At 35.7% G+C, this 72,089-nt stretch overlaps 4 pseudogenes; 2 read left to right on the top strand and 2 right to left on the bottom strand.

Moving 5' to 3' along the window:
* Positions 1-18,645: 18,645 nt before the first annotated feature.
* LOC118608201 lies at positions 18,646-18,764 on the bottom strand (annotated as a pseudogene).
* Positions 18,765-26,355: 7,591 nt separating this feature from the next.
* Positions 26,356-41,623, top strand: LOC107497191 (annotated as a pseudogene).
* Positions 41,624-63,457: 21,834 nt separating this feature from the next.
* Positions 63,458-63,937, top strand: LOC118607732 (annotated as a pseudogene).
* Positions 63,938-68,207: 4,270 nt separating this feature from the next.
* Positions 68,208-72,089, bottom strand: part of LOC107497194 — a 6,883-nt pseudogene continuing 3,001 nt past the window's right edge.

Below are 72,089 nucleotides of genomic sequence, written 5' to 3'. Positions count from 1 at the left end.
GATGCCCAGATGGAAGAATTCACAAGAGGCCAACCAACATGAGAATTAAATGGCAGGCACCAACTTTATTGCAGGGAGCATGCTTCTGCTTCTGCTTTTCTTCTCCTCTTCTTCTGTTCGCTTGAAGACCACATGGGCTCCACATATATCACAGTACAATATGGCATTCAGTCAAACATGTGTGATACAAAAAGCTGATTTATATTTACATATTTTAGGCACATGAACCCTACTACATTATTGTAATATTCAAATCTGGGATCCTATTCCTAGCCATGAGCCTAGGTGACAATCAGACCTGGGACCAGCCAGACCTTGGACCCCCACTTCACCCCTACAAGGTCGTGGCACAGGATCTGGCCCAGAGGGAGCTACCCTGGACCCATAATCCACTTGCCATTCCTGGAGTGGCTTAACCCCATGGGACATCACCCCCGGGGTACTCTTTACCCACTGTCTCTCTGGGTGCGGCACACCAGGGGCATTATGACACTGCAACTTGTACTTGTGCCCAGATCAATGGTGGCCCGCATCATTTCATTACCTGTTCCATGGTACGAGCCATGTGTATACCAGACATCCTCAGGGATGGGAGCCTGACTCTCTACATAGGGATTCAATAAGTCTCCTGTCTCAGCAGGCTCTGCCAGGAGCTTTGCTTGAAATTTCACTGGTCCCTATAGGGAGTACAGTTCACCTAACAGGGGTCTCACAGAGAACTACTCCCACTGCTCCAGGTACACCCCTCCACTTGGACAGGGTAGGGGTCTGTGCAATTCCCATACAAGGAATCTTCACCCAGGACCACAGCTGCCCCTTCAGGGGGTACGTGGACTGCACGGTTTCGGGATTAGGGCCAGTGATAGCCTCACTGGCCAGAAGGGCTACATATATGGCAGCCAGTTGCTTCTCTATCAGAGAATACCACACTTCAGTACTTATCAGAGAATATCGTGCTTCCACGCTTTTACACAATTGGGGCCAGGAGCCTATTGGTACCTTCCGGGGGCCATGCTTCTGCTGTAAGCCCCATCCAAACCCCGTATCATCCACCTGCACCGTAAGTGCAAATGGGAGGGCTGGATCTACTACGTGTAGAGTTTGGGCTTGTGCTGTAGCTTGCTTTGTAGCCTTAAAATCCTCTTCTATCTCAGCACTCCAATCCCACTGGGCACCCTGTCACACTGGATGGTGCAGAGGTCTCATCAAGGAGACCAAATGAGCGATGAACACTCTCTAAAGCCCCAGTAGTCCCAAATAGGTTTGGAGCTTCTTCAGTCTCTGGTTGGAGATATGCCTGTATCTTATCATCACCGCCTCCGGCATTGATATTGTCTTACCTGATCAGGCAACTCCCAAGAATTTGGCAGGTCCCCGGTGGTCGTTGTCCTCGTTGACTGCCCAACCCCAGTCAGCAAGAGCTTCTCGCAGGCCGGTCGTCATTGCTTCTGGTTCTGTAAGAGAATCAGAGGTTAGCATTATATCATCAATGTAATGATACAAGTGCACTGCAGGCAGTCATTTTCACGTAGCTAAATCTTGAGCCACAAGACCATGGCACAGGGTAAGGTTGTGCAGATAGCCCTGGAGAAGGACGAGGGATGTCCACTGTCATCATTCTCAGGTAAAGGCAAATTATTCTTGACTTTCTGGGGCTATGGCAATGGAGAAAAAGGCATTTTCTAAGTTTACCACATAATGGTATCATCTAAGTTCATGTGACAACTGGTCCATAATGTCCGTGACATTTGGCATGGCAGCATGCCGGGGCAGCATAACATTATTTAGCTCTAGGGCCTCAGGTCAACCGGCCCCCCCACCAACCGGGTGCCTGGGGTGAATCTCTAATCAGGGAGATAATCAGCCAGCTGCACCTCAAGAGTTGTGACTTTCCCAGGAATAAGAGTAAATTACTGGTCAGGGCACAGCTGATTCCACAGTGCCAGCAGCACTTTGTTAGGTTGCTGCTCAATCTTTTCGGCAGCGACCCCTGCCATGAGGAGATAAAAGCACATTTGCCTGCGACTCACTTTCACCACCAAACAGGCTGGGGGCTGGCTCCGCTCCTGCTTTTCAACCATGCTTCCATCCGTGCACTGGTCGCTCTGGGAGTGTGACGGGCGGTAGGGTGCATACTTGGGTGGAATGCTCCTTGTGTTACATTTCCATATCCCCAAATCTAGCCATAGCAGACATCACCTCGTGGATCCGCCTAATCGGGTAAGGGGCCGGTAGTGCCACCATAGTGCCTAAAGTACCAGCCGGGCCAAAAGTCAAAATCAAGTCCTTCATGTGGGTTGTAAATACTTCTTCATTGGAGTTTGTATACTGGGCACGAAACATCATCTGTCACATGCCCAATTCCCGAATTATCTGGACCAGATCTAAGTACATGGTCCATCTGCTCACTGTCTCTGGTAGCTTACCCCTGTGGGCCCACAATGTCCATGCAGCAGACATGAACCAGTTAATCAGGGAGTAAATGCCTGCATCCCGCACCATATGCTCCATATTCTGGAGGCACTGCCTGAGGGACAGTATGACCATTATGGAGGCCAGCTGAGCCATTTCTTCCAGAGATAATTTAGTCCCTTCAGCCCTGTCATCCCACAGCTGCAACAGCCACCCCAGAACCATCTCCCAGCTCTCTGTCATACCTGTTTCATCAGGTCCCAGAGTTGTACTGGATCAAATTGGAATGTTTTTAGTCTGGGAGGTGCTGCAAGCTTGCTCCCCAGGGCCAATGGCTGTTTCACTTCAACCTGCTTCCATATCACCAGCTGTGCCTGATGCCGTATTGCCAGCAGGCTCCCAAACCTGGACGATGGTAGTGACCTGTCAGGGCCTTGCAGCATGCATTCCACTACCACCAGCCACCTTTTTACAGCATGTTTTCCTGGGTTTGCAGCTGCTGCACCCTCTGAGCCTGATACCGAAACTTCAGGCTGGCCTGCTAAAGTACCACCAGGAACATCCAAGCCGCTGGACCAGCTGCCTCCCAGTGAGTGGTCAGGACATTTGGCTCCAACATCTCCAGGGCTTTCCAGACATCTTCCAGACATGGCTTCACTCCATCCCTATCCTCTGGGGGTATCCATAGGCAGAAATGCAGCCACAGGATACTACTGGGAGGTGGGGGCCACATGTCCTCCACTCAGGGAGTGTTGGGGGCCAAACACATCTTATCCTGCCAACTATGCCAAGTGTCAGTGCCCAGATGATAGAGAAGGGAAGGTTTCAGTGGTGAAATGCCCAGTTGAAAGAATGCAGGAAGGGCCAACATGAGAATGAAACGACAGGCAACAACTTTATCACGGGGACCGCGCTTCTATGCAGGGTGTGAAGTTCTATTGTGGGGAGTGCGCTTCTGCTTCTGCTCTTTTTCTGCTCTTCGTCTGTTCCTCCAAGGACCGCATGAGTTTTGTATATGCCAGATAATAATAGTGGCATTCTGCCACACACGCATGATATAATAAGCTGAATCATACTTACTCAAGTTAGGTGCAGGTGTCCTAATACGTTAATCTAACATTCTAAATCTGGGATCCTATTTCTAGCCACAAGCCTGGAGACAGCCTGACCTGGGGCCAGCCAGGCCTGGGACCCACACTCCAGCCCTACAGGGATGCATCTTTATTTCTTGTTTAATAATGCTCCCCATGTACTTTTATGTGTGAAATAAACCTAATCAGTTTAACATTCTACCAGGTGAGAGACAAATATTTTGAAAACTCCCAGGGACCTCTAAGAAATCTCAAAATTAGTTTGAGGTTAAAAAGTTCCACCAAGAGGACTTTTATTCCCTAAGTTCCAATCTTTTACAATATCTACAAACCTTATGAGATAAATAATGGATGCTTGGGGGTTGGCAAAAAGAATAGGTAGACTTTAAATTGCTTCTAGAAACACATTTCTGTTCATGTAAAGACTCAATTTGTAAGACAAGGATTTTTTTTTTTACCTCTTCTAATTTAGTTCTAAATTGAATGTTATTTAGAGGCTAACCCACCTATCCAGCTACCTTATCTTCAATTTGCTTTTTTATATCAGAGAGAACATTTTAAACTAAGATGGAAATCAAATGATCTATATTCTAGATTAAGAGCTGTCTGTCTTTGGAATGTTTTTATTTCCCTCTGGGTACATAGTTTCATATTGTTTCATTTTGCTTGAAGGAGAAGTTTTTGTTTTGTTTTGTTTTGTTTTTAAAGTTCCGACCAGACTCTGAATATCAGTTTCCAATTTTACCTGCTTCTGACCATAGAGCTAAAAGAAAAAAAAATTCAAATATCTTGTTAAGTTTCAACTAGGACAAGCAGTAACTATTTCTGGTAGTACCGAACAACTCTTTGAATATAAGAAGTATCCACAAAAAAAGGTGCAATGGATATGTGGACAAAAATAAATAAATAAAGGCCACACACTAAACTTGACAAACTCATAGGAGGCCAGTATGGCAGTCTCTACAACCTCAGAGACCGAAAGATGGTCTGAACATAAAAATTTCTAACTAAAAGGTGGTCACATCCTGGGCCTGTAGCATTCTTGACAAAGATTAATCATTTCCTTAAGTGAGTCCATTTATTGTGTTTTTGCATCTAAGATAACATACCCTTGGAATGTCAGAGTAATTCTTTTTTTCCAGACCCTTCAGAACACAACCCGCCACACCAGACCACAAGACCACAGAACCCCTCACTGTTAACTTGTCCCCTGCATATCATCTTTATGTACTATAAATTTTAATTATTAACTCTCTTCTAACCGCAATGTAAAAGAAGTATGTGTCCCTCCATTTTACTTTTTATCCAATCCCAGAGACTTCCCTGCTTTGCTTTCTCTCACCTCCTTAATCTACCATCAATAGATTTCATGTAACCCTTCTTATGTTCCCTCCTTTGATTCTAATGTATAAAATAAGCTGCAAAACTGCCATTCCCTGGAGTATTTTCTTAATCCATTGAGATTTTGCCTCCCAGCAATTATTGTTGGTTTGGCTCAAATAAACTCATTCTCTACAGGTTTGGACGTTTCTTATGTCTATAGATACTATCCTCTCAAGATCAAGAGCCACTCTCAAAGACAGCTAAAAGAAAGAAAGACTTGGACAATTCCGTGAGCTGGCCAACAGTTGGTAGAACTTTAGCTGCAAATGTGGAAAAACCAACCTATCTGTCCAGGCATATTTTTGTGGCCCCCAAAATACCTGACTGTCGGATATGGACAGATAATCCAAACAGAAAATCAATAAAGTAATACCATCCTTAAATGACTCATTAGACCAACTGGACATAATTGACATTCACAGAGCCTTTTATCCCAAAACAGCTGCTTATACATTCTTCTCTAGTGCACATGGAACATTCTCAAGAATAGATTGCATACTGAGACATAGAGATAACCTCAACAAATATAAAAGGGTTGAAATCATACCAACCATATTCTCTGATCATAATGCTTTGAAAGTAGAGATCAACTGTACAAAGAAAGTGGGAAGAACCACAAATACATGGAGATTAAACAACATGCTACTGAAGAATAACTGAATCAGAGAAAAAATAAAAATAGAAATCAAAAGATACATAGAAACAAATGATAATGATAGTATAACATATCAAAACTTATGGGACAAGGCAAAAGCAGTCATAAGAAAAATGTTCATATCATTACAGGTCTATCTCCAAAAACAAGAACAAGCCCAAAGAAACAACCCAATGCTTCATCTTAAAAAAATTATAAAAGGAAGAACAAATGAAGCCTAAATTCAGGAAAAGGAAAGAAATAATCAAAATTAGAGAAGAAATAAATGAAATTTAAAACAAAACAAAAAATTTATAGAAAAAATAAATGCAACGAAGAGGTGGTTATTTGAGAAGGTTAATAAAATTTGTAAACCCCTAGCTAGACTCACTAAGGAAAAAAGAGAAAGGACACAAATAAACAAAATCAGGGATGAAAGAGGAGAAATTATGATAGACACCACGGAAATACAAAGATTATGCAAGAATACTATGAAAAAGTATATAACACCAAATTTAATAACCTAGAAGAAATGGACCAGTACTTAGAAAAATACAACCATCATGGACTGAATCGAAAGGAACTGGTAATCTAAAAAGACTGATCAGCAGTATGGAAATGGAAACAATCATCAAAAAACCTACCAAAAAGTCAATGTCCGGTACCAGATGACTTCACCAGTGAATTCTACCAAACAGTCAAAGAAGATTTAATACCTATTCTCCTCAAACTCTTCCAAAAAAAAATCTAAGTGGAGGCAATACTTCCCAACTCTTTTTATGAGGCCAATATTACTCTGATACCAAAACCTGGTAAAGATAACACACAAAAAAAGAAAGCCGCAGACCAATATCTCTCATGGACACATATGCAAAAATCCTAAATAAGACATTAGCAAAATGAATCTAACAACATATTTAAAAGATTATACACCACAATCAAGTGGGCTTCATCTCAGGTTCACGGGTATTTTTCAACATATGCAAATCGATTAATGTGATATACTACATAAAGAAATTAAAAAATAAGAATTGTATGATCATATCTATAAATGCAGAAAAAGTCTTCAACAAGATACAGCATCCATTTATGATCAAAACACTTCACAAGATTCGTATAGAAGGAAAGTAACGTAACATAATAAAGGCCATCTATGTCAAACCCTCAGCCAACATTATACTTAATGGTGAAAAATGAAAAGCCTTCCCTCTAAGATCAGGAACAAGACAAGGCTGTCTACTATCGCCACTGTTATTCAATATAACATCAGAGGTCTTAGCGAATGCTATCAGGAAATAGAAAGATGTAAAAGGCATCCAAAGAGAAAATGAGGAAGTCAAACTGTCACTATTTGGGGATGACATGATTCTCTATATAGAAAATGTTAAAGTCTTTATTACAACACTAGTAGAAACAATTAGCAAATACTATAAAGTTTCTGGTTACATTTCCAAACATGTATATAAAATCAAGGTTTGGAAGTAGAATTTCTACAACCTTTCATGTAATGGAAATGAAAGCTATTAGGATAGGAAACTGGGCAAAATGGTGTAGATAGAGGCTTTGTTCATCTCCTACTGCAACTACATCAAAGTTGTGATGGAAACTCAGAGGAAACAGCAAGCAGAGTTGCCCAGGGTCTGGATGAACAGCCCTCTAACTAGGGTGAAAATAGAAAAACACCTCCAATGGTACAAGGTAGAAACAGGTGAAGAGACGAGGATGCGCTGTCCCTAATGGCTGAGTGGGACTGAGACTATGGTAGCTGCAGACATTCCTCTTAATAAGGCCGCATCCATGACAAAATATTCATGGTGATGAATTCGCTTGCTCTAAGTACCAGCACTAGGTTGGCAGCTCTGGGGGCATCAGGGACTTACAAGGCCACCGAGTTGTTGGAGCGAGGGACTGAGGCCAGGCATTTTCCCAGGCAGAAATGCTAGTGGTATCTATTGGTCCTCTTTTGAGCCCTCCCTGTTCTCCATGTTCAGCTCAGTGCCATGAGATCTGAGATGTCATCTAACTGGATAACAGAAGTCTCTTCACCCAGAGGATTCCTTGAAACTCTGCCTCCCCCAACTCACAGCCTCACTCAAGCCACATCTAGTTGTTTCCTTGGTGAGTTCTGTGCCCCTGGTTGAGCACCGCTAAGACCCACACTGGTGGCAGCTGGCCTCGGTTTCTGGCATGGCCTCTTGAGGTAACTATAAGCATGGCATCTGCGGATTGCTTGCTAAATCTAAACATGTGACTCCAGAGGGGCACAGGCTGGGGATAAACTTGTCCTGCAGCTGAATCCCTCTCAGGACTGTGCCACTGGACACCTACTTCACAAATCCCCACTAATAAGACCGAGACACTTAGGAGCTTTGCTTAGTACATAGAAACAGAAACAGGAAAGTGGCCAAAATGGGAGGACAAAGAAGCAGAACCCGTATGAAAGAACAGAACAGAGCTCCAGGAAAAATGGAGTCTAACAATCTAACAGATATGGAGTTCAAATCACTGGTTAAAAGGATGCTCAATGAACTTAAGGGAAGTGTAGATGAACTCAGTGAGAACTTCAACAAAGAGATAAAAAAAAAAAACATAAAAATGGAAATGGAAATTATAAAAGGGCACCAGTCAGAAATGAAGAATACATTATCTGACATGAAGAGTATATTAGAGGGAATCAACAGAGTGGATGAAGAAGAGGCTTAAACCACTGATACAGAGGATGCTGAAGCCAAGGGACACCCAATTAGAATGACAAGAAAAAAAGCCAGAAATATGATAATAATTTAGGAAGCCTATTGGAAAAAAAAATAAATGCAACAGCATTGAGTCATTGGGATATCTGAAGGAGAAGAGGAAGAACATAAAGTTGAAAACATTTGAAAAATGAATAATGGAAAACTTCCCTAACCTGGTGAAGGAAATAGGCATACAACCCCAGGAAGCAAGAGAGTTCCCAAAAGACACGAATCCAAAGATGTCAAGACAAAGACACATCATAATTGAAATGCCAAAGTTTAAATACGAAGAGAGAATCTTAAAAGCAGCAAGAGGAAAGCAGTTAGTTACCTACAAGGGACCATAAGACTGGCAGCTGATTTCTCAAAAGAAACTTTGCGGACAGAAGGGCTTGGCACAAAATATTTGATGTGATGAAAAGCCAGAATCTACAATTAAGAATTCTTTATTCGGCAAAGCTATCATTTAGAGTTGAAGAGCAAAGAGCTTTCCAACCAAAAAAAAAAAAAGCTAGAGGAATTCATCGTCACCAAGCCAGTATTACAGGAAATGTTGGAGAGACTTTTTTTAGAAGAAAAAATATGGATCAAAAACATTAATAAAGAATAGTAATAACTACATATCTATAAAGAAAGTTTCTCAAATGGAAAAGAATTAAGTGCTCCAACCAAAATATAGAGTGGCTGAATGGATAAGAAAACAAGACCCCTACATATGCTGCCTACAAGAGAATCACTTCAGATTAAAAGACACGCAAAGACTAAAAGGAAGGGGTTGCAAAAAGGTATTGCCTTGATAGACCTAGAGGTTATTGCACTGAATGAAGTAAGTCAGATAGAGAAGACAAATACCACATGATTTCACCTACATGTGGAATCTAAAGAACAAAATAAACAATAACAAAAATAGAAACAAACACAGATACAGAGAATATTTTGAGGTCTGTTAGATAGGAGGGGTATTGGGGGAATGGTGAAAAGGGGCAAAGGGATTAAGAAGTACAAATGGATAGTTGCAAAATAGTCATGGAGATATAAAGTGTAGCATAAGGAAATAGTCAACGATGTTGTAACAAATATGTAAGGGGGAAGGGGTGCTAGATCATTTTGTGAGTTATATGGATATCATATAGTTATATAGATCTCTAATCACTATGCTGTACAACTGAAACTAATATATTATTGTATGCCAATTATAATTGAAAAAACTCATTGAATTGTACAATGTAAATATGAGCAACTAATTGTTTATTATGTTTCAATAAAGCTGTGAAAAAAAAGGCTATTAGTATAAATTATATAGAGTCCCACACCCACCCATACTCCCCAACCTGCCACCGGGCTATGAACATTGGCTGGAAAATAAAAAAGCAGCACCCCAGTAGATAGAATTAACAATACATGAGTCCTATGTATTACATCTTTCCACTATTTCTTGTCAGTAGTCAGCACCCAAACATAGCCCTTCTTTTTATTTTTGAACATCTAATTGGCTTTATGAAGCAATTCATGAATCGGGCAGCATTTTGTCTAACAACTAGAAGGGTGATCCCCAAACACAGTCTTTTTCAATCCTCAATATTTTTTTTACAGATATGTAAAGATTTTTAAGATTTGGTATGAAGTCATAAAACTAATTATTAGGACTTATTCTAAGCGAATAATATAGGACTGAGAGTTAATTTTTAAAGATGTTATTTGTCTTAAATATTTTTCTGGCTATTTTACTCTAAACAAAAATGACTGTCAATTAAAACTATTACTACATCTACATATGTTTATTTATATCTTGTTTTGGTGAAGTTAAAAAAATGAATCAATAATTATCCCAAACATTTATATTACTTTCTAAGGTACTTCTAGCAATATAGGGATTTATGGGGGGAACTTCTGCTACATTATGAAATGAGAAATTTACACTCAGGTAATAATTTATTTAAAATATTTTTTTTCTCTAATGTTTCTTTTAACATTCCTTTACAAATCAAGAATTTTTAAAAAGTGTAAAGCAATATTAATTTAATTTTGGTTTAATCACTGTGAAAATAAATAAAATTTGATAAATACATTAAGATTACATTGGTTTCCCATGATTAGCTTCATTATTAAGAATACCAAGTGACACTACTACTATTACTGACATTTCAAATGCCAAAATTTCCTTCTAATTAAAGTAAATATGTTATTGATCCCTTGTTTGTATTTTATATTCAATAATTGCAAAGATTAATATTTTTTCTAAATAGTGCACTTGTTCATTGGATAAAATTTATATGTGAAAATTTAACTTATGAGTTGGCAAATTTTATTTTATTTTTTATTTATATTATTTATTAAAACAACTCTTCTGTGAAACAATAGATTTGAAAACCAGGGTGAATAAAAACACAATCTTACCCAAATGGGAAGGTGTATTAGATAAATGAGGCAAAGGAAGACACCAGATTCTACTTCTTGTAGGGACCCCCAAAATAAGCTATCTTATCCCTCATCAATTAAGGGTACAGCATAAGAAATTAAATGAGGTTTAAGGTTTTATTTATCTATTTTTATTTTAAAATTTTATTTTTTTGTTTAAAATTTGTGAAAATATGCATCTTACCCTATCTGTATTTATAGAAATAAAATATTTTATTTTAATTTTTATTATTTATTTATTTTATCATTAAATGCAATTTTTATTTTTATTCTATGTGTAGAAATAAGTAAAAATTTGTCCTGCACCACTTCAACTGTCATACCAATAACAATTAATTGCACTAACTTATTGGTTAGAACTATTGGTTGTAACCATTCAAAAACATGTGAATAAGTTTAATAGAAAAAGGGAACCGCAGGATACCTCAGGCCCTGGAGTGTTGGAATATGGCCAGGCCTCAGGAAGGGTTTACAACCAACTGGGGAAAAGCAGAATTTTCCACAATGTATCCATATTCTGCCCCACACCCCACCTCTGCTTCTCCCTGCATCTGCTGCATTCTACTCTTTCTGCAGATTGATTTATTCAACTTCTCAGCTGACATGAGAAGCAAAAGGTGGCTGTTCCGTCATTTCCTATTTTGAGCCTTTTCATTCAGCAGACTTGCCCAAACTAAATTAGACCTCCTAGTTATAGCTTCAAATCCTTGGGAGAGATGATGTGCTTGTCCCTGTATAAGTCACCATCCATTCATCTGGGGTGAAGGGTCAAGTCACATAGTACAGCTATAGGCTCCTGGATGTAGGTGGGTAATGGGGGACATGGGAGGGGAGGGCTGGTAGTAAGGGACTCAGGGATTCCTTTTGAAAGTCAGTGACACTCCTGAGGGTGCTATTGCAACTTATTTACTGACAATTATTTACTCACACATTTCCTTTACTAGACTTAAGGGCAGTACTATTATTTATTTGTTCTGTCAATATCAAGCTCATTGCCCAACCCACAGTAAGTACTTGATGCATGCTGGATATATAAATGAAAGTTTTTACCATGATATTTATTTTATTTTTTATATTACTTTCAGGTGTCTAGCACAATGGTTAGACATTCATATAATTTACTAAGTGATTCCCTCAATTAGTCTAGTACCTACCTGGTACTATACATAGTTATTACATCATAGCTGTTATGTAACTACTAATTCGTACTTCTTTATCCCTTAACATTTTTCACCCAGCCCCCCACCCCCCTCCCATCTGGCCATCACTGGTTTGTTTTCTGTATCTAAGAGTCTGTTTTGGTTTTGTTTGTTCATTTATTTTATTCCTTAGAGTCCATATGTAAGGGAGAGCATATGGTATTTACTTTTCTCTGTCTGACTTATTTCACTCAGCATAATACCCTCTATGTCCATTCATGTCTTTGTAAATGGTAAGATTTCATTTTTATGTGGCCAAGTAATATTTCATTGTATATATGTACCACATCTTCTTTATCCAATCATCTACTGATGGGCGCTGAGATTGCTTTCATATCTTGGCTACTGTGAATAGCACTGCTGTGAACATAAGGATGCAGAGATCTTTTCAAATTAATGTCTTTTTTTTTCAGATAAATATCCAGAAGTGCAATTTCTGGGTCACAAGGTAGTTTTATTTTTAATTTTTTGAAGAACTTCCAAACTGTTTTTCATAGTGGCTGTACCAATTTACAATCCCACCAACAATGCATGATGATTTCCTTTATTCTACATCTTCACCAACACAGTTTGTTGATTTATTGATGATAGCCATTCTGACAGGTGTCACGTGATATCTCATTGTAGTTTTAATTTGCAATTCTCTGATGATTAGGGACATTGAGCATCTTCTCATATATCTATTAGCCATCTGTTGTCCTCTTTGGAGAAATGTCTACTCAGGTCCTTTGCCCATTTTTTAATTGGATTGTTTGTTTTATGGTGTTGAATTGTATGAGTTCTTTATAAATTTTGGATATTAGCCCTTTATCAGATATATCATTGCCAAATATTTTCTCCCATGTAGTAGGCTGTCTTTTAGTTTTACTGATGGTTTCCTTTTCTGTACAAAAACTTTAGAGTTTGATATAGTCTCCATTTGTTTATTTATTTATTTATTTTGGTTCCCCTTACCTGAAGATACATATCAGAAAAAAATATTATTAAGAGTAATGTGTGAGAGTTTACTGCCTATGTTTTCTTCTAGGAGTTTTATGGTTTGGGGTCTTATATTTAAGTCTTTAATCTATTTTGAGTTTATTCTTGCATATGAAGTAAAAAGGTGGTCCAGTTTCATTTTTTTGCATGTATCTGTCCAGTTTTCCCAACACCATTGATTGAATAGACAGCTTTTACCCCCACTGTATATTATTGCCTCCTTTGTCATAGATTAAATGACCATATAAGTGTGAGTTTATTTCTTGTCTCTCTATTTTGCTTCATTGATCTATATGTCTGTTTTATACCAGTACCATGCTGTTTTGATTACTATAGCCTTGTAGTATAGTTTGATATCAGGTAATGTGATACCTCCAACTTTGTTCTTCACAGGTTGGCAAGTTTTTGATAATACATGACCTAAACTTTAAATAATGTATAATATGATGAAAAAAAATCTCACAATTAAACAAAATTAATCTAAAAGTTAAGCCTGCATTGTAGTGGAGTCTAAAAATGAAAATCTAATTATGTTTAGGCATGACTTAAGCACTATAAAGGCTGCCCAAATGGATTCATGTGCCAAAACAAATAAATAAAAACAAACAAACACATGAAGGATAATAACTAGGAAGATTGTTGCTCAAATCCGGAAAAATGATTTAAAAGCCATTCAAATGATGAAAGAGAGGGGCAACCTTTTGAAAGTCATTGAAAGGGCTAATATTTTTCTATCATTGAAATGTGTAAAAATTAAGGAATTCATATTAAGTCTAGGTATCTACACATTTCAGGAAGTGTGAATTTAAGTTGGTCACTTGTTCTTGAAAGTATATAAGTTTAAAAAGGAGAGAAAAGATATTTAGTAACTATATAATTTGTTAAATTAAAAATGCATACTACAACTTCTAGAGTATTCCCTAAAAGAATAGAAATTTAAAAAAGTTTAACTTCTTAACTGAAATGAGGATAAATATAATAAGAGAAAGAAATTAATTCTTAGAAAAGTGAAAACGGGAAAAAATCACACAGTAAATTGAGCACAGCATAAAATATGAAGTGATATAAGTTAATTCAATTGCATCACTGATTATAAAAAAAGTAAATGGACATCCCATCTTGGAAAAGACACAGTAAACACATTCTATTTTATAACTATCATTAATCACAATAAAGAACTCTGAACAAAATATATCAATCAATCAACTAGCAGAAACATTTGAAAAGTGGAGAAAAGAGGAAGACTGGGTGGGAAACTTGGAACTCAAAGAGTGACCTAGTAGTGAGTTACCTGATTTATATTTTGTTTGTGTTTGCTTTTCGTTTTGTCTCCTTTATATCCTGGACTGAATACTATAGAAGCCCACAGCCTGGACATGCCAATGGGAACAAACAAAATATAGCCCAAGAAATGCCTACTATTTCCAGAAAAAGAAATGAGAAGAGAAATGGGAGAACAGAAAACTTTTAAACTTACTTGTCATTCTCCAGGTGAACACTAAGAAAATCCCATGCCCCACCCTCCATGTGGTAGCTGGAACCTTGTCTTTTACCCTAACCTGCAATAACAATTTGACAACTTTTCTCAGTTTATCCTGTGAATTGAGCCCTGCCTTCTATCCTTTACCAATAGTATGAGGTAGTACTCCTCCTTAGCACATTCCATGAGCAGAATCTTGTCTCCTACCATTTCTTTGCAATAACTAAGAAGTAACATACCCAAAGTCAAGTTTGTGGACAGAATCTTGACTTTTATTATCACGCTATAATAATAAGGCTGGATGACTTCCCAGTAAAATTTATGTAGAGAACTCCAATTTTAATTCCTGACCTGCAGTAACAAGAGAATGCTCTTCTCCAATTGAATATGTAAGTAGAGCCCTATTACTCACTCATGACCCCATGACCTTTATGTAGTAGGTGGTATCCCCTACAGCTGAGTATATAAATGGACCCCTATCTACCATACCTATCTTGCAACAGAAAGCTGATAACCTTGCCATTCTGCAACAGGCACAGTGGCTACAGAAACTGTGAGGTGAAGCCCCATTAACTAATCCTGCCCTGCACTCATGCAAGCAAAGGTAGCACCACTCTAGTGTATGCTACACAGGTTATAAAGTGGAATCCTGTCTTCTGGATAATACACAAGTGAGAAAGAGAGAATAGCACTTCAAACGTTTTATATTCTAAATTGACATTTGACTCACAATCAACAAAAATGAGATAATACATGCATTCTAAATCTATACAGGTTTATTACTTGCTAAAACAGTTTTAAATAGGTTAGATTTTTACAAGAAAATATTCAACATTTCAAGAATACAGTTGACAACTGTCACATTAATAACCAATAAAAATATCTCAAACGAGTAGACAACAGATGTCAATTTCAAGATGACACATGCTGCAATTATACAAAGATTTTAAAATGGCTATCATAAAAATGATTAAATTAGAAATTGTAAACACTACTGTAGCAAATGAAAAACTAGAAGGTTGCAGCAAAAATAGAAGGCATTAAGAAACAAATGGGAATTTTAGATTGGAAAAAAAGTTGAAATTAAAAAAAAAAACTGTCTTTCCTTAAAAGACTTAATTTGCCAAAACACACATAAGAATAAATAGGCAATCTGAATCGGTCTATATCTATTAAAGAAATTGAGTCAATAATGAATAAACTTCCAAACAGAAAGCACCATGCCCAGATGGGTTCATTGGTGAATTCTACCAGACATTTAAAGAAGAAATTATACCAATTCTAATATCTCTTTCAAAAAATAAAAGCAAAGAGCATACTTTCTAACTCCTTCTGTGAGGCCAGCATTATTGTAATACCAAAACCAGATGAAGATATTGCAAGGAAAGAAAACTTTGGACTAATATCTTTCACAAATATAACTGCATACATTTCTCAACAAAATATTAGCAAATCGAATTCAATAATGTATAAAAAGAATTAATTATACACCATTATCAAATGGAATTTATTCCAAACATGCAAGACTGGTTCAAATCTAAAAATTAATTAATATAATTCACTAGTGTAATCAGCTAAAAATCGTATATATACATATATACATATACATTTATATATACATATACATATACATATATATAGTTACATTAATAGATACAAGAAACACTTTGAAAAAACTCCAATACTCATTTGTAATAAAAATTCTCAGTAAACCAGGAACAGAAGGGAACTTGATAAAGAATATGTACTAAAATAAAAACAAACAAAAAAAACCCGGCAACTAACATCATGCTTAATAGTGATAAATTTAGTTTTTTCACTATGATCATGTACGAGGCAAGGATTTCGCCTCTGATCACTGCTTTTCAACTTTGTACTGAAAGTTATAGCTAGCTAATGCAGTAGACTAGAAGAGAGAATAAAAGCTATACAGATTTGGAATGAAGTGATAAAATTGTTTTTGTTTGTAGATGACATAAACATATGTAAAAAATAACTGATAAAAACCTCCTGGGACTAAACAGCAAATATAGCACAGCTGCAGGATATGATGTTAATATACAAAAGTCAACCACTTTTCTGTATACTAGCAATGAATAGGTGGAATTTGAAACTAAAAACCGAATACTTTACTATCCAAATAATAAAATTCTTAGGTATAAATCTAACTAAATATGTAGAAAATATAGATTAGAAAAAAATGTAAATTTGAAGAATAAAATTAATATAAAACCTAAATAATTGAAAGATATTCTTTGTTAATGGACAGAAAGAATCAATGTTGTTAATACATCAGTTCTTCTCAAATTGATCTATAGACTCATTACAATCCTAATCAAAATTCCAGAAAGTTATTTATGAATATTGAAAAAATGATTCTTAAATTCATATGGAATGGGTATCACATACTTGAAAGTTGCTAAGAAGCAGGTCTTAAATGTTCTCACCACAAAAAATAAAAATAAAAAAAGGAATTATGTGACATGATGGAGGTGTTAGCCAACACTATGGTAATCACTTTGCAATCCCCCTAAAAAATGGACTGTGGTTAATGTTTATTGTAGCTATGTTCATGAGAGGCTTCAACTTCATCTAGTGTCTCATTTTTGTCTCTTTTCTTGATTTAGGGTGTCCCTTTGCACTGCTTCTCAAAAAGAGTCTGTCTTGCAGCTCTTTCAGTTATAATTTATTGAAATCACACTGGAGTCTTATTGGTGTGGTCATAGTGTTTAGGGAAGAGGAATCATTCTACAGCCTTCGAACTCTCAGCCTGTTAATGAGCCTATGCCTGTAGGCTATATAGCCTTCACAAATGTTTTTTTTTTTCCCCTACTCCAGAAATATAGATTTTTTTCCCCATTCCCTGTACTACCTATCATTGTTTCACCATTCCCAACTTATTTCTTTGAAGCCTGTGCCCTGACAACTATATTTTTTTCCTTAGATGAAGCAAATAGTCAGAAAGACCTGGAAAGAAATACAAATCTCTCCAAGCTGGAACAATGCCTCAACACTATCCTTTGGGAAAGTCCTTTTCCATGAAGAGCAGAACCTTGCTATGGAGAAGAATCTTGAGTGGGTTCACAATGGCTACTCTTCTCCTCCCAATACCTGACAAATGAAAGAATGACTTTTGGATCCTCTATGTTAGAACTTTGTAGGTTTCTGTAATTAAAGTTCACAAAAATAGTATCCAAGTGGTATCAGCTTCATGGTAGTCCCTATTAAGCCTCTAGCAATTTATCAAAATTACTATTTAGGTGTTCCTACACTTTATAGGGTCTAGTGGTTTCTCCTTTTGGTAAACATATCTCAGTTGTTTTATTTCTCTGGATGAACCTGTATCTATAGAGTTTGAAGTGGCTGTTTCCCTACAACCTCATTTCTTAGGTAGGTCTAAGAATAGTTACTGAGTTTTAATCTACCCAACTTTTTCTTTCTGTAAGAATGAGAATGACACTTCCAAGAGCTTTATATGTATGATCTGAAACCAGAAGTCTGTAATATTTTTATAATTTTTTGTGAATCCTAAACTATTTTAAAAATAAAAATGTATCTTTAAAATATATGTGAAATAAAATAATAAGAATTAGCCAACAGGATTAACAACAAAAAAATCAATTGAATGTTCTTTACAAGAGACACAGCTACAAAAAAGAAATAAGCAAATGTAAAAGTAAAAGTTTGTAAAAAAAATAAACAATTAGTAAATAAAATAAATCATATATCTATATTAACAGCAAATAAAATAGAATTTTATCTATCTATCTATCTATCTATCTATCTATCTATCTATCTATCTATCTATTTATTTATTTAGGCAACCCTTGGTTGACCTCACAGTTTGCAAAGATCTTGTCTGCTTACAATCCTGCTGGAGCCAGCCGGGTAAAGTCGAACAGCACTTAATAGAGGGGGGTAAAGCCTAAGAAAAAAGACGAAGACAGGAAAGAACTTTGGGAGGGCATACAGTCTCACTGTTGCAGCCCTGTCTTTATTTAGCTCAGCCTTTATATAAGTTTTTGGATACAATAGCAAAGCACAAGGTATATCATTTGAATGCTGACATTCACACAAGATCATATAACATCCTTGTTATCTGGGTTGTAAAACATCCCCTTATCTTAAAAGGATTTCTTTAGGAGGCAAACCTCCCCTCCAGGGTCAGTGATGTTTAACTTAACCATTTGCTTCCTTTAACCATTGATAACACAGTCTCAGCAGCTGCTTTATGGCTCCCAAACTACGTGACACCTTCAGTGCCTAGTAATGGCTCCCGACACAATCCCTTATTTTTTATTTTATTTTTTTTGTATGCCTACAGTACCTGGTCTTCCTAGGTGGCCTCCCATCCAAGTACTAACCAGGCCTAACCCTGCTTAGCTTCTGAGATCAGACGGGATCGGGTTTGTTCAGGGTAGCATGGTGGTAGACTAAAATAGAATTTTAATCAAAAAACATTATTACAGATAAAAAAGCTCATTGAATAAACTTGAAAGTTCTATACTATACAAAATCTGAACCAAATGACATAGCCTGAAACTTTATAAAGCAAATCGTTCACAGCATTGAAAGAGTAAATTGATAGATCTACAATTGTAGTTTAGAGTTTTGGCTCTGTCTTTTAAAAATGGTTAGATCAATAGGCATACATTAATAATGATGTAAAAATAACTATGTGCAAGGTTTTTTATATGCATTAACTTATTTTAACCTCAAAACAAACTTATGGAGTTAATTCTAACATGATATTCATTTCACAGATTGGGAACTCTTGTACATGACGTTTAATTGCCTTACTCAAAGTCAAACAACTGGGAAGTAGCAAAAACTTCACATAATTTTGCCCCTTAAAAGCATAATCAATAAGTTTGAACATAATGTACTTTACTAGCTGAGAGGATAATGTGCATTTTTTTTCAAGTATATATAGAACATTTAAATATTAGATCCATAATTTAATACTAAAACAATCTAAAGGCATATATTAACCCAAGATTTAAAGATGATAAATTATGATAGAGAGATTTAAAACAATGTACAGCACTGGATTCTACATCTATTTAATTTCAGGATTCATGCAGTTTCTACTATTTTGTACTATTTTATTGTGAAAATTGAGAGCATGTGGAGAGTGTATAGGAGGTGGCATGTAGGTTATTTAATGCACAGGTTTGGGATCATGTAGGGGTAGCAGTAGGAGAAAGACATGAACTTATATAGATTAAACTACAAATAAGTTTGTGGTTTTTTCCCCCCTGTTTAGGCTCACTGTGTGATGAACCCTGAAAGAGATTTCCTGATTTGTTGTTTATGTATGGCATTTTTATTCTAATCAAGCTTTACTATCTGGTTATTTTCCAAGTCAGCTGATTAATATTATAAGTTCATTTTTGCTAAATGTTAAGTACAGATAAAAGTTTAATGTTTACCACTAACAAATAATGTGTATATTTTTAACAGGTGCTTTTACTATAGAAATTTGAGGCATCCAGGGAGGGCTTATGAAGAACTGTTATGAAAGCACTTTTCTGTAACCCTTAGGTCATGCAATGTGTAAACTTGTCTATTCCCTTTCTGTATAATGCTCACTCTTCATAGAGACATAATAATGTCTATACATGAGATTCAATGCATAATATGGGAATAAATAGCATATAATTTAGGAACTCATAGACTTGAAAATTTAAAAACAACCAAGGTGTTTCGTGAATAGTCTGGTGTAGTCTAAATGGAAGCACATCTTAAAGTAAAGCATGACTGTCATTTCTTGGTCAGAAATGGAGAGCAAAGTTGCCTGGTATTATATACCCAAGATACTCTTCTCTCCAGGATTTCTTTTTTCCCTGAAAGCATGGCTGATGGGCTGATGTCTTTCCTTCTACATAAAAGATCAATTTGTCTTGGATTTTGAGTAACTTTCTGAATTCCAAATTTAAATTAAAATTCTTACTAATTCTTCATAACTATCTCTCCCACTATGTATAATTCAATCAACACTTTTTTTTTGTTTTCCAATTTTATTGAGATATAATTGACATAAAACCTTGTGTAAGTTTAAGATGCACGATATACTGATTTTATGTATACATATATATTGTATGTATATATTGCAAAATGATTACCACAATCAGATTAGTTACCAAATCCACTAGCTTATGTATTTACATATACTTTTTCCTTTTTGGTGAGAATGTTTAAAATCTACTCTCTTAGCAACTTTCAAATACATAATATAGAATTGTTAACTATGGTCAGCATCTTATACATTGCATTCCCATAACTTATTCATCTTATGAGTGGAAGTTTGAACTCTTTTACTACCTCCATCCAATTCTCCCACCCCCACTTCCTGCCACTGGCAGCCACCAATCTATTCTGTCTTTATGAGTTTGTTGTTTTTCAGACTCCATGTACGAGTTATATTATACAGTATTTACCTTTCTCTGACTTATTTAATTTAGCATAATGCCCTCAGAGTTTATCCATATTGTCATGAATGGCAAGATTTCCTTTTTAATGGCTGATTTTACACACACACACACACACACACACACACACACAAACATATATAATCATATACATATGTGTAGATATATATTATATTTTTCTTTATCCATTTATTTGTTGATGAACATTTAGATTTTTTTTGTCTTAGTTATTGCAGATAATGCTTCAGTAAATATGAGTACAGACATCTCTTTGAGACAGTGATTTTATTTCCTTTGGATATAAACCCAGGACTGGAATTGCCAAATAATATGGTAGTTCTATTTTTAAATTTTTCAGTAACCTTTACATTTCTTTTCTTAGTGCTGTACCAATTTACATTCCCACCAACAGATTATAAGGGGTCCCTTTTCTGCACTTGCTCACCAGCACTTGGAATCAACAATGGGCTCTGTAGATTACTGTGCTAGATAGGCTTTGGGAGATTCAATAGAAGAAAATATTATACCTGCTTTCAAAGAGCTCTCAATGCAGTCAGGGAGAGAAAATATTCACAGACCTAATAATAGTCAAAAAAAAGTAGACAGTATAAAAATAATCACTGTATACTATGAGCTAAAATATATGTAAGGATTCTGAGACAAAAGATATCAACAAGAGATATAATAAATAGGGAAGGATTTACAGAAGAGTTTTGCAGATTAGAATTTGAAAATTTGTTCTAATTAAGTCTAGCCATTCTTTATAGCATCCCACAATGAAAAAACTGAGAAGAGAGAAACATGGTCTTCAGATTGAAAAAAACTACATGTGAAAACAGCTATCAATTAATAATTTTATTTTTTCTAGTTCTCTAGTAAGACGTACATTTATAGAAAATATTTATATAGAAATTATAGTTAATTATGGCAACATATTGATCCCTGTATAACTAGATGTTTATAAACACACACAGCATGTTGTACAAGTTTTCTTAGAAATTTAAAATAAATTTAATATATCCATTTGATTCTAGGCAAATTACCATATACTGAATTTATATAAGCAAATATTATACTCAACAAATATTATTAAAAATAGTGTCGAGTCAACCACATAAATATATACATCTATAAGTGTGAAGCTGTGTGTGTGTGTGCAGTGGAAATATACCAAACTACTCTCATATAAACTATATGATAGAATTTTCATAAAAATAATTTAATAATAAAATAGCATAGTTACGCACTTTGATTTTGCCTAAAATGGGCCAAGCATTAATAATAGGCTTTGAGGAAATTAATCTATGTGGATTTCATAATTTTATTTGTCTATTTACCCAGTGATATTTTACTTAAGACTTATGAATCTGCTCATTATACAAGAGCTACAATGAAAGGAAGAATATTTTCACCAACTTATTTTTTTAATAATAGACATTACTTAGCAAGGAGATTTCATTAATAGCGGGTAGCTACAGAAAAAAAATGAGGATTATTGTCTGGTTTGGAGAGGAAACTATTATAGTAGAAAAATATATCCCTTATCTCTTATAAACCGCATGTATAAAATAGATTTATTATGAAGTAATTAATATGATATAACTTCCTCAGAGTAATGAAAAACATATATTTAACCTCTACAATAAATAACATCCTGTCTCAGGTAATCAAACAAATAAGGAATTTCAAAGATAAAGGAATGGAGTATCTGTGTTTTCTCATCAAATCAAATTATGCATAAATTTACAATTCAGATGGCTTACGCCTTTTCAAAAAGCCCTCTATACAGATAATATACTTCTGGAATTTTGTGACTTTATTAATTTATTCAATGTGGCAGAGATTGCCTACATGCTCACTGTAAGTGTTACCTTTTCCTCTTGCATAAGCAGATAGGTTAGATTTCCTAGTCTTTTTTGCAGTTAGGAAATAGTACTACTATTAATTGAGTCTGAGTTCAGGCCAAGAAGTGATGGATGCAACTTCTAGGCATGCATCTTCAAAACCTTCACTTTTTCTTCCCCTTTCTATCACTGGGTCTCTACCTCCAGGACAGCCTTGGAAGCCAGGTGTTAATGATGGCAGAGTCTTCCAAATCATGGGTTCCAGAAAGATAAAAAATAATAAGACTTTCCTAACACCCATTACCAGTTAGACTTTATGTGACTGGAAAATAAATTTCTTGCATATTAAGCCACCAAGGTTGCAGATATATGAGTTAAAGAAGCTGATGTTTTTATAACCAATGAATTTTTATTAATATCTAAATTGAATTTAATACTATCACATATTTGCTATTTTAATGCTATTTTCCTTGGCTAAAGATTTAAAAATTTAATCAAGACTCAGTTATTTTGAATGGACTACTCAGATTTTAGATAATTGGTGTCATGCTGGTAAACCTTTCAGCCAACATGAACCATAGCACAGTAACAGAATGTGTATTGAGTAGTTACTATGTTCCAGACATGGTGTTAAGAAATTTTGCATCATTGTCTCATTTAACCCTACTGAATACAGTTTTATCCTCATATAGATGAGGATTCTGAGTCACTAAACAGCTAAATTACTAGTCCAAGCTCTTGCAGCTAGTAAGCAGCAAACTTATAATGTAAACCCGCTTGACTCAAAACTCAAGTTTTAATTGTGGTACTTTATTTACAACACCTGAATGCATGTTTCTCTGAAAAACAAAGATAATTTATTGGGAATTCACTTATCTGGAATTCATGGAGACAGGAAATAAAACCAAATTAAGGTTTCTAATTAAAAATAATGCAAATTATTTGAGTGAGTGAGTTTATGTGACAAATGTTTAATATTCTTAAAGGAACAACCCCTTTTTGAATTCGAGAGGCACCCATTTATAAGAAAATTAAAACCTTGTATTGTCATTAAAACATATATTTACTCTGGCAAATAGGGCAAGAACATGACATAAAAGAGAGGCACAGAGAAATCATATGTTAATTTACAGATTTATTAGCAGAAACAAATACAAAATTATATCAGACATAAGAGACATGCCTGGAATATACATTTATATCAGGAGAAATATGTACTCCAATTATAAGAAAGTATTTATTTTTATTTCTTCACTTCGTTTATATACCCATGACTTTATTTTTGTATATAAACATGACATATTTTAATGATGTAAAGAAAAACTGTTTTTCCACTCACAATACTTCTAATATCAAATACGTGGGTTTTTTCTCCACACCAACCAATTTCTCAACTCTCTGGACACCAAATGGATGTTTTACAGTTCACTTATGATACTACCTGGAGTTTTACAGACCCCAAATATTAAGGACTCAATCCCACAAGACTGCTCTCACTTCAAATGCCAGACACAATCCCAGGTTGTCACCTGTACTTCTGACCAACTGGCTACAAATTCTGGGTTCCCACAACCTCCTCCTCAACTTTTTTATAACAGTTCACAGAACTCAGAGAAATACTTTTGTTTACCAGGTTTTTTAAGAAAGGCCATAATTAAGGAAACAGATGAACAACAAGATGAAGTATATAGGGCGAGGTCCTAAAGGGTCCTTCGTGCAGGAGATCCTGTCCCCATGGAGTTGGCATGCACCATCCTCTTAGCACATGAGTATGTTCACCAACCCAGAAGCTCTTCAAACCCATAGTTTAGGCATTTTCATGGAGGCTTCATCATGTAAGCATAATTAATTATTAACTCAATCTCTAGCTCCTCTCCCATTCCTGGAAGGTGAGGCATGGGGTTTAAAGTTTTAACCCTCTAATCAGGGTCCTTCCGGCCTCCATCCTAAAACTATTTTGATGCCTCATCCACCAGTCATTTTATTAGCATACAAAAAGATACTAATTACTTTGAAGATTCCAAGAATCTTAGAAGCTCTGTGTAAAAAGCTTCTATTACATCCATCACTCAAAAATTACAAGGGTTTTAGGAGCTCTGTGTCAAGAACCAAGACAGGGACTAAATATATGTTTCTTATTATGTCCCAGTCCATCCCCTGGTCTCTGGCTATGAAACTCTTCCAATATAACATCATAAAAGTCCGAAGACACTAACACACTACTAGAATTTCATTTAGTCATTATTAATTATTCAGTTCATCATTATTTTACATGAGAGTGTCTCCCAGAGCAAGACCACTCAGGTTTGCAGGTTTTCAATCAATCATTTTAGGTTTCAAAAGCTAGAATGGTTTCAACAATATATGGCTTCACCCAATTAGGCATCTGGTATAAATGAAGTAAGAGACATTACCATCTCTTGCTTTAAGCCTCTTTTGAGGTGTTAATGTAATATCGAGTTTTCTGTTTTACATAACTCATTTATTCATTTTTTTTACCCTCAGCTATTATTTTTCCTTCTCTTACACAAACTTTTTCAAGTTTGGAAAGAACATTAGGTTTGGCCACTGTGGTGGTCTAGATTATAGGCAACAATACTAGTGTTGCAAGTACCTTCCCCTCAGTCCACTCCCATTCATAAAAGGTAAGGTTACTAGGTGAAGAACTAGTGGGCTATCGTTACTACCTGGCAATAGCTGCATTCACTGTTAACCTCAATTTTGCCAGTTGGGCTGAAGGCACGATCTGTCCCATTAGGCCCTCAAAAATTTTGACATAAAATTTAAAAACATAGATAAAGTTTCTTACTTAGAAATCATCCCTGCTTCCAGTACTTGTAGTTATAGCTCTAGTTTTATGACTTTTGCATCAGGTAGAAAAAAAAATGAAGTAATATGTGGAAGATAGAAAAAAGTATAGTAGTTGTATACTAGTGTCTTCTCCGCTTGGCAAGAATTACATAATGATAACTAGCATCCTCTCCCATTCCTTCTTCTCCAGATCCACCAAAATAACAGAAAAATCTGTCTAGTAAGGACAATCTTTTAGCCCCACTCATGTTGAGTGTGAGCACACATTCGTATAGATGTGTAAGCCATCCCTTCATATCTTTATCTCCCCTCATTTTAGACAACCATGTTCCAATTCCTCATTTGAATTTTCCATAAAACTCATACTCTGAGGAAAGTATCTCTTCACCCATTGTTGGAGATTATAAACTGTAAAATGTGTCTCTTGGTTTGAAGAAATGACAGTCAAATGTCCAGATTGGTGCAATATCTTGTGTTCTAATCTTTTAATAATATTGGAGCAGTATCTACTAACTGTATATGCAAAGTCCAGTACAGAGTCAGTGTTTATTACTGTGAAGACTCATTTATGCCCTTCAGGGCTACCAGCTTTAGACTCACTTGACAGCTATGTTTAGGACCTTGCCCCCAGGGAATCTGCCACATAGCAATCTTCAATCTTTGTCTCCCTTGTTGGCAAACAGAATAGTTCTTATTGGCATTTTGTGCCTCAAAGGGTACAATAGGAATATGTCTAGATTCAGCCCATCTTTGCATTATCGGAGTACACCCATATCTACTCATTGTGTGGAGCCAGTTGACCACCTTAAGCAACTACATGACAATATCTGCTTCTCAATTCCAAATACCTTCTGACCCTGAAGGAAATTCTTCTGATGGATGTAGACTTGCCTTATTTTAATGCACTCATCACATTCCCATAGAGATTTTCATAGGGCCATGCCTCATATAGGCATCTCGTTATCAAGCCAGGTTTTCAAGCCATTTGCCACTGCCCATGAGAAGGTAAAAATCCAAACATGAGCTCTCACCACTGTTTGACTCTTTTGTCACGGCTAGAAAATAGCATGCAGTTTAACCCACTGAGCTGATTTGTTTTGTTTTCTTCTACCAGAGTCTTTTCATTCACAAGTCTTAATGTGTGCCTTTTTAAACAAGAAACCATTTCATTCATCTTGGAACTGCTGTCGATAAACTGAGCAGATCTTTGTTGGTCAATCAAGAGCTATTCATAAAGTACTATCTACATGGTATGAGGTTTTGGTAGTACTTCATCTGGCTCCAAGGTCAGTCCGTGGCAGGGGGAACCCAGTTCTTGAATATGTCTTTCTTGCATTCCCTCAGTAGCCTGGTTCTGTATAAACCATTTTCATTATATTCTGGAACTCTTCTGGGAATTCCTCTTTCCATTAGAGTGTTTCTCTAAATTCACTCGATATCATGGGTATTTCGAGTTTCAAATTGTTTTATGTCCTATAGTCATAGGGACAGTTTCGATTAATGTCCAATCACAGCTAATAATTGTCTCTCAGATGCAATTTCTCTTTTCTAAAGTCCCAGTAGTTGTTTCTGGGAAGCACTCACAGGCTTTTTCCATAAGCTCCAATATAAGCTTCACATGGGGCGATTGTATAGGTAATTTGTTCTTATCAGTGTGTCAGTTTCTATTCTACATTGTGTGGACTCAGGCAGTCTTACTGGTTCCAATGTACCATGTCCAAATAATATTGCATGAAAGAGAGATTTAAATGCTTTCTGTTTTATACTATGCAAGAAAAATGTTTCCCAGTCAGAAACACAATCATTCCCCATAAAACATTCAAGTGAAAAAGAAGCATTACCACTTCACAGAAAGCATGCTCAAATACACCAATTCTTCAAATATTAACCTTAATTCCATCAAACCTTACATCCTAACTGTAGCCTCCAATGAAACTTCATCAATAGGTATTGGTTTTACAATATTCATTCCCATAAAACATTCGGGTAAAGTAGATAGTATTTATATAAAAACTGTTTAAACATTCCAACTTAAATAATCCTATTAACTCTTGCATTTCTATCTAATTGTAGCCCATTAGCTTCCTAGAAGAAAATAAAGAAAAATCTCTTTGACATTGGTTGTGGCAATGACTTTTGGGTATGACACCAAAAGTAAAGGCAACAAAAGCAAAACTATATTAATGGTGAGATTACATCAAAGTAAAAAGTTTCTGCACAGCAAAAGAAATAATCGAAAATTTTTATGAAGCAACTATGGGGCTTCAGGTCAAGATGGCAGCATAGGTAAATGCTGTGCTTTTATTCCTCCCATAGCCATCTCAAAATTACAACTAAACTACAGAACAACCATCATGAAGAATCACCTGAAGTCTAGCTGAACAGAAGTCGTATAACCAACAATATACAAAAAAAGAAATTTGATACTGGTAAGAGGGGTGGAGATGAAGACTCATGTGTGGCAGTTAAAAATAGAGAAAGTTATCTTGGCTGCAGAGGTCTCTCCCTGAGGAGTGAGGGGTCCCAGCACCACATCAGGCTCCCTAGCCCAGAATTCCAAGACAGGGAAGAGAAGTCTTCGAAACTTCTGGCTGTAAAAACCAGAGGAGATTGTGGTTGAGTGAGATGAAGGCAGGCTAAGGTCCAAGGCATCCCTCCTAAAGGGTCCATGCATAGATTTGCTTGCTGATGGACTCGCTCATTCTGAGCTCCAGTGCTCAGACAGCAGATCAAAAGGCACCAAGAACAAACAAAGAGGAACTGAATCATCTAGCTTCAGGGCAAGGACCGGAATGTCAGCATTCTCTCAGAAAGAAGCCCTGAGGTAGCCATTGTTCCTATGTTAATCCCTCCCACCACCCAGGCTGCACACACAGGTAGGTACCATATCTGAGTTTCCACTAACCTAGTTAACACCATTTTCACCACCCTGGTGATACCCAGAAACCCCACTCCATATAACTTGAAGTCTCCCCCAAGCCACTTCTAGTGGCTTTTCCATACAAATGGCCTGTCTTAGCTTGGCACCTGGTGACAATCTGGCCCAACTGAGAGCTCATACTACACCTTCACTTAGAGTCGGCCAGGTGGTATGAGTTGGTACTCAACTTTCACAGAAAAAGTATAAGCAGAGTTGAAGGGGAATCTGAACAACTACCCCACCTGTCTATAATAAATCAGTGTAAGTCAGTTCCCCAATTTTGTCATCACTAGAGTGGTGTCAGTGGTGCCTAGCAATAAATCAAACATACACATTAATCTAGCCCTTCTGCTAAATCCCAACAGGGGGACTTTCTGCCAAAGTAAAAGAAAATTAAAGAAGACCTAGAGTCTCCTCATACATTAGCCAAATTTCCAGGCTATGCTTAAAAATTGATTGTCATATCAAAACTTAGGGAAAAAAAACTTAAATAAAAAAAGTCAATCAAATGCTGGCAACACTGACATAAATCACATGTTGGAATTGTATGACAAAACTTCAAAAGCAAAGTGCTTTCGAAAAATGCTCGACAAACAATTCAAATTAAAGAAAATTGAAACTTTGCTTTATTTCCATTTTCTTAAAGCAAATGGAAAATTAAAAAAAAAATCTCTGAAAAGGAAGAAAAGTTATAAAAAAATGAAAAGTTCACAATTGAAAAGTATAGTAACTACAATTAAAAATTCACTGGATGAGTTCAACTGCACAGTAGAAATGACAGAGAGGAAAAATGAACTTAAAGACAGGTAATAGAATTTACCCAATTTGGGCAAAAGAGAAAAAATACACTGAAAAAAAAAATGAGTTTCATGGACATGTGCAACAGAAACAAGAACAAAATAAACCCTAAAATCTGTATCATTATGCTCTCAGGAGGAGATGAAAAAGAACAGTGGGATTGAAAAGACATGCAAAGTTATAATGAGTGAACACTTACAAAATTTGGCAAATTAAATCAACCAAAAGTTTCAAAAAAATTGAGAGAACCTCAAATAAAATAAACCAGATAGAATGCACAAAAACAAATCATAATTAAACTTGTGAAAATTTAAAACAAAGAAAAAACTTAAAGCCAGGCAGAGAGAAACGTTGCATAACTTATGGGGGAACACCAATTTTAAATAAAGGCAATTTCTCATTTCAAACCATGGAAGCTAGAAGGAAGTGACACAACATTTTCTCAGGTGTGTAAAGAATAGAACTATTATATATGACATCATATAATGGAAAACAGTTTTTGGTAGTAAAACTTACTCTTAAATAATGGTTAATGAAAATTCTCTAAACAAAAATAAATAGTAACATCTGAAGCTTTGGAACTTCAGAAAGGAAAAAAAATACTTTGGAATGGTTAATAATAGAAATAAATATAATAGACTATCCTTCCCATGAGTTTCATAAGTGATATTTTATGATTGAAGTAAAAATAATAATACTATCTGATGTGGTGCTCAATGCATGCAGTGGAAATATGTAAGACAATTATAGTTGAAAAATAAGGAAACTAAAGGGACTCAAATAAAATTGTGTTCTACAATTTGCTCAAACTGGTAAAACATTGAAATCAGTAAAGTGATAAATTATGTGTGTGTATAGCATTATATACTCAGAAACACTATAATCAAGATGAAATCCTAGAATATTAAAGTAACCCAGAAGATTGAAATAAAAGAAAAATAGAGTAATATGAAAACAAACAAAAAAACACTAAAATAACAAAATTAACCTGTACATATCAATAGTTATTTTAAATGTAAATTGTCCAAATACACCAATTAAAAGATAGAGATTGATGGAGTGAAAAAAAATAACATTACACAAATTATAGAGTCTATAAGAAACTCATGTCAAATATAATGACATATATCATTTGAAAGTAAAAGAATGGGAAAAAATATATACCATAGAAAACTTTATAAAAAAATAGAGGAGTGGTTATACTAAAATGAGATAAAGTAGATTTCAGATTTAAAAAAATTACCAGAGCCAAAAAGATATTACATAAAGTTTTCAATCAAATGAGAACTTATAGCAATCCTAAATGTATTTGTACCAAGCAATAAAGTATCAAAATGTGTTATTTTAAGAAAGACTGATAGCTGAAAGGAGAAATGGATAATTTCACAATTTTATTTGGATACTGTAACACCAAGTCTCAGTAATTGGTAGAATTATTAGTTCAGTAAAAGTAAAATGAACAATCTTTTTTTCATCTTTATTAAAATATAATAGACAATTAGTTGCTTCTATTTACATTGTACAATTCAATGAGTTTATTTTTCAATCACAGTTGGCATACAATAATATACCAGTTTCAGTTGTATAGTGTACTGTTCAGAGATCCACATAACTCACAAAGTGATCACCCCACTAAATCAAGTACCCCTCTTCCTCCTTACATATTTATTACAAAATTATTAACCATTTTCCCCCTGCTACATTCTAAATCTCTGTGTCTATTCTGAAATTATCCATTTGTATCTCCTAATCCCTTTGCCTTTTAATTTGTCCCCCCAACCCCTCTCCCATCTAGTATCCCTCTAAATATTCTCTGTATCTATGAGTTTATTTCTGTTTTTGTTGTTGTCGATTTTCTTTAGATTCCACATGTACATGAAATCATGTGGTATTTGTCTTTCTCTATCTGACTCATTTCTTTCAGTGCAATACCCTAGAGGCAATATCTTTTTCCATCCCCTTCCTTTTAGGCTGTGTGTGTCTTTTAATCTGAAGTGAGTCTCCTGTAGGCTGCACATGTAGGGGTCTTGTTTTCTTATCCATTCAGCCATTCTATTTTTTGGTTGGAGCACTTAATTATTTTCCATTTGAGGTACTTCATAGATATGTAGTTATTAACATTCTTTATTAATGTTTTTAATACATATTTTTTCTTCTTAAAAAAGTCCCTCCAGTTCCTGTAATACTGGCTTAGTGATGATAAATTCCTTTAGCTTATTTTTATCTGAGAAACTCTTCATCTGTTCTTCAACTGTAAATGATAACTTTGCTGGATAAAGTATTCTTGGTTGTGGATCCTGGCTTTTCATCATGTCAAATATTTTGTGCCAAGCCCTTCGATCTTGCATAGTTTCTTTTGAGAAATCAGCTGCCAATCTTATTGGTGCTCACTTTTAGGTAACTAACTGATTTTCTCTTGCTGCTTTTAAGATTCTCTCTTTGTATTTAAACTTTGGCATTTTAATTATGATGTATCTTGGTGTGAGTCTCTTTGGGTTCCTCTTTTTTGGAACTCTCTGTGATTCCTGGAGTTTTATGTCTATTTTCTTCACCATATTAGGGAAGTTTTCCATCATTATTTCTTCAAATTGCTATTCAAAATCTTGTTTTCCTTCGGGTACCTCTATGACATAGATATTTTTACATTTAATAGTGTCCCATAGACTCCTTAAGTTATTATAGTCTTGGCTTCTTTATTCTTACCATTTTGACTGAATGTTCTTGGTTTTCTCATCCTCTATTTAGGCCATTTGATCCTCTTCTTTATTCACTTTGTTTATTCAATTTAATATACTTCTCATCTCAGATAACGTGTTCTTCATTTCTGACTGGTTCCCTTTTATAATTTCCATTTCCATTTTATGTTTTTTTTATCTCTTTGTTGAAGTTCTCACTGAATTCATCTATACTTCCTCTAGTTCACTGAACATCTTTAAAACCAGTGTTTTGAACTCTTCATCTGTTAGGTTATTGACTCCATTATTCCTGGATCTCTGTTCTGTTCTCTCATATGGTTTTTGCTTCTTTATCTTCGCATTTTGGCTGCCTTTCTGTGTCTGTTTCTATGTATTAAGCAAAGCTCCTAAGTCTTCCAGTCTTATTAGTGTGGATTTGTGTATTAGGGGTCCAGTGGCACAGTCCTGAGAGGGATTCAGCTGCAGGCCAAATTTAGCCCCAGCTTGTGCCCCTTCAGGACCACCTGTTAAGATTCAGCAAACAATCCACAGATATTGGTCCTGTAGTTACCTCAAAAGGCCACACCAGAAACCGAGGCCAGCCTCCACTCCACCAGTATGAGTCTAGGTGCTGCTCAGCAAGGAGCACCTGACTTGCTGAGGATACACTTAAATGTGGCTTGGGTGAGGCCACAATTTGGGGGAAGCAGAGTTTCAGGGAATCCTGTGGGAGAAATAACCTCTATTTTCCAGTTTGATGACATCTCTACTATGGTGGTGCTGAGTCTACGCACTGGGAGTGGAGAGGGCTCAACAGAGGAACAATGGATACTGCTGGCACTTCTATACAGAGTGAATCTTGACTAGGCTCTCACTCTGACAACTAAGTGTCCCCCTGTAAGTCCCTGATGCCTCCCACAGAGCCGAACTGGCGCTGGTGCTCAGAGCAATCTGTCACCACGAAAGTCCACTCGTGGGCATGGCCCCTTTAATAGACATCTAAAGCTGCTGCAGCCTCTGTCCCACTCAGCCTCTTGGGACGGGGCAACCTCGTGTCCTTGCTTGGTCCTACCTTCTGCTGTTGCAGAGTGATTTCTTAGGTTTCTCCCTAGTTCATCTAGATCCCAGGTGATTTTTCCTTGCTTCTGTCACAACTTTGATTTGGTCACCAGAGGGATTAACAGAGCTTCTATCTATGCAATTTTTTCCTGCCCCCTGAACAATCTTAATAACCAATAGATTTTATTTGACAAATTTAGTACACTAGATCAAAGAATAGTAGAACACATTTTTATGACGTGCTTGTGAACATGCAAGATAGAACATATCCTGGGCTATAATATAAAGGTCGACAAATTTAAAATAATTGAAATCATACATACTAGGTTCACCAATGATTATGGAACCAAATAAGAAATCAACAAGATAAGATTAAAATCTCTGAAACACTTGGAAATTTGAAAATACACTTCTAAGTAATCCATGGATCAAAGAGAAAGATTCAAAGAAAATAAAAATGTGTATATTAAGTAAAAATGCACAATTAAAATATGTGTGATTCAACTAATACACTATTGAGATAGAAATCAATAGTGCTAAGTGCTTACATAAAAAAAGAAGAAATATGTTGACTCAATAATGTGATTTTCTACCTAAAGGAACTAGATAAAGAAGATTAAAATATACCCTAAGCAAGCCAAATAAAGAAAATAATATATTTACATATGGGAAATCTATGAAAAAAGAAATAATAAAAACAATAGAGAAAAGAATGAAACAAAAAAGCTGATTCTTTGAAAACATAATCAATTTATAAGCCTCGAATAAGACTGACAAAGACAAAAGAAGGGAGACATGAATCACCAACATCAAGAGTGAAGCAGAAGATAATACCACTTCAGATTGTACAGGATAGTAAAGGGAATATGATGAACAATTTTCTGTTCATTAATTTAACAACTTAGAAAAAAATTGGATTAATTACTAAATAACCACAAAGTACTGTAATACTCTTAATATGAGTAAATAATTTCAATAGCCTTATAACTTAAGGAAATTAAATTCATAGTTACAAATTTCTAGGAAAAAAAATTTTGAGACCCAAATGGCTTAACTGGAAAAATTTCCCTAATGTTTAAGTATTAATTAACACCAGTTTTATAAAATCTTTTTTAGAAAACAGAAAACAAATAACACTTCCAAAATCACTTTGAGAAGCCAGTATATTAATACCAACCCCTCCCCCCAAAAAACAGGCAGCCATCACCAAAACAAAACAAAACAAACACACAAAAAAACAAACTACAGACTAATATCTCATTTACTTAGATAAAAGAATTTTAACAAAATATTATTCAATTCAATTGAACAGTGCAAAAACAGTTAATTCAATAACAAAATGGGATTTAGGCCAGATATGTGAAAGTCAAATATTAATATTCAAAAATAAATCCCTGTAATTTGTCCTATCAACAAGCTAAAGAAGAATCCTATTATATCATTGAAGAAGAAAAAATGTTTTACAAAATCCAATACCATTTATGCTAAAAAACCTCACCAGATTATTGATGTAGATCATTCTCAACTTGATAAATAGCATCTATAAGAAAGAAAAATTATATAGCTAACAATATACTTAACGATGAGAGTCAGTGTGGCAATAAGGCAAAGATGTCCACTCTCACTACTTTTATTCAACATAATACTGAAAATTCTACACAGTGAAATGATAAGGAAAATAAATAAAAAGCATACAGATTGGAAGGAAGAGTTTAATTTCTTTCCAATCTGTACATTTTTTTATTTCTTTTTTTCAAATATTTAAATAAATGGAAAAACATGTCTATGGTTCGGAAGGCTCAATAATGTAAAGATGTAAATTATCACAAATAGATCTATAGTATTAATGTAAATCTTATCAAAATCTTAGTTTTTCTAGATAGACAAGTTTACTCTAAAATTTATATGGAAATACACAGGCCCTAAAATAACAAACAACAATATTGGTAAAATGGGTAACATGAGAAGATTCTCCCACATATATAGTAAGGCCTAATGTATAGCAATGGTAATGAAGAAAGGATGGTATTGACTGAGAAATAGACACATTGATCAATAAAACAGAATGCAGGGCACATTACTGACACTATACATATGTAAATAAATAATTTTTTACAAAGATGAAAAAGAATTTCAATGGAGGAAGATGGCCTTTCCACAAATGATACTGGGAAAATTGGATATGCCTAGGTATAAATAAAACAAAACCAAAATTTATAAACCTCAACCTATATCTCATACTTTGTACTAATATTAACTTAAAATAGATGAAAGGTTTATATATAAAATGTAAAAATACAAAATATAGAAAACTATAAAGCTCATAGGAAAAAATCTTAGAAAAAAGTCTTCAGATTCTAGGGCTAAGCAAATACTTAGACATGACACCAAAGCACAATCCATAAAAGGAAACATTGATAAACTGTACCTTAACAAAATTAAAAACTGTTTTTTTCTTAAAAGGATCCTCTTAAGAAAGTGAAAAGAAGAGTTGAAAGAAAAGATGAGATAAATATTTGTAAATCATGTATCCAATAAATTGTATTTTGAGTACATAAAGAACTCTCGAAACTCAACATTAAAAAAATCCAATTTGAAAAATGAGCAAAAGAACTGACATTTTACCAAAGACATCCTTATGACAAATAAGCACACAAAAAGATGTTCAATATTATGAGCCATTAGGAAAAGGAAAATTAAAATCATAAGATATCTCTACACACTCATAAGAATTGATAAAATATAAATAGTGACAACAGCAAATACTAATAAATATATGTAGAAATTGTAATCTTTATACATTGCTGGTGGGAATGTAAAATGATACAGCAACTCTGGAAAATAGTTTAGTAGTTTTCGATAAAACTAAAAATGCCATTATCATACAACAGGTAGAGCATTTAACCCAGTAAAATATTTTTAAAAATCTGTTTACACAAAAACCTGTACATATATGTTCATATCAACTTTATTCCTAATAGCCCAAAAGTGGAAATATCCTAGATTCCCTTCAATAGGTGAATGGCTAAAGACACTGTGGTACTTTCGTAACATGGAATACTACTCAGTAATAAAAAGGAACAAACTTTATGCACAGAAACTTAGATGAATCTTTAGGGAATAATGTTGAGTGAAAAAAGTCAATCTTAAAATATTACATATTGTATAATCCCATTTATGCAACATTCAAAAATGTTCAAAAATGGAAAACAGATTAGTGGTTACCAGAGATTAAGAATGGGGGATGGAAGTGTGCTGACCTTTTTGAGAACATTTTGTATTTTGACTATCAATGTCAACATTCTGGTTTTGATATTGTACTATATTTTGACAGATATTGCCATTGGGAGGAACTACGTAAATGATATGTGAACTAACTATGTGCTATTTCTTACAATTGTATATATATCTAAAATAATAATTAAAAAAAATTAAGTAATAACAAAAATAGTTCAGTTAGGTAACCTCTTTGACAATTTCTCTCAATCCAAAGCAACAATTATTGAATTACAGTTATACTTAGAGAATTTCACCTTGTAGCATCTTAATGGGTATTTTGCTATCTAATTATAAATCTGGCCCCAAATCCCACAGAGAAGGCAACAGCCGCAGTGTATGTGTTTATGACTATCTTTTCAGGACAATATACTAGTCTTTTTAAGTATATATGTATATGTGCAATATTTGGTTATTCCAAGAACTACTTAACCCTCATCATGCTCAGTCTCCTTCTTAGAGTCTATCTATATGTGCTCAAAAAAAGTCTTTATTTTATTATTATCCTGAGCAATACACAATTGACAGAGAAACCTAACACTCATTTTATCATCAAATCCATTAAAAAGCCAGAATGAATTATCTTATTATCATCTATGCCAATCTCCCCTCTCTTGACATGTTATTTTACATTTTTTATAAAGCAAAATGATTTGTTTTTTTGCAAGCAACTAAATCTTCATTCTGCCACTAACTTCAATTTTCTTACATGTTCCCTGCATACAGTGTACAAGGTATTATTTTTAATAATGAGTGTTGACTAATCAATTTTGCAATCTATCTTCTGGCTAAAATATATTTACACATGAATATGTTGTGGAATAATTCTTACTATCTAAGAATTTTATTATTTTTAGGAGAAAATGTGTAATCGTGCTAAGTAGATGATGTAATAATTTAATATTTACTCTGGCAAAGTTTAAAAAAAGCATTTTTTTTACCAGATTAAAAAAGGAAATATTATTTAATAATCTTGAACTAAACATAACAAATGTCACTTAGCAATGAGTTTTGTAGACATGTCTGACAACAAAATAAGTGAAAAAATATTTCCATGTGTTCTACAATTAAATGACAGATGTGCTGCTTGAAACACTAAAGAAATAAGAGAATATCTGTGAAATCTAAGAAATATAATGGTGCAAAATAAAATACATACATGCAATTCCAAGGAATTCTGAATTCGAAAATTACAAACACTAAGTCATTTATTATGTCTTTCCAATTTTATACTAATCTATATTTGTATTTGGAATTTAAGGGAAAAATTATATAATAAGAAAAAAGAAGTTACCCATATTTGTATTCTCCAAAATAATTTTAATAACTACTAAAACAATTTTGGTGAATTCCTTTCAATGTGTGTGTGTGACTTATAATTATCCTAGTGTACTTTTTGTATGATGTTTCTTTAACTATGTAATATGAATAACTTTCCTTGTCTATAAATATACCTATACTACATAATTTTAGCGAATGGACATAATTTCGTTCTTTGTGTCATAATTTATTCAATAATTTATATATTTTTGGACATTTGTGAATGCTGATAGTGTTGAAACGATATATATATTGCTGCAATATGCATTGTAGGATATAAATATTTTGTATATATCTGATAATTAGAATATATTATTTCTCTCAGATAAAAGAAATTTTAATTTATAATTTCACCAGCCAAGTATGATATTGCCCATTTTCCCATCCACTTCCCAAAACTGGATATAATGATTTGCAAAATAATAATCAGTAAATAATTATCGTTATCACTGTTATAATTTTACCTATTAAATTTTTATTCTCTGACTACTTTTTACCTAAAAAATTATTTCATAAGATTAAATCTATTGTATGACAGTTTTATAAATGAAAAACAGTATATTGTTTTTGTTTTAATTTTTATTACATTGATTCCTAATAAGGTTAAACATTGTTTAGATGTTTATTTGGCTATTTATTTTACTTTTTATCCTTTGCATTCTATATATAATTATTTTTGATTCTGTTACTTTTTTTTTTACAAAAATATTCCTAGAAATTTATTTTGCTTAAAATTGTGTTTATTTTGTATTTGATAATAAGTTACTTTCATTTTTATGTAACATATTGTTAGAATTATTTTTATATAAGCAGTATATTATATCATCTTCACCTTGATATCTAATAAAAATTTGTCTTCTATTTTATGATTTCACAAATTGCTTTAAACTCACATCTAGTTTGGGTTATAATAAAGGATAAGAAATTAATCTCCTCAACCAAAATTCATGTTCATTTCATTCAGTCTTCATCTCGAGAGATTCATTCTTTACTACATTTTGAGAAAATACTATTTTCACTATTTGTTTCAATGAATATAATAACTTAAAATCAATATGAAGTAAAATTTTTAATGCCAAATCGAAACCGCAATTGTGTCTCATTTTCCTTTGTATTCTCGGTTTAAACTGTCTCTCTTGTAGGGACCTGTAGGATGGGAGATTAGAAAAAATTATGTGAGCATATGGACTCTTAGTGTAATTAACAGTCAACTCAAAACTGTTACCGTTGAGTGTGACTTGAACTTCAGTGTTGCCCCAACGTCATTGGGGGTCAGATAACAGCACAGAAGTATAGTTAGCATTTTCCCTCGGTTCTTCCTCATTGACGCAGTGAAGAATTACAGGTCAGTGAGATTTAGAAAAGATTTATTCAAAGTATATTTTAGGAAGACAAAGCATGCTCTAAGAAGGCACATGGTTTTAGCGAAGAGCTATAACGGAGGGCTGTAACAACAACAACAACAACAACAACAACCACCACCACCACCATGCAGAAGTATATTTGGGCATTATATTTGGGCCATGATGGGTGGTTCCAAGGCATTCCTAGGTGATTGGTACATGAGGTCATTTTGATTGACACTTGGCTGCTATATAACTCTTTGCCTAGTGCGCGTGCAATTGACCCAGAATTCTACTACAATTGGGATGTTCTTTGGGTGGTCTCTAGACTAAGTCCTTATTTTTTTGTTCCTCTGTAGCTCATGTCTGACTAGCTACCTAACAAAACCATCATTTGACTTTGGCATATTTAATGAAATTCATCTGTCATTTTTTATAGCTTACAGTTAAATGATGTTTTAAGCAAATTACCTGTGTACTGAAGATCCAAGGTTGGAGGCTACTGATAAAGTAACTGTGGGTCCCAAGCCTAGCTGTTCTCAGGTCTGGCTGTGATCCAGACTCGTGGCTAGGAATAGGATCCTGGATTTAGAATGTTCCATTAATCTAGCAGGGCGCCTGCACCTAAGTAAGCATGATCCAGCTTGCTGTATACGCACGTGTGGTAGAATGGCACTATCGTTCTCTGACATACATAAAGCTCATGAGGTCCCCTAACGCAGAAGCGTGCTTCCCACAATAAAGATGGTGTCTGCCATTGCAATCTCATTTTGGCCCCTCATGCATTCGTTCAACTGGGCATCTCACCACTGAAACTTTCCTTCCCTATCAGTTCGACATTGAAAGATAGTTTCATATTGAGATTCAGAGTTAACCCATCTACTCAAGAACTGCTTTGGCAGGGATGGAAAAGTACGCATGATTGTTGTGTGAATCCAAAGGGTGAAGATTATGAAGAAAGCTTGCCACTCATGAGATTTGCAGAGATGACCCGAGAAGGTGAAGTAGCAAGACCCATAGACAAGGCAATATGCGGTTTAATGCTTGGATGGTAATAGAGGCATCATGCTCCGGCACGTCCCGCTGGAGATGAACTGCTGGTTACAGAAGTGGTTTTACAGTTTTCCATCTTTGTTGTCCTGCAAAATTTTGTGTATCAATGATGAGCAGACTACTCGTCCCGCCCGGGCTGACTGAAGCATTAGAGAAATGACATCAGCTACGACAAATGATGATTGATTAATTTAACAATCTATTACTTTTAGAGCTATGTTGCAAGAATTTGACAAAGGTGTTTTAAATAAAGAAAACTACATTCAAAGAAAACTGAATGAGAAAGAAAAGGTGATCTCAGGACAGAAATTGGAAATAGAAAGACTAGAGAAGAAAAACAGAACTTTAGAATACAAGATTGAAATTTTAGAGAAAACAACTACTATCTATGAAGAAGATACATGCAATCTGCAACAAGAACTTGAAACCCAGAATCGAAAACTTCATTGATAGTTTTCTGACAAACACAGACTAGAAGCCAGGTTGCAAGGCGCAATGACAGAACAATGAAGTGAGAGAAAGAATGCAAGCATCCAGTGGCAGCTAAACAGCTGGAGATGCAAAACAAACTCTGGATGAAAGATGAAAAACTGAAACAACTGAAGGCTACGATTACTGAAAAACCAGAGAGACCCTCTTGGGAGCGAGATCGTGGAAAAGCTCCTCGAAGATTTGTTTCTCCATCGCCAGTACCTCTTTCTAGTAACTATATTGCTCAGATTTCCAATGGTCAGCAACTCATGAGCCAGCCACAGCTATGTAGGTGCTCTAGCTCTTGCAGCAGCATTTCTATAGCGTCCTGTATTTCAGAGTGGGAGTAGCAAATTCCTCCATAGACACCTCTCAATTGCAAGGCGTGGGCAGTGGGAGCCAGGACAAAGTATAACTTGTATTATGTCAGACAGAAGGCGAGGGATCTACTGGACTGAAGGTAGGGAGGTGTTTCCTACACTCAGAAATGAGATAGAAATAGAAGAGGATCATTCCAGCAGACATTTGCTCCTGGCTCCACTGAAATATGGGGCATATAGGTGCAGGTACCATGGAACAGGTAGCTAAAGGATAGAGGCTATCATTGTCCTGGGCACAAGCACAAGTTGCTGTATCACAATGCCCTTGGTGTGCTGAGCAGCACCTAGAAAGCTGGCAGGTAAAAAGTACCCTGGAGGTGATGCCCCACGGGGTAAGCCACTCCATGAATGGCAAGTGGACTATATAGGACCTTTGTCCACAGACCAGGGACACTGCTATTTGTTAATGAGTGTGGACATGGCCACTGGCCTAGGGTTTACATGGCTGGTGGCAGCTGCTGATTAATGCCAAACTGTGACTGCGTTGGAGCACCTTGCAGCCACCTATGGCTGGCCCTTATTAGTCATCAGTGACAGAGACATTCACTTTACAGGGCAGGAAGTACAGACCTGGGCCTGCACCAATGATGTGTTGCTTCAGTTACATGTTCCTTATTGCCTACGGGCAGCTAGAATAGTAGAAAGGTTCAACAGCTTGCTGAAGGACAAACTGTGTGCCTTGGCCTTGACTAATGCCATTGGTACACTAACCTCCCACAGGCTATATGCCTTCTGAATGAGCAGCCCTGGCTAATGGGGTTGTCTCCCCTTGACAGGGTCATAACAGGATTTCGGTGGGCTACCAAAGTGTGCCCAGGAACTGCTGCTAAACAGCTATTGCCTGGGACCTCCCAGGGAGCTTTGCTCTTGCTGGCCCCAGAACCTTTGATAGCAGATAAACAGGCCTCCTGATTGTGGCCCTGGAATATACAGGTAACATAAGAACTATGGGTGGCCCTGGTGGAGCCATGGGGACAGGGCTTATGCAATGAGTTGCAGGTACAATCCTGGATTTTCATTTGGCCCACGCCCTTGCAAGTGGCATTCCCAATGATTGTGAACAGTCACTGCTAACAGGTAGTTTTGTCCTTAGCCTCTGGCCTTTTTTCCTCTCTATACTGTTACACCAGTGGAGACTCCCTTGCCTTCCATCCCTGGAGAAACTGTTTGGTACCACGAGCCAGGGGCAAATCCTCTCCTGGCCGCCCTTTTGTCTCAAGATGGGTAAGTGGACCGTGTTCTCCCAGAAGGACGGGACTTGCCCCTAATGGTCTCTGTCTGCTCTATCCTATCACCCAGGCTGACAACAAGGAACAGTGTCACGTCCTGGGCTCATGCGTTTGCTGTTGTCCACAAAGTTCTCATTGCTGAGTGTGTACTGAACTACCAGTGGAAGTGGCTGAGGGACTGCCATGACACATTGCTCCAGCCATGGCTGAGAACTGGATGTGGCTGCATACCTGGAGCATCATACCCAGATGGAACCAGCGATGGTGGGTCGTGAAAGTGCTGCTCTGCTGTGAGCTTCGCAATCCCCTCCCTTCATAGGCTATGCCATTTTCAATAGGTAGGGATGGCTAGTGGGAGAACATGTAGAAGTGCGAGAGCAGCCCCCCCCCCATTGCATAGAGCAAGTAAGATCTGTGCCCAACCTAATCATGGGGTGGCTACCCCCTGAGACGTGTGCTAACACAACCCTTGCTAATATTTCCAAGGTCTGGTGGAATGGGCAATGTTATGTTGGTACAGAGCCTACTGACTCGCTACCTGCAGGATATCTCTGGGTCTGTGGGTACTGTGACTGGCCCTACTCGCCTACTGACTGGACTGGCCATTATACCTGGGGACATCCATATTTATCTGGACACATATTACCCACTTTGACCCAATTGCCCAGTAATTGGGATCCCTTATATCACCGCTGGCACTTGCAGAAATGGGCAGCATGGTGGTTTTACCAACTGGTGTTATTCATTCCAGGGGTGGAATCCATAGATATAGAATTGCAGGAAGAATCTTTAGCCCAGCACACCACACAGGCGTTGAACACTACACATCAAGCTATAGCCCTTTTAATAGATGAAACTACACAAACGTGGAAAGCAGTTCTGCAAAACCATATGGCCCTTGACTTCCTACCTGCTGTGCAAGGCAGCACCTGGGCCCTACTCCATGTAGAATGCTGTGTCTACATTCTTGATTATGAGGACCAGGCACAGGCAGCCCTCCAGGAAATGGATGCTGAAGTCCAAGCCATACGTGCCCTGGGAGGAGACCCCTTGACAACTTGGTGGAATTCCTTGGGGTCCTCCTGGTGGTGGGCAGTAGCCGCCCTAACTCTTGTAGCCTGTAGCCTGGTAGTGTTTTATTGTTTTTTATATTGTTGTTGTGGATTGTGGGCCCAAGGTAGCACCTTCTGTGCCAGATCCTGCACTGCGACCCTATAGGAGTGGGTCGCAGACATGGCTGGATGGGGCTGGGGTAATTGATCATTGTGTCCAGTTCTGAAATCAGACATAGTGCCACACCATCTTGTCCTGTGGCCGATGGGACAGTTCAGCCTTGATGGATCTGGAGCTGAAACCCACCTAAAGTGAAGATGTTATTCTTAGTTTAATAGAAACTTATTGAACCCTGATCATAGATCTGGGTCTCCATTCTTAAAGGATTTGACACTGGCTGGAATCTTGTATCCTAAGGCTTAATGGTTAAGGGAGAAGACATACAAAGATGAAAGTGTTACTGGCAATCAGGTGTATGCATTGTGGGAGTCAGGAGATTAGTCCTTTGATTCTCCCACAAAAGAGTCACATAGAGGTCCGATGCTGGGAGAAGAAGGACAGCAGGCAAAAAGCAGCAAACAGAAGCATAAGAAATTTTATTAAGTAAAGTAAGCAAGCAAGCACTTGGGAGAGAGTCCAAGCAGGGAGCTGGATGAAGAACCAAGTGCAGGGGCAAGTTAAGAGTCAGGGTTTATATAGGCCATAGGGTTTCTTTGTTCTCACTCTGTCCCTCCTACCTCAAATGGGGTAAATTATCTGCTTCTCCCTTAGACACTCCTACTTCAAACTGGAGCATGTGTAGTGTGTGCCTGTAGATGGGCAGTCATACACCTGTGCCATGAAGATTTTGAGGGTAGGCACATGCCCAGTTAGCTAATTCACCCATACCAGTTGAGCATCCCCAGAGTAAGGTCATATAATGGTCATTTGGAGTTAACTGACTGGGGGGAAATGTGGTGGGGAGAAGGGATTGAGGAAGGTGCTAGGCATTACTAGGCTTTTTGGTCTGTCTATATGGCTTCTGACCTTGGGAGAATGAGGGAGGCTCCGCAAGCCTGCTAGACCCCTGGTTGTACATTTTCTTCTGCTGAGCTAGTCTAGGGGCCTTATTAACCCTTCGTTGTTCCTCTCCCTCTGCCCACATCTATCTGTCTACTAACCCTGTCAGAAGGATAAGGGTGGAAAAAAGCAAGTGAGTCATAATGCCATTATACCAGGCGAAGACTGTTTGAATCAGAGCAAAGGCTAGTCTAAAGAAATAAAGTCTGCAGTTACAGAAAAAATATTAGATTTAAGAAGTGAAAATGGGCAATTTACAGGTAGTTAAGGAAGGGTGGAACATACATAACAGGAACATTATTGTTAGGCAACTCAGAAACAATGGGACACAGGCCATACGTAGCTAATATGCCCCTACCTGATGCCTTCTTATTTACTATACTTAATTCAAGCCAAACTAAGGCAGCATTCTAAGATTTCCTTCCTGAAGAGGTTTCTCTGCCTGAATCTTTAGGGCAGGAAAGCAGGGCAGGGTCAAAGTTTTGTTTTGCTTTAAATCAATATCCTAAAAGCAGCTTCAGGGTGGCAAAATTAGTTCCCTTCACAGTATTGTCATATTTAAAATACATTACAGGAAACATGGCAGAATGAGAGACATCCCCAGATCTTTCCTCTTGAAACAACAATAAGCTGAACATCTAAAACTCAACAAAAAACACCCAAACTGCACACCAGTATGTCTGAGAGTGGGATCTGCACATAAGAGCTACCACAGGTCAGATCCCCAGGTGTCCAACGGCGGACTGGGAGTAATAAAGAAGCTGCCTCTCACAGGCACCAGAGGTCCATGAAGGAGGAGGGGTTGGGGAGAAGAAGCAGCAAGTTCCTTCAGCGAGTTCCCTGAACATTCCTGCCTGGGATAACTGCGAGCTCCTGATGGCCAGCTGGCTACAGAGACTAGCCATCAGGGCAGAAAGCAGAGAAGTGGGACAGGACTGCAGAGGAAAAACAACTGATTTTTGTTGACCACGGTGACAAAACAGGCAGAGCTATGGCCCCCAACCCCCAACCCCCAACCCAGAGGGTCCCTCTCCCAAAATCCTCCAGACCAATCACCGCAGAGCCCCAGGGGAATCTGAGCAAATGCTGCTGAGACTGTTGCTGACACTGACAGCGGCTGAAACTGAGGGCAGCAAGCATGCTTAAATATCTACAAGAAAATTTTAAAAGCGTTTTTAAGACTTTATATAAAACAGGGATCCAAGAGGCTTAGATGCCACCTACTGGAAACCAAAAGAAAAGTGCCTTCTCTGCAACAGGCTAAAGAGAGATCTTTATATAATAAATCTTCTTTCTGGATAAACAACAGAATACAATTCTGTTAGTGCTCATGTGAGAAATAGTCCATTAAACACCATGAGCAACCAAGGTGACAAGGTATCTCAGAAAGAAAGAGAAAAATCTCCAGAAAATAAGCTTACAGACAGAAATATGTGACTTAAATGACAAAGAATTCAGGATGGTACTTCTGAAAAAAAATTCAATGAGATCCAAACAACTCAAATCAACAATTTCAGGAATTGAAAAAAACAACTAAATGAGCATAGCAAGGAGATTTAAAACCTCAAAAAGAACCAAATAAAACCTCTGGAGATGAAGAACACGCTTCAACAGTTGAAAAATGAAATAGCAAGCTTGGGAAATCGACCAAATGGAGGAAAGGATCAGAGATATTGAAGACAGAAATCTAGAAATAAATCAGAATGAATAAGAGAAACTAAAGAATGAAAAATAATGAAAGAGAAATCAAGAACTGTGATGCCATCTGAAGAGGAAACATAAGAATTATGGGCATTATCGAAGGTGAGGAAAAAGAGCAGGGCTTAGAAAGCATTTTCAGACAAATAGTGGATGACAATTTCCCAAATCTAAAGAATGTGCTGGAGCTTGGAATTCAAGAAGTCGACAGAACACCCAATTATCTCAACCCAAAAAGGCCTTCACCAAGACACATTGTATCAAAATCATCAAAAATCAACGACAAAGACAGAATTCTTAGGGCAGCCAGGGAGAAGAAAACGGTAACTTATAAAGAAAAACCCATGAGATTATCCTTGGACTTCTCAGTGCAAACCATACAAGCCAGAAAGGAATATAATCAAATATTTAAACTATTAAGGGAAAATGTATCCAGCTAAGCTCTCCTTTAGATATGGAGAATTAAGACTTTTCTAGACATAAAAATATTGAGAGAATTCACTACTGGGCCTGCCCTACAGGAAATAGTAAAAGGTGTCAGCTCATCTAAAACAAAATAACAAGTAAAAAAAATACATAATTAAGAGTAAAGTGACTATTGGGGAAAACAGAAAGCAGAGGTGTGCAACCCTTAATAAGAATAGGGCATTATAAGCTTAAATAATAAGAAAAGAATTGTTATAACAAGACAGTAATAAACATTCAGCATACATAGTAACAAATTGAGATAACAATGACTGAAAAGAGAAAGATTCAAAGATCCAAATTCACAAAGGGGAATGGAGATAAAGCACATGCAGAAGAAAATGGAAAACTGGGTGTGGGTGTGTGTGTGTATGTCCTTTTCTATTTGTAACAGTATCCCAACACCAAAGGTTCAGAACTGAAGCATATAACATAAAACAAGAAGAACCGGAGGCAAAACCCACAAAAGCCAACCAAAATAAAGAAAACAGAAGCAGAAGAATAAGGAAGCAACAGAAACACTGAGCTACCAGAAAACAAAAATTAAAATGACTATAAGAAGACCTCATATTTCAATAATAACCCTAAATGTAAATGGATTGAACTTACCAATTAAAGGCACAGAGTTGCAAAATGGATCAAAGAACAAAACCCAACCATATGCTACCTCCAGGAGACACATCTCAGCTCCAAAGACAAATATAGACTCAGTGAAAAGGTGGAAAATAATATTTCAAGCAAATGACATTCAAAGAAAAGCGGGAGTAGCAGTACTAATATCAGACGAAATAGACTTCGAAATAAAAAAGGTGAAGAAAGATACTGAGGGACACTTCATAATGATAAAGGGAATCATGCAACCAAGAAGACATAACACTTATTAATATCTGTGCTCCCAAATAGGGAGCCCCGAAATATGTAAAGTGATTACTAACAGAACTAAAGTGTGATAAAAGAAAAACTATCATAACCTAAATACCCCACTGTCAGATATGGACAGATCATCCAAACAGAAAATCACATCCTGAAATGACACATTAGACAAACTGGACATAGTTGACATTTACAGAGCCTTCTATCCCAAAACAGCTGCTTGTACATTCTTCTCTAGTGCACATTAAGAGTAAAGTGACTATTGGGAATCGACCTCATACTGGGACACAGAGATAGCCTCAACAAATATAAGAAGGTTGAAATCATACCAACCATAGTCTCTGATCATAATGCTTTGAAACTAGAGATCAACTGCAGAAAGAAATCAGGAAGAAACACAAATACATGGAGATTAAACAACACGGTACTGAAGAATAATTGGGTCAGAGAAGAAATAAAAAGAGGCCAAGAGATACACAGGAATAAATGATAATGATATTACAACATATTAAACCTTTTGGGACATGGCGAAAGCAATCAAAAGAGGAAAGCTCACATCATTACAGGACTATCTTCAAAAACAAGAATGTGCCCAAATAAACAACCAAATGCTTCATCTTAAAAATTAGAAAAAGAAGAACAAATTAACCCTAAACTCAGCAGCAGGAAAGAAATAATCAAAATTAAAGCAGAAATAAATGAAATTGAAAATAAAATTTTTAAAAAAAATGATAGAAAAAATAAATGCAACAAAGAGCTGGTTCTTTGAGAAGCTTAATAAAATTGAAAAAACCCTGGCTAGACTAACTAAAGGAAAAAGAAAATGACACAAATAAACAAAATCAGGATGAAAGAGAGGAAATTATGACAGACATCGCAGAAATACAAAGGATTATACAAGAATACCATAAAAAAGCATATAACATCAAATTTAATAATCTAGAAGAAATGGACCAGTACTTAGAGAAATACAACCTTCCTAGACTGAATCAAGAATTGAAAAATCTAAATAGACTGATCAACAGTATGGAAATTGAAACAACCATTAAAAACCTTTCAAAAAGTAAAAGTCCAGGACTGATGGCTTCACCAGTGAATTCTACCAAACATTCCAAGAAGATTTAATACCTATTCTCCTCAAACACTTCCAAAAAAAATTGAAGAGGAGACAATACTTCCCAACACATTTTATGAGGCCAATATTACCTTGATACCAAAACCTGGTAAAGATAACACAAAAAAAGAAAACTAAAGACCAATATCTCATGAACACAGATGCAAAAATCCTAAACAAGATACTAGTGAACTGGATACAGCAACATATTAAAAAGATTATATACCACGATCGAGTGGGCTTCATCCCAGATGCACAGGGATGGTTAAACATATGCAAATCAATTAATGAGATACACCACATAAACAAATTAAAAAATAAGAATCATAATTATATCAGTAGATGCAGAAAAAACCTTCTACAAGATGCAGCATCCATTTATGATCAAAACACTGAAGAAAATCGGTATATAAGGAAAGTACCTTACCATGATAAAGGCCAACTATGACAAACCATCAGCCGACATTATATTTAATGGTGAAAAACTAAAAACCTTCCCTCTAAGATCAGGAACAAGGCAAGGCTGTCCACTACTGCCACTGTTATTCAATATGACATTGGAGGCCTTAGTGAGTGCAATCAGACAAGAGAATGATATAAAAGGCATCCAAATAAGGACCGAAAAAGTCAAACCGTCACTATTGTGGATAACATAATTCTCTATATAGAAAACCCTAAAGCCTCCACAAGAACACTACTGGAAACAATAAGCAAATACCGTAAAGTCTATGGATACAAAATCAACCTTAAAAAATCCATAGCGTTGCTATACTCAAATAATGAAGCATCAGAAAAAGAAGTGGAAAAAAATCATTCCTTTACTATTGCAACAAAAAGAATAAAATACCTAGGAATGAAGTTAATGAAACAAGTGAAGGACCTACATGATGAAAACTACAAGACCCTATTAAAGGAATCAAAGAAGATACAAAGAAATGGAAAGATATTCTGTGTTCTTGGATTGAAAGAATCAATATCATTAAAATGACCATATTACCTAAAATATTATACAGATTTAATGCAATATCCATCAAAATCTCATCGACATTTTTTAAAGAAATAGAACAAAAAGTCATCGCATTTGTATGGAAGCACAAAAGATCCCGAATTGCTAAAGCCATCCTAAGTAAAAAGAACAAAGCTGGAAAGATCACTCTGCCTGACTTCAAATTATACTACACAGCGACAGTAATCAAAACGTCATGGTATTGGCTGCAAAACAGACACACAGGTCAGTGGAACAGAATCGAGAGTCCAGAAATAAACCCATATTTATATGGGCAAATATTTTTTGACACAGAAACCAAAAACACAGTGGAGAAAGAAAGCGTCTTCAATAAATGATGCTGGTAAAACTGGAAAGCCACCTTCAGAAGAATGAAACTAGACCCTTGTCTATCACCACATACCAAAATTAAGTCAAAATGGATAAAGGACTCAAATATAAGACCTGAAATAATACAATGCATAGAAGAAAACATAGGAACTAAACTCAAAGACCTTGGACTTAAAGAAGATTTTATGAATTTGACCTCAAAGGCAAGGGAATTTAAAGCAAAAATAAATGAATGGGACTACATCAAACTAAATAGCTTCTGCTCAGCAAAATAAATCATCAACAAGGTAAAGAGACAACTATCTGAATGGGAAAATATATTTGCAAGCAACACCTCCAATAAGGGCCTAATATCTAAAATATACAAAGAACTCATATGACTCAATAACAACGAAAAACAAATGATCCAATAAAAAAATGGGCAGAGGACCTGAACAGACATTTCTACCTGGAGGACATACAAATGGCCAACAAACATATAAAAAGATGCTCGACATCACTAGCTATTAGGGAAATGCAAATCAAAACCACAAAGAGGTACCATCTCACACGTGTTAGAATAGCTATAATCAACAGGACAAGTAATAACAAATGTTGGAGAGGATATAGAGAAAATGGACCCCTCATACACTGCTGGTGGGACTGAAAATTGGGATAGCCACTATGGAAAACAGTATGGAGGTTCCTCAGAAAACTAAGAATGGATCTACCGTATGATCCAGTAATCTTTCTACTGGGTGTTTACCCCAAAGACATGAAAACCCATATCCAAAAAGATATTTGCACACTGATGTTCATAACAGCATTATTCACAGTGGCCAGCATATAGAAGCAACTGAAATGTTCCATGATAGATGATTGTCTAAAGAAGCTGTGATACATATATACAATGGAATATTACTCAGCCATAAGAAGAGATGAAATACTGCCATTTGAGATAACATGGATGGAACTCGAGATAATCATGCTAAACGAAATAAGCCAGATAGAAAAAGCTGAAAATCACATAATATCTCTTATATGTGGGATATAAACCTAAAAGCAACAATCGAGCAGGACAAACAAAAGACATTTTTTTTTAACTCTCACGAAGAAATAAGTAGGCAGAGAATTAGGTACCCGTTTAAGCCAGTAACTCACACCTGTGCAATAAAGACCCAACAACCTTCGACTCACCTGAGCCTTATTATATCATCATTATAATATGATGCATTTGCCTGGAGTTCATTAATATCATTATAACAGACTGAATTCTGGGAACGCACATGCGTAGAACGCAAAATGATGAATCACTGAGTCCTGTCAATCTTAGTTGTCAATCAAGGAAGCTCACTCTTCGAAGAAAAGTAACCACCCACAGCAAAAAGGGATGAAAGCCCGAAGGCTTTCTTACCAGGCCTTTCGAGTCACCCTTCTCTTGTTCAGGGCTGCTTCCATTTCTGGTAGTGTACTTTCCCTTCCCTTTGATGTCTTGCTCGATCCTTTGTTCGAGACATCAAGAATTTGGACAACATACCAGAAGAGGGTCCTCACTTTCAGGTAACAGTTTTAGGGTTCTTTCCATAACTTTGCCCAGAAATAATATGTGCAAGTTATATTTTAAATACAAGATCTCAAGAAAAAGAAACAAACCTTAAAAAAGTGAAAAATTAAGCAGCATAGATAGAATTGAGATAAACAAAGAATAAATGTGGTTTAATTCAAAGATTTTATTTAAAATAATCACTGCAAACCGTGACTGGATTTGCCCATGCTCTTGACTTAGAATGCTGTCTTGAAATGAAACAAGGTATTGATAATAACAAAATTGAATTTTGATTAACTTTGCATCATCTTTAAAATTAAACACACACACACACATGAAACTAAGCGAATTACTTTACCAAGAATGTTTTTCAAATTAATTAAAAAAAAATCTCTTATTTTTTTCTGCAAAATATATTGATTATTTACAAATATCCCGTTTTTGTTCAAATCATTGCTAGACTGTTTTATTTTGTGTGGGAAAAATGCTTATTTCTAAATCAAGGATAATTGAGGTTTAGCTTTCAAAGTTTGATGGACATATTTACTTTTATGAACTTAAAATCTGGTAAGCACTATAGAAGCATTTTAGGTTCATGTCCTAAAAACATCTGTAATGTTGGTGAGTCAAAGCTCTGAAATATGTATTATTTATAAAACAATGTAACTTCAGCTCCAGAAACATTTTAAAGCTGCAGTAATCTAGATCCCTCTTGTTATTGACCATCAATTGTAAATATCAAGATTTCCTACATAAAAATGTCATGAGAGCAATTTAAAATATAGTTTTTTTTTTAGGACCTGTTGCACCCTAAAGACAGGTTGAATTATTTCTGTAAATTTTTTATAACCTTGATTTCTAGTTTTGAAAATAACAGAAGGACCCCAGGAGATTAAAGAAACACATAGAGGTTTAGCACCAGAAAATCCATCAAGTAAAAGGCAGAGAGGAAGATTCGATTTCCATCAAGAGCCTCAAAGGGGTGAGAGTTGCAAATTTTGTGTAGTGTGATTACCCTGAACGTTGGTAGATCAGGTTTAAAACTGTAAAGTGGGGTTGGTTAAATATGTCCCAGCTTCTTGAATTTGTATTATGATTCTTCTGAGTTGACAGAGCTATTTGGCTGGAAATATTTCATGGTTACTGATTATGTAAAATTATTTTTTGGAATTCCTGTTTTTGTTGATAGGCATCATTTTGTTAATTATGCTGGCTATATTTTATGCATATAGTATTCACCATAGTGAGGATGACATTAAATAAAATATGAGAATGTTCTGAGGTAGATTTAATTTAAAATTAGCTCTTTAGAGGTTGCATTTGGTCTGACACTCAGCAATTCAGTGCTGTGCACTCTCAATCCTGCATTCCTGATAATAGTCTTAATATTGCCTTTTTTTTAGTTTGCTCTTAGGGTAGGCAAGAGGGGTAACACTCTTAGTAATTATTATGTAATGAATGAGAAGATACATTTCCCAACTGTTAATATGCAGCTTCTTTTTACTATTATGCTTTTTTCCTTTTGTGAATTTTTCAAGGTTTTTGTTTGTTTTTAATAAATTTTCTTTGAGAAGCAAAGCCCTTCTTATTCTGTCTTTACTTTTCACATTTCCCCAAACTTTGACAAGTCTATGACCATACTAATGTAAGGAGGAGGCAAGAGAACTAAAATGATAAATCAAGCTATATTCTGACTGCAATATGCTGGTCAGCTCTGCAGCCAGACCATGAGGAAACCTGCAGACTTCTGCTGGGATTGCTACCAATCCATTACCCCACTGTGAAGGGAAAACTAAGTATTTAAGTCGCATCCTACACAAAATGAAATTATTCATTCCCTATGGCTAAAATCATGGGGAACCTATGGTTCAAAGGCTGAGAATTGCCAGCAGGCTTTTCACACTACATATTCTTACCCTTTCTCACTACATATTATTATCCTTTCTTACTATATGCCCACATCAAAGAAAAATGGGTAATAAAGTCTTTAAACTGTAATTCACAAAAACTAAAAATGATAAGTAACCTGGATTCCCAAGAGGGCTTTTTTTTTTTCTTGTTTTGGCTTTTTTGTCTTTGCTTTCTCTTGACTTCACTTTTTCTCTTCTCTAATAAACTTTCCTTTTGACTAACTTTAGCAGGTATTTCAATCTTCTAGTGCTCAAAGAATCCTTTCTCTTGGTGCAGGCCAACTCAAGGAAATATGCCCTATCCAGAATCGATACCATTCAAAAGATGCCTTCAAATGCCCAAATGCCACAAAACCTTATTTTTATTTAAACATGCACTACATTTAACTCCAGGATTATATTTCATAAAGAATATTCATCATTGCAAAAGACTATCAACTACATTGTATTAATGTTGCTGCATTCTGTGAAATAAATATTATGGGAACAAAAGGGGTTCGTTTGCCTGTGAGTGAGTCAAAGAAGAGATATGTGCAGGTTTTCAGCAAAGAAAGTAAGGATTTAAAGCTTATGGGGGCAGACATAAAATAAATTATTTGTAACCTGATGTGGGCTTTACTATATGATGGGCTAAAACTGAACAATCAAAAGTTATTTGTATTATGTCTCCTTGATAGCATTATCTTAGGAGACAATTGATAGAATTATGCATTATTCTTACCACTTAGACTACTTGACAATAAACATGCCATTTAATCTAATCAAGGTAAACATCTGCAATCAGTTGGCAGCATTCTGATATAAACTAGTAAGCAAGAAGGCTGAATCGATTTTTGTCATTTATTTTGAGACGATCTTTTTTCCTCACAAAAGAAACTTAATTACAATCGAATTTTAGAAGGCAAACTATCCTCTAAACAACTGAAAGCACTGGCCACTAGTATATTTTGGAATATTTTATAACTGTAATGATTTTCAAATTCTTGGAAATGCAAAAACATACTGTTTAGATTGCCTCTGTATCCTTATACTTTTTTGGTTTACTAAAAAGTACAAGCAAATAAATAATTGCAACAATCATGATGGTGCCCTGTTGGCCCTCTAGAGTGACCAGTTGGCGGCAGATAGCTGAGTGACCCTCTAACCTGAACACACACACACATACAGTAGGACAAAAAGATATTTGATGATGACAGCTGCTCAAAAAGCTAATATTTAAATTGATTCAATTTTTCTATCCTAAATAACATTCTATTATTGTCTATTGTCCTGTGTTGCCTGCTCAGAGATCAGCAATCCTAGCATCTTAATAGAAACTTGATGGTTGTGCTATTTAAAGTTGTGTTTGAAACATGCAAGTCAATTCATAATACTTTGTTTATTTCTTATTATATGTACATTAAAATAGTTCCTAACACCTATTGTGCATAAAACATAATATAAAATACAATACACTTTACTAAAGAGTAACATGTTTTTACTCTGCTTTTTCTTTGTACTCAGCATATATATGACTAATATATTTATCACTCTCAGTCTGGTGCTATTTGGCAGGTAATAAGAAATATAATATTCTTCACCAATAATTCTACAATCTACATATGTTAAGCTATAATTTTAATAAATTATCTCTAATTCTAAAAAAACTACACTAAAATAGATCAAGCAATAAGAATGGCATGCTGTTTTTTTAAAATTTATATATTTACAAGGATTTTTGTAGTACAGGATATTGTACATTAGTTCCAGTAATCATAAAAGATCAAATGTTTAGGCATAATCAGTCATTTCCAAATTATTTAATAAAGTAGTATTCTCTATTCTATTTATATATATACAGTTAAGAGAAGTAAAAGAAATACACTGTTAATTTCAAGATATGAAGTCAGCCTGCAAAATATTCTGAAGATTTTTAAAAAATATTTTAGAATAAGGTAAATTTTGTCATGAATTATATACACATTTTAGTAAGGATTCTTAAATTGTGCAACATAGACAAGTATCACATACCAAATACAATAACAACATAAACAGATACAGAGTTAGAGAGTTGTATAAACAACTAGAACAACTCCATGTTCTCAAATCAAAGTAAACAAGAACAGAAATGCAATTTGTTGAAGGAAGACAACAAGAAAATTGTGGGTTCATGATATAGGTAGAAATACCACTTGTGTTGAGTCCATGTTCACAATTGAAGTGCACATTTGTTGATTTTTCTGCTCAGCATACATTACCTTTTCTCTTTAACAAGATCTCATATTAGCTTTGGGACAAATCATCTCTCTCCTATTCTTTTCAATGTATACTTTGTGCTATGCATAATTACATCTTTTGATATAAGGGTTGATATATGACTTAAGTGTGTCCAATGACCTCATAATATCCCAATTCGCAAAGGGATGCTCATGTATCCCAATCATAGTGAAAGAGATGTACTTTGGGAGGTTTAATACATACTCTTATAAGGAACACAATATCTGTTCTTCTTAACTTGATGTATAATTATATAATCTCTACATTTTCATCTATGAGAGAAAAGCCTATGAGTAAAAGTAACATAGAGAAAATAAGAACCCAGATTGGAAATAAATAAGATCTTGCAAAATTATTCTAGTCTTTGAAACTTGTCCAAGCCTCAAACTTTTCTATAATATTCAACAAAAATTATTTGTTTGTACTTAGGACAACATAACTTGAGCTTTCTTACACTTGCACCTAAAATAGTTTGAACTGCTATAGATATACCAGCAAGAAATATTTTTAGTCATCTGTTGATTATTTTATTCTCACTTTCTTCTTTTCTTTTTCTTTTTTTCCTTTATTTTCATCCTTTCTTTTCTTTTACTTTTCTGGAGATGTAGAAATATTCAATTCCACTTTCCATTATCTATACTAGTGGCATCTTGAAACACCCTGAAACTTTCCAGCAACTCTATAATGATCCCCACTGATAATGGTTATAACATAAAAAATAATGGTGAAAAAATAAACAAAGCTAAAGATTTACTTTAAAGAGAATATTTCAAGTGGGTGATGACCCTTATCACCAAAATATTAGCAAACTCAGGGAACTTACTGTTTCAGCTTTAGCCTGAAAGTGCTTATAAGTTGTCACTTACAACAAGAAAAAAAAACTAGAAAAACTGAAATCAATATTTTTTGGAGGACTCATCATAGAACTGATGTTACAGGCAAACTACTACTCCAAAATATGGAGAGGCAGATGTTTCCAGAGTAACAGAGCAACTGAGATCTATTTATCTAGAGCAGAAGTCACCGAAGCCATAAATTGGTAAGAACCCTTAAATAATAAGTTTGATGAATTTCTGAAGACTTAGTATGGACTAGACTGAGAGTGAGAAATTCCCAAGACTGTTAGTCTTAGAGGGGCCCCCACACTTTCTCTCTTTAACCCAAGTTTCTAAAGCTGAAGATACAAGAAAGATCCCCTGAAGTCCTACCACAAAGACATGGCAAGGAATTGTTGTGAAAGGTGCCCAGAGATATCTCCAACACAGAGGCCTACTCTCCGGTAGAAAGGACTTCTCTAAGGAGTGGTTCTAAACCTTCATATTAAATGGGGGAAGGAAATTCCTTCCTAATATACATCTTCAATGGAGATGTATACTACTTAAGGGAGAAAACATTTAGCAGAGTACAAGACTTCAAGTAAATTCATTGTAAAAAAGTAACATTCAGGAAAAAGGAGATACACCACTGGAAGTTAGACAAAAACATTTGGAAAAGCCACGGTCCCAAGACACAAGCATGATAATGAAGACTTAATCAGAATGTTATAGAACGCTTCTCTTTTCTCACACTATAGCTCTACAAAAACAAAGTATTATAATAGTAAATTTTAACTAAAAATGCTGCAAGGCATAGCTTCTCTCTGAGTAGGAACAAATAGAGAAGCCATAAAGCCAAGAAAAAAGACAAAATGAACACTATAAATTTGAAGACTCTAGAAACTATAGTTACCACAAACATTAAATACAGAGCTACTCCTAGTCAGATTATCATAAATCCTTACAATAATAGCCTATTTACTTTGGTTCCTGTTACTCAACACAACACGAACAGTTTTCAACATAAACATTACCAGAAATACAAAAATGTAAGAAAAAATACAATGCAATTATCAAAAGAAAATTCAGTATAATACAGAGGTTGTAATTATAAAATAAGAAATTTAAAATAACTAGTATTAATATGTTAAGAGCTCTAATAAAAAATAGATATTTACAATCAGATGTATCATGTAAGAAGAAATAAGAAAAAATTAAGAAATAATTTAAATAAATAAAAAAAATTAAAGCTACAGTAAGAAAAATTAAGAATACTTTCAAAGAAGTACAAATTAGTTGATAGTCACGAGGATGGGGAGTACAGCATAAGGAATGCAATTAGGATTAATATGATGGCTAAGTGGAGGGCCAGGGGAGGGAGGGAGCAATGGGGGGGATCATTTTATGAACTATACAGATGTCTAACCAATGTACTGTATACTTGAAACTAATTTAAATAAATATTTTTAAAAGAATACTTTTAATGGGCTTATCAGTAGATACAACATGACTCAGAAAATAATAAACAAAATTGATCATATATCAATAGAAATTTCTCAAACAAAAACTGAAACAGAAAATAAAAGATAAAAATATTCAAGAACTTTAGGCACAATATCAAAAAATGTAACATATACATAATCAGAATACAAGAAGAAAGAGAAACAGGCAAAAGAAGTATTTGAAATAGTAATGACTACAAATTTCCAAAATAAATTATAGACATCCATCCATAAATATAAAGATCTCAGATAGCACCAAAAAGATAGCTATCAAAAAAACTTACATCTAAGCATATTATATTCAAAGTTCAGAAAACCAAGACAAAAATAATATTTTGAAGGAAGCTAGAGACAGGGAGGGAAAAATACCCGACCTATATCAAAATAAGAAAGAGTTACTGTGGGCTTCACATCAGAAACCGTGAAAGCAAGAAGAGACTGAAGAAATATTTAAAGTGTTGAGAGCAAACACATCAGCATCTTAGAATTCTATATTCTGTGAAATTATTCTTCAAAAGTGAAGAAGAAATAAAGACTTTATTTATAAAGAAAAACAGGACATCTATCATAGGTAGGCCTGCTCTACAAGAAATGTTAAAATAAATGTTTTTCAGGGAGAAGAAATATGACACATGTCATTAATTAGGAATACCTACAAAAGAACATTAAAAAAGAAATAACTATAATAAAAAATAGTCTTTATTGAACTATGAGACAGCTGTTTTAATAAAGCAATAATTATAGCAATATGTTAAATTAATGTAGCATACAGATAAGGAGGGGGGAATTGTGAGAGAAGAATAATGAGTACCCTGTAAGTTACATATATTATATGTGGACAGGTATCAGAATACATTAAGTAGACTATGATTAGTTAAAAATATATTGAAAACTCTTGGAAAACTATTTATTAAAAATAAGTATGGATAATACATTAAGAGAGGACATAAAATGGAACAATATAAAATTCTCAGTGATAACCAGAGAAATCAGAAAACAATGGAGAAAAAATAAACATCAACTGTAATGAATAAAAGTAGTCACAAAAATGGTATATATTAATCCAACTATGTCAATAAATACTTAAATGTGAATGGTCTAAATGCACCAAGAAAAAAAAATGATATCAGAGTGGATAAAAAAAGACAAAATCAAAATAATAGCCAACTAAATGTTGTCTAAAAAAAACATGTTAAATACGAAGATTGATATATTAGTAATAAAATGATTGAGAAAAGTAAGCCAAGCTAACACGGATCAAAATCAGACTTCATTTGAAACAGTGAAAATTATCAAGGATAAAAAGAATATTATACTATTATAAAAGGGTCAATTCTCCACAAAGATATAACAATATTAAACATGTATGGACCAAACAATAGAGAATTGAATGCATCAAGAAAAACTTACAGAACTGCAAAAAGAAACAGGCAAATCTTCTATTATAGTTTGGAGAGTGTAACACCTGTCAGTGAATAACTGGTAGATCCAAAAGGCAGAAATTCAGCAAGAATAAAAATGACATTAAGAGAACTGACTATCAAATAATCTCATTGATATTTATAGAATCTTTCTTCCAGCGATGACAGAATACACATCTTTCTCAAATGTAAATGCAATGTTCACCAAGGTAAACCACAACTTGGGACACAAAATGTACCTTAAACAAATTTAAGAATATAAATCATAAAAAGTATGTTCTGAGACAAAAATTAAAGTGGAAATCAATAATAGAAAGCTAAAAAACTCAAAATATTTGAAGATTAAACAACAAACTTCTAAGTAACAGATGGATTACTATATGTCTCAAGAGAAATTAAAATATATTTAAAACTAAATAAAAATAAAAATCAACTTGTTAAATTTCGTGAGATGATTTTGACAAGGGAATATGAGGAGGCCCACAGACCTCTCTCCAGCAAAACTAGAGAAAGTTATTAAAAAACAAAAACGAAAACAAATATTAATCTCTGGAAATGGATTAAATAGCATAGTTAAAATGGAGGAATTTTTTTTTAAGGAAAATCCACTCAATCTCAATAAGAACATTGAATGTCTATGGCATGTGGACGACCAAAGCTAGCATTTATTATTATTATTATTGTTGTTGTTTTTGTTGTTGTTTGTTGTCATTGTTGTTGTTGTTGGTAGTAGTAGTAGTAGTAGTAGTAATAGTAGTAGTAGTAGTAGTAGTAGTAGTAGTAGTAGTACATACCTAGAAGTAGAATTTCTGGGTCAAATGGTGATTCTATGTTTAATTTTTGAGGAAATGTAAGAATGATTTTTAAAGTGGTAACATCTTTATATTTCCATCATCAGTGTTTGATTATTCTGGTTTCTTTACATCTTCACCAACACTTGGTAGTTTCTGACTTTTGATTATAGCCATCTTAGTGGATGTGAAGCGATTTCTCATTGTGGTTTTTATTTGCTTTTCCCTAATCATGCTGAGTATCTTTTTACTTGTTTCTTAGCCATTTGAATATCTTCCTTAGAGAAATGTTTATTCATATTCTTTCCCTGGTTTTAATTCTTTTTTTCTTTTTGTTGATCTGATTGGGTGTATTCAGCTACCTTGTCCTCCAATTTGCTGATTCGATCTTCTGGTTCATCCAATCTACTGTTGAATCCTTCTATTGTATTCTTCATTTCCATTATCATATTCCTAATTTCTGTCTGTTTCTTTTTTATGGTTTCTATGTCCTTTTTTATACTCTAATTATACTCATTCATTCTCCCCATAAGTTCGTTGAGCATCCTTATAACCATTATTTTGAACTCTGACTCTGGTAGGTTGCTTACCACCATTTCATTTAGCTTATTTTCTTGAGTTTTCTCTTGTCTTTTCATTCGTGTAATGTTTCTTTATTTTCTCATTTTATTAGCTTCTCTGTGTTCTTTTTGATGTATCAGGAGTATTTGTTTAGTTTCTCAGCCTTGGCCAGATGGCCTAATGTGGAAGGAGTCCTGTGTGGTCCAGTAGCACACTCTCCCTGATCCCTTGTGCCAGAAGCTCTGGAGGTGACCTTTGTGTGGATCGTGTGTGATCTTCTGTTGTAGCCAAACCTTTATTGTTGTTAGTAGATCAGTGGGTGGGATTAACATTCAGACTGGCTAATTGTGGGAATTGGCTGCACTCTTAGCCTAAGAGTTGTTATGTGGGGGCTGACCCCACTGAGTGGGATTTGCCCTAGCAGTCTTGTGCACTTGTTGCAACCACTCTTTGTGTGTATCACTACTGGGACTAGTCAGGAATTCCTCAATTGTGATCTGGTACCAACCTTCGGATGTGTTGGTTTCGTGGCCCCTTGAGAGGGGTTCTCCCATAGGCCAAAGTCATCCATTGCTTTTGATTACTCAGGGCTACCTGGCGAGAACTACAAAGGGATCTGCTAATGGTTGTCGCCTCTGCTGAATCTATAGTTAAGTGGACAAGGCAGCGCTGTATGCAGCTCTCGGTTATCCCCTGACCCTGACCTACGGCAATTTAGCAGAGGGACCAGTGCTCCTCAGGTCCTGATACTGCCTATCAGCTGCCTGTAAGTCTCTGAAACTGGATGAGCCTCTTGATGATATGCGTATTGAGTGGCTCAGGGACCCTGGGAGTCTCCTGGGTCTTCCCTGGTTTTAATTGGTTGTTTAGGTTATCATTTTATTATTGAATTGCAAGAGTACTTTATATAATCTAGATACAAGTTCTTTATCAAATGTGCTATGCAAAATTGTCTGATTCTGTGATTTTTTCACTTTTTTGCTACTTTTATTTGAAGGACAAAGTTTTCTACTTTTGATGAGGTTAAATTTATATATTTTTCTGTTGTTGCTTGTAATTTTGGTGGAATATCTAAGAATCCATTAGATGATCCACAGACAAAAAGATTGACCCTTATGTTTTTTCCTAAGAGATTTTTACTTTCTCTCCTCTCTCTCTCTCTCTCTCTCTCTCTCTCTCTCTCTCTCTCTCTCTCTCTCTTTCTCTCTCTCTCTCTCTCTCTCTCTCTTTCAGTCTTAGCATATCAGTAGTGATGCTATCAGCTAGGGTAACTCACCTGAAGCACTCACCCAAACTTGTATTACTTGTGACATAATCCATCTCAGATATTTCCCTTTTTAGATACAATGTTGTGGTCGAATAAGCCCTTGTGGTTTTTGTAATTGCAAGACACACCTAGACAACAAACATAGGGGAACTTTGAAAAAACAAAGTTTATTACTCAAAGGTTCTGGAGGGTACATGGCACACCCAGGGCCACACAGTAAAGTTAAGTTACAGGTGGAAAGAGAGAGAGACAGACAGACAGACAGACAGACAGACAGAGACAGACAGAGACAGAGAGACAGAGACAAAGAGAAAGAGAGACAGAGAGAGAGAGAGAGAAAGAGAATTTATTGGGGTCAAAGGTCAGGTGCCTAGGGTTTCACAGGTTTGCTTTGTGTTGGTGAATTTAAAACACAAGAGCAATAATAAAGTGCAGAAAGGGAAAATCAGGGTCACTCAAGAAGTCAGTTATCTAGGTCACTTAAGACTTTCTAATAGAGGAAATTAGTGGGTGGGTGACCTGGTATTTTATCTACTTGTATAGCTGGCAATGTGTTTATTTGAGATGAATGTGTTTGAAATGGATACCTCAGCAACGAAAGACTTAATGTCAGGCACTTATATTACACACACACACACACACACACACACACACACACACACACACTTTTTTAAGAGTAATTTTACTCTCACAAAAAAGCAGCAGAAGGTACAGAGTGCCCATATACCACCACTCCCCCTATACAATTTATCCTATTATTAAATCTTTCCTTAGTGTAGTATATTTTAAACAATTGATAAACCAACACTGATACATTATTATTAACTGATATTCATAGTTTACATTAAGATTCACTGAGTTGTACATTTCTATAGGTTATTACAAATATATGACATCACGTTTTCACCATTAAAGTATCACACAGAATAGTTCTAGTAAAATTCTCCTATGTTCCATTTATTTATCCCTACTATCTTCCTCTGAAGACTTGAACCCACTGACCTTTTACTGTTTTAATAGTTTTATCTTTTTCAGAATATCATATAGTTGGAATCATATGTTACATAGCCTTGTCAGACTTTCTTTTTAAAAAAATTATGAATATAAATTTGGGTTCTCCTATGTCTTTCCATGGCTTGATAACTCAATTAGTTCTATTGCTGAATATGATCCTACTATATAGATGAACCACAGTTTGTTTGTTTGTTTATTCACCCATTGCCACAAATATTTCTAGTTTTTGACAATTATCTAAAGATGCTATAAATATTTGTGTTCAGGGTTCTGTGTGGATGTAAGTTTTCAATTCCTTTGCATAAATACCAGGCAACATGGTTGCTGGATCATATGGTAAAAGTATGTTTGTTTTTGTAAAAAGCTGCCAAACTGTCTTCCAATGTTGCTGAACTCTTTTGCATCCCAACAGCAGAGAATAAGTTTCTGTTGTTACACATCTTCATTAGCACATGGCATTGTCAGTATCTTTTATTTTAGCTATTCTAATAGATCTATAGTGGTATAACATTGCTATTTTAATTTGAATTTTCTTAATATGATGTAGAGCAACTTTTAAAAAATATTTTTTATGACTGATATTGAAAATATGGCAATTTCTGTTTATTTTCTGTGAATTACTATTTGTGTCCTTTACCCATTTTTCTTATGGGTTGTTGAATTTTTGTTCCAATCGTTAATGATTTTTAATAAGCTTTATTTTTTGGAGTGGAAAGTACAGAGAGTTCCCAAAAGCCCCATTGCCACTTATATAGAGCCTCTCCATTATTAACATCTTCCACTTGAGTGGTATACTTGTTAAAAGTGATGATCTTAGGTTCTTTTCAGCTGGAATTGACATCTTCCAGTAATTCACCAAAATGACCAATACAAAGGGAAAGAGGAGAGGCACCCGCTATATGTCCTAGGCCTTTTAGAAAACATGGAGTTGTTTCTTTGGCCACATACATGTGAATCTACAAGAAAGGTGATATCATAGACATCAAGAGAATGGGCACTGTTCAAAAAGGAATGCCCCACAAATGTTACCATGGCAAAATTATAGTTTACAATGTTACCCAGCATGCAGTTGGCATTGTTGTAAACAAAGACATTAATGACAAGATTCTTTCCAAGAGAATTAATGTACATATTAAGCATATTAAGCACTCTAACAGCTGAGATCACTTCCTGAAACATGTGGAAGAAATGATCAAAAAAAGAAGGAAGCCAAAGAGAAAGGTACCTAGATTCAGCTGAAGCGCCAGCCTACTCCACTCAGAAAAGCACACTTTGTGAGAACGAATGGAAAGAATCCTGAGCTGCTGGAGCCCATCACCTATGAATTCATGACATGATAGATTTCAAAAAATAAAATAAAAGACCTCTAAAAAAAGTGATCTTACATTGACACATTATTATCACCCACAATCCATAGTTTACATTAGGATTTACTCTTGCTGTTGTACATTCAAACTTACACAAAACCACCATTATAGTGTCATACAGAGAAGTTTTATTTCCCTAACAATCCTCTATGTTCTGCCTATCCAGGCCTCCCTTATCTTGGTCTCTGATGACCACTGATCCTTCTACTGTCTCCATAGTTTGGCCTTTTCCAGAATTCCATGTAGTTAGAATCACACAGTATGTAGCCCTTTTAGATTGACTTCTTTTATTTAGTAATATGCATTTTAACATTCTCCTTTTTTTTCATGGCTTAATAGCTAATTTATTTTAAGTGATGAATAATATTCCATTATCTGGATGTGTCAAGTTTTATTTATCCATACATCTAATGAAGGACATTTTGGTTGTTTCTAAGTTTTGGCAATTATGAATAAAGTTGCTACAAACATCCATGTACGGCTTTTTCAATGGACATATTTTTAACTCCTTGGGGTAAATATGAGGGAGGCAATTGCTAAATCATATGGTAAGAGTACGTTTAGTTTTGTAAGAAAGTGCCAACTTTCTTACAAAGTGGCTGCACCATTTTTCATTCCCACCAGCAATGAATCAAAATTCATGTTGCCCCACATTCTCACCAGCATTTGGTGTTGTCAGTTTTCTTAGTTCATCCAGACTGCTATAACAAAATACCACAGACTGGGTAGCTTAAAATAACAGGAAATTATTTCTCACAGTTACAAAAGCTGGGAAGTTTAAGATCAAAGTGCCAGAATGTTTTGGTGAGAGTTCACTTCTTAGTTAATAGCCAGGTCTTGTCAGTGTTTCCTTACACGGTGGAAGAAGAGCTCTGTGCATTTCTTTTATAAGAGTACTAATCGCATTGATGAGAACATCACTGTCATGACCTAATTAGCTCCCAAAAAATTCCACCTACTGATAATACCTTTGGGTATTTATATATATATATATATATATATATATATATATATATATATATATATATATACACCTTTAGGGGTTAGGATTTCAACATGTAAATTTTGTGAGAACTCAAACATTCAGACCATATCATCAGTGTTTTGTATTTGGGCCATTCTAATAGTTGTGTAGTGGTATTTCACTTTTGTTTTAATTCGTATGTCCCTAATGCCATATAATTTGGAACATTCTTTATATGCTTATTTGCTATCTATATATCTTCTTTGCTTAGGTGGCCATTTAAGTCTCTTGCCCACTTTTTAATCAGGTTGTTTTATGTTTTTATTGTTGAGTTTTAAATATTCTTTGTATATTTTGGGTACTAGTCTCTTATCTAATGTCTTTTGCTAATATTGCTCCCAGTCTGTGGCTTATATTTTTATTCTTTTAATAGTGTCTTTCACTGAGCGTAAGTTTTTAATTTTAATGAAGTCCACCTTTCCAATTTTTCTTTCACATATCATGCATTTTGTATTATATAAAAGTCATCACCAAACAAACTCAAAGTCATCTAGATTTTTGTCCTGTTATCTCCTAGGAGTTTTACCATTTTGCATTTTTTTTATTTTTTGGACATTCAGTTGTCTGAGTAAAACTCATCGAAAAAAAAAAAACTGTCTTGTCTCCATTGTATTGTTTTTGCTCCTCTATCATAGATCGGTTGACTTGATGTGGGTCAGTTTCTGGGCTTTCCACTTTCACCAATATTACAATATTTATTATTGTAGCTTTATAGTAAGTCTTGAAATTGCATAGTGCCAGTCCTCCAACTTTTTCTCCTTCAATATAGTATTGGCCATTATTGGTCATTTGCCTTGGCATGTAAATTTTAGAATTAACTAAGTCAATATCTACAAAATAACTGCTTAAGTATTTGTTTGGGATTGTGTTGAATTTTTTGATCTGGTTGAGAAGAACTGATATCTTCAAAATATTTACTCTTCCTATCCATGTGCAAAGAATATCTTACCATTTGTTTAAATTTTCTTTAATACCCTTCATCAGTTTTATAGCCATTTAGTTCTTTCAAAATTATATTTTATGATATTTTAGCTGTTTTATTATTTGATTTATGTTATCTTATTCAGGCTCTTCTAATATGCAACTTTGTCTTTAATCTGTTCTCAAATTACATCCCATATGTCCTTCAATGGGCGAGGAAATAATAAACTGTTGCACATTCGTATCATAGAATACTATAGAGCAATAAAAGAAAGTAAACTACCAATACGAACAATTCATTTCAATAATCTTAAAGGCATTATGGTGAGTAAAATAAATCAGACAAAAGGTCACATATTGTATGGCTTCATTTACATAAAATATACAGAAAATCTTTATGATTTTCTAGAAGCCCTTGAGAAATCTCAAAACAGTTTTAGTTATCAAATATATTCCATGAATTTTTTTGTCTGAGTTTAGTATAAAATCTTGAAACAGCAAAACTACATTATCAAAGAAAATTTTATCATATGATAAAGATAGAATAATAAATGACTAATAGATAATTATTATTTAATCAAAGTGAAAATAAAGTTTTTTACAATAAGCATGGATGAAGGCAAAATAATTGTAAGTAAAACTGAGCTCTTCCGAAGTATGGAAAATTTGTTTTCTCATATAGAGGAATCACTTCTTTAAATCAATAGTGTTGGTATTGTATCAAATACAGTATGCCTCTAATCTAATTTTATAAGTTCAACAAATTATATCAATATTGTCAATAATATTAACTCTATTAGCAATGAAGTAGTAAGCTTTGATCAGATTTTAAATTAGATTTCTAACATTATATTCAGATTATGTACATAGTATTTAGAAGTAAAACTGGTTTTTTGATTGAGTCATGCCATTATTAGAGTTGCAGTTTTATCAGTTGGATGGAGAAATGTTTAGTCTTTTTCTAGGTTCTTTTTTTCTATATTCTAGAAACATTAAAATCAAAATGATTTGTTTCTTGAGGCTTAAATACCATTTGCTTATAAAGCCATGTCACTTTAGTGCAGTGTGTGGGCAAATATTTTTGAAAATTTGTTATGTTATTTTATGAATACTGCATTCTTATAATTTTCTTATTGTTACTTAATTACTGTCAGTAATTCATTTATACAGTATTTAAAATATATTTTCAAGTTTTTGACAGAACATTTGTTCACAACATTCTCATACATTTAAATTTTTTTCTTTAGATGTCCAATACTATTCTTCATATCATTCTGATGCAATATATTTGTTTTATTTCATTTTTATTGTGCTTTATTTATTTTATTTTGGTTTTGTTTTTTTTTAAAAAAAATTCTCAATTACATTCATCTACCCTGAAGTATCTAGATCATTTTTGTACTCTACTTCATTAACATCCTTTTAATAATTTTTACCCCTCTAAATCTTGGGATAATTTTTTCTTTATGAAGATGAGAAATTTTACAAACATAATAATCATTTACTGCATGAGAAAATTAAATTAAGCACTTGTTATTGCCTGCTATCCCTAAAATCTCTTGCAGTGGGAAGTCTAATGTTAAATAGAACTTGTTCGAGTTTTAGGCGTATCCAAAGGTGAAATCCTATGGAAATATCTATGGAATGACATGGTCTATAGAAAAATAAAGCCTACTGATTTTTTTTTATTCCTAAGTGATTTTAATTTCAATTCTTTTGGTATATCCTTAAGTGTCAAAAACTGCATATATACATATGAAATTCAAAACAACTTCCTAAAATGGTTTTGGTATTGGCCCATCACTGACATCTTTATGTTGAAAGTTTCAACTATCAGATATAAACTACATTTTTGCAGCTAATCAATAGCAGCATTTGTTTTATTTATAAAACATTAATATTCAGACGAAAGTTGCAAAAGTCACAATAAAAAATAAAGCATGATCTACACATATTCTTCCATAATCTCCTGACAATCATTTGAATGAATTAGTTTATAAGTATACAAGGAAGATATAAAAATAGTATTATTAAAAAGTTCATGTGGAAATGAGAAAAAAGGGTCTTTATTAATATTAAATATGGCAAAGCATATAATATAAAGTTTGTTGAATCCTAGATGTTTCTGGAACAATAGGGTAATCTTTGATCTAGGGTAGTGTATGATGTATCTGAGATCTGTGATAATCAATAAAGTTGGACTTCTACAAGATGACTTAGAAGACTCCTTCTGTCATGGTTTTGGAGAAATCACCAACACAATGAGAATGTCCTTTCATTAGTGAGACTGTCAGTTCATGGCTTCTTGCATTTGGGTTGTGCATGATGCTGATATCCAGGCCTCAGTTGAGATCCTGCTCTCATTTCACAGCCACAAGGACACCTTATTTCTACATCAGTCCATTCAGACTCTACACCATTTGGTTGGGCAGGTGCTACTGTGGAAGATCTTTGTTTTCGACCAGCTGGTGATTCTTGCTTCAAAGTTTCAATATCAGTAAACTGAACAGATCATCCACCACCCTTTGTTTTACAAATGCCACCCTTATTTAGTTGAGTTTCAATCACCCCTTCAGAGGCAAGTTCCTGGTAGGTCAGTATGTACTTCTCACACTTAGCTAGTGCCTTTTCATTTGCAACAAATACTGTGATGGCATGAGGGACATGTGGCGGCATGAGGGATATGTGGCTGCATGACTGTTTCAGCTTGCAAGTTAGAAGCAGGCTTATGATCTAACTATTTGTTTCCTGCAGAGCATGATTGTATGTGTCGGAGACAGAGTGGTGGCACATTCCTGCAACAATGGTCCTTTTCTATTTCTATCTCATTTCTGAGTGTAGGAAACACCTCCCTACCTTCAGTCCAGTAGATCCCTCGCCTTCTGTCTGACATAATACAAGTTATACTTTGTCCTGGCTCCCGCTGCCCACGCCTTGCAATTGAGAGGTGTCTATGGAGGAATTTGCTACTCCCACTCTGAAATACAGGAAGCTATAGAAATGCTGCTGCAAGAGCTAGAGCACCTACATAGCTGTGGCTGGCTCATGAGTTGCTGACCATTGGAAATCTGAGCATATAGTTACTAGAAAGAGGTACTGGCGATGGAGAAACAAATCTTCGAGGAGCTTTTCCACGATCTCGCTCCCAAGAGGGTCTCTCTGGTTTTTCAGTAATCGTAGCCTTCAGTTGTTTCAGTTTTTCATCTTTCATCCAGAGTTTGTTTTGCATCTCCAGCTGTTTAGCTGCCACTGGATGCTTGCATTCTTTCTCTCACTTCATTGTTTCTGTCATTGCGCCTTGCAACCTGGCTTCTAGTCTGTGTTTGTCAGAAAACTATCGATGAAGTTTTCGATTCTGGGTTTCAAGTTCTTGTTGCAGATTGCATGTATCCTCTTCATAGATAGTAGTTGTTTTCTCTAAAATTTCAATCTTGTATTCTAAAGTTCTGTTTTTCTTCTCTAGTCTTTCTATTTCCAATTTCTGTCCTGAGATCACCTTTTCTTTCTCATTTAGTTTTCTTTGAATGTAGTTTTCTTTATTTAAAACACCTTTGTCAAATTCTTGCACCATAGCTCTAAAAGTAACAGATTGTTAAATTAATCAATCGTCATTTGTCGTAGCTGATGTCATTTCTCTAATGCTTCAGTCAGCCCGGGCGGGACGAGTAGTCTGCTCATCATTGATACACAAAATTTTGCAGGACAACAAAGATGGAAAACTGTAAAACCACTTCTGTAACCAGCAGTTCATCTCCAACAGGACGTGCCGGAGCATGATGCCTCTATTACCATCCAAGCATTAAACCACATATTGCCTTGTCTATGGGTCTTGCTACTTCACCTTCTTGGGTCATTTCTGCAAATCTCATGAGTGGCAAGCTTTCTTCATAATCTTCACCCTTTGGATTCACACAACAATCATGCGTACTTTCCCATCCCTGCCAAAGCAGTTCTTGAGTAGATGGGTTAACTCTGAATCTCAATATGAAACTATCTTTCAATGTCGAGCTGATCGGGAAGGAAAGTTTCAGTGGTGAGATGCCCAGTTGAAAGAATGCATGAGGGGCCAAAATGAGATTGCAACGGCAGACACCATCTTTATTGTGGGAAGCACGCTTCTGCGTTAGGGGACCTCATGAGCTTTATGTATGTCAGAGAACAATAGTGCCATTCTACCACACGTGCGTATACAACAAGCTGGATCATGCTTACTTAGGTGCAGGCGCCCTGCTAGATTAATGTAACTTCTAAATCCAGGGTCCTATTCCTAGCCACGAGTCTGGATCACAGCCAGACCTGGGACCAGCCAGGCCTGGGGACCACAGTCCACTTCTTCAGGGTCATGGTGTGGAATCTGGCCCAGAGGGCACTATTCTGGGCCCACAATCCACTTGCCATTCCTAGACTGGTTTAACCCCGCAGTGCATCACCCCTGGGGTAAATTTTTACAGCTGTCTCTCTGGGTGCTGCTTGGCACCCCAGGGGCATTGTGATACAGCAACTTGTGCTTGTGCCCTGGTTGATAGCCCCCATTGCTTCACTACCTGTTCCATGGTACGGGCACCTACATGACCGTTTTTGGTAGAGCCAGGGGCCAATGTCCTCTGGAACCAGTGGTGCACGGATGGAGTGGACTTCTGCCAGTACATCAGCTGCACCATTGCCCGGGGCCTATAATGGCTGATGGCCAGGGACATGGTATATGGTGGCCCCCTGCTGAAGACTCCGCTTCCAGAGGTCTTCCAACAACTCCCAGCCCCATAGAGGGCAGCGACCTATCCTGGACAGCCCACTGGAACAGCCACAAAATTAAACCTTGATACACAGCCCAACTCTTGGTGCAGATGTGGATTGGGTCAGTTTCATTCATGAGGACCAACCACATAGCACGAAGCTCCACTCACTGGCTGGACTACCTAGCACCAGTTTCATACTAAAAGGTTTCTGTGGACAGCTGCAATGCCACGACAACCCACATCGGTGGCTGCCCGTGGCATGAGGCATCCTCAGGGATGGGAGCCTGACTCTCCACAGAGGGACTTGCTACGTCTCCCATCTTAGCAGTCTCCACCAGGAAATCTGCTTGAAACTGCACTGGTACCAATAGGGAGTGCAGTTGACCTGACAGAGAACTGTGCCTGCTATTCCAGGTACCCCCCACTTGCTCAGTGCAAGGGTCTATGCAATTCCTGTACAGGGAACCTTCACCCAGGACTGCAGTGAATCCTCCACAGGGTACGTAGACTGCATGGTTATGGGATTAGGGCCAGTGATGGACTGACTCTCCAGAAGGGCTGCATATATGGAAGCCAGTTGCTTCTCTATCAGAGAATATTGCATTGTACCTTTCCATAATTGGAACCAGAAGCCTATTGGCACTTTCTGGGAATCATGCTTCTTGCCACAAGCCCCATCCAAACCCTGTAGCCATAAAGGCCTCTTCTGTCTCGGGAGTCCAATCCCACTTGGAATCACATCGCAGTAGACAGTGCAGGGGTCACATCAAGGAGGCCAAATGGGGAATGAACACTCTCAAAAGTCCCAGCAGTCCCAAATAGGTTTGGAGCTGCTTCATAGCCTCGTTGGGGATATGCCTGTATGTTATCAGTCACCACCTCCTGCATTACTTTTGTTTTACCCAATCAGACAACTTCCAAGAATTTGACAGAGAACTCAGGTCCCTGGACCTTGTCTTTGTTGACTGCCCAACCCCAGTCGGTGAGAGCTTCTCGCAGGCTGGTCACCACTGCTTCTAGTTCTGTAAGAGAATCAGAGGTTAGCATTATATCATCAATGTAATAATACAAGCGCACTATGGGCGGTTGCTTCCACATGGCTAAATCTTGAGCCACAAGACCATGGTACAGGGTAGGGCTGTGCAGGTAGCTCTGGGGAAGGACAAGGGATGTCTACTGTCACCCTTCCCGGGTGAAAGCAAACTGTTCTTGACTTTCTGGCAATGGAGAAAAAGACATTTTTCCACCACATAATGATATCATCCAAGTTCAAGTGACAACCAGTTCATAATGTCCGTGACATTCAACATGACAGCACGCAGGGGCAGCGTAACCTCACTCAGCTCCCAATAGTCAACTGGCATGCACCAAGAGCTATCAGACTTCTTCACTGGCCACATGGGGAAGTTGTACGGGCTATGAGCAGGACAAATAACATCGG

Source organism: Rousettus aegyptiacus, unplaced genomic scaffold (genome assembly GCF_014176215.1).
Source record: "Rousettus aegyptiacus isolate mRouAeg1 unplaced genomic scaffold, mRouAeg1.p scaffold_m13_p_9, whole genome shotgun sequence".
Classification (NCBI taxonomy): Eukaryota; Metazoa; Chordata; class Mammalia; order Chiroptera; family Pteropodidae; genus Rousettus; species Rousettus aegyptiacus.
This window is presented reverse-complemented; position numbering and strand designations above follow the sequence as displayed.